We start from the raw sequence: 72089 nt of genomic DNA, 5'->3' as shown, positions 1-72089 counted from the left end.
TTCGCAAGTGCACGAATCTCATCAGAGTAATACAAAAGAATATCGATCCCACGGAGACCAAATCGTCAATCTATCGATTACTATTGTTACGATGTTTATCTAAGGCGGTACATAAGAGATATTGATGTCGCAAAATAACATTAAATAAAGAAAATGATATATACAGTTGCAGATAAAGACATACTTGAATGTATTTCACGTCAGTTAAACGATGCTTCGTTTCTTCTAAAAAGGTCCTGAAAGAGCTAAATACTTGAAAACAACATAAAAGAGAGCATAACACAGGCAAAATGATAATAAAGACCTAATAAACATGTGAAATCCGAGTCAAAAACATGGTGTGATTCAGTGTGATCAAATTCTCCCACACTTAAACCTTTGCTTGTCCTCAAGCAAAACTTTTTATAGCTCATGCAAGAAACAATATCAACCAGAGTAAATTCAAGGCAGAAAGGCTTATAAGTTCATTCAAGAAATGTATCGATAGGTACTAACGAATTGAACTAAGGATATTGTAGTGACACTTCCCGCAAACGCGGTCATAGGCTTCGTTCCTATACAAATCAATCCATACTACCCTACCATACCTAGGCCTTCTTTTCATCTTCTTCAAGTCCTTTTCATTCAGGTGCAATCACATTAATCCCGTTATCCTTACATACTCATAGTAAGGTGACCGGTTAGTGATTACGATCTTAAGCATGGGGCTCTGGTACATAAGTTGGTGTAACCCCTTTATTTGACTCAAGTATAGTTGTGGGGGATTGGATCGTAATCCACCCTACCAAGTTCAGCACCAGATACCTCTGAACCAACCAACAATAGGCATATTATTATATATTTTTTATTTTTCTTCTGCATGTTTCGCAAATCTTTTTATTTTGCTGGGTTAAATGACCGTGTGAGAGTCACCTAGCCCAAAATTTTCATACAACTAGAGAACAAAGCAAAAAAAATTATGATCGTTCACTTATTTTCATCGGCCCCCTACGTAGAGCATGCTTAATCCGGAGCTGACTACAAGGATAAACTACTTAAGGACTTATTTGGAACAAAAATTAGGGCCATAACATATGGGGTATCGGGATCAACTCTTATAATCATGAAGCCTACGGTGTCAAAACGATATCGATTTTTAGAAAAAGTTTTCCCAAGTCTTCTACATCCTGTCATAAACCCGTCTTATAGCCTGAATATTCAAAATACACTATTTTCTTTGCTCATATTTTTTTTGGTAAGGCTAAAGAAATGGGAGAAGTACGGATACACCACACAAATGACTCGTCAAACACATGTTATTTTATTGAAAGGAAAGCAAATAACTAAAACACACAAAACATACTGAAAATAAAGGAAAGCGATAAAAATCTCCTCCCACACTTAAACCGAACATTGTCCTCAATGTTTCGATATGAGATAGGGTAGGAGTAACCTGAAAGAGAGAACTAAGGTTGATCACCGGTACCTTCACCGCCCTGGTCAGAATGCCTGGGTCGACGACTCCTGCTACGAGTATGGAGACCTTCTTGCAGCTACCTAGAGCGACCTAAGAGAGACCTCTGGGTGGCCTCGATAAGTACAAAGTGACGCTCAGTAGCCTGTCGCTGGCGATGCTGCTCATTAGTGATCGCAAGCAAGGACTCAGTGATAGTCCAATGTGCTTGCTCACTGCGCTGCTGGGAAGCTACCATAAAGCTCATATTATCAATCAATTGTTGGTTTATGGTATTCAGAAGGGCGTCACGCCTTTCTTCCCGAGCCAGGTGCTCGCGATATATCTCCTCAGTGATGTAAAAACCGGGAGAGGTACCTGCAAAATGGTCAGAAGAAGAAGGTGCAGTGTGTGCAGGTGATGCAGTGTGTGTAGGAATATCATGAGCAGGGGACTGGTCGCGCCGGTCATACTCATCATCGGTTCCTTGCCCAACATCCATGTGGACATTAGGTGGCAAAGGACTGGTAAAAGGTGGAGCATGAAGATCATATGTCCAGTTCCTTTCATGTCGCACATCTGTACGCTGAGAGCAAGGTAAAACAACACTTGGTATAGCTACACCATGGATCATGAGGTTATAACCGCCCGCTCGCCGCACTTTGCATAATTTCATATCCTTCAAAAATTTCAAGTTAATGGTGCGGTGAGGGAGCGGTTCTAAGGTAGCTAACTTAGCGTAGAGATTAAGCGCTCTAGCAATAGAAGTAATTAATCCACCAAAAGAAATGGTTCCTCCTTTTTTCAAAATGGCGGACATATGTGCAAGCATAAAAGGAACATGATTGATCCTTTGATTAGTAAGGCAACCCTATAAAAATAGCAACTCGCGAGCATTTACTTTGTTAGAATTTTCCCGACCAAATATAGTACATGCCAAAAGATATCAAAAAATACGTATGGTCGGGTTATGAATAGTGGAGGCTAAAATTCCTTCCAAAGAAGTGATAGCCACATTTGATAATTTATGCCAAAAGTTAAATGCTTCGAGTACCCATTCAGCATCTAAGGGTGTCTCACAAATGGCACCCTCCCCGTAAGGCATTTCTAACAAACTGCTAAGGCATCGTTAGTGTACTCGTATTCAACATTAAACATTCTAAAATATACGGTGCCAACCGTGCTAGCAGTGCCAGGATGAACAATGTAAATTAGGGAACTTAGAAATTCCCTAGTCAGCCTATCATAGGTGGGTGCCTTATTAGCAAAAATATCATGTAATCCTAAATTATCTAGCATATGAAAAATACTATGGCACGTCCCTAAAGTATACAAGCAGTCTTCGTCTACATACCTCGTGGCGAGAATTTCCCGTGATTTCAATTTTTGTAAAATTTTGTTTTGACGCTCTCTGGGTTTCCCTCAGCGAAGGATGATGTTGTCGAAGTCCATTCCGGATATTGATGGTGAGTGAAGAGAAAAATGGGTTGTTATGGTGAGGAAGTGAAAATGGAGTTTTAGTGGGTTTTTTGGTGGAGGAAATTTATGGGTGAAGTTTAGGAATGATAATGGTTTTGAGTTGGAATGATAAAGTTAGGATTTTTCGTGGACTTTGATGGAGTTGGAAGGAGAAGAAAATGAGTTTTGAGAGGTTGAAGAAGGTAAAAATGGAAGATTTAGGGATTCTGTCTCGTTAAATAAGATAGGCTTCCATGGTATGCTGTTTTTTTGATTAAGCTTGACAAAATAAAATAAAAATAAAACCAAGTAAAATAAAATGGAAATAAAAACATAATAATAATAATGCATATATATATATATATATATATATATATATATATATATATATATATATATATATATATATATATATATATATATATATATATATATATATATATATATATATATATATATATATATATATATATATATATATAATATATATATATATATATATATATATATATATATATATATATATATATATATATATATGGGTGAAGTTTAGGAATGATAATGGTTTTGAGTTGGAATGATAAAGTTAGGATTTTTCGTGGACTTTGATGGAGTTGGAAGGAGAAGAAAATGAGTTTTGAGAGGTTGAAGAAGGTAAAAATGGAAGATTTAGGGATTTTGTCTCGTTAAATAAGATAGGCTTCCATGGTATGCTGTTTTTTTTATTAAGCTTGACAAAATAAAATAAAAATAAAACCAAGTAAAATAAAATGGAAATAAAAACATAATAATAATAATGCATATATATATATATATATATATATATATATATATATATATATATATATATATGAATAGTTAGTAATAAGTCACGGGTCTAGAGATCCTAGGAAAAGAAAAGCAATCATAAAGTCAAAAGGAAAAATAAAAACAAGCATAAATAATAAATAATGGGAAATAGGTAAATCAAACGGCATCTCTCGGTCGGTGATATCATCAGTGTCCAGGGAATAATGGAGTCTCCTTAACTTCAGATCCTCGGAGCTCTGCAATCTGGTGTCTAAGGTCGGCGATCTCATTGTTCAGTATATCGGCTTCAGTGGCATGTGTGGCATCTGACACTTCGACCTGCAAAGCAACGTCAGCGAGCTCCTGGCGAAGCTGGGCTATCTCCATACAAAGCTTAACAAGCTCAGAATGCATGCTGGGACTCTGAAGATTTGGATTATTGGTGAGGACTTTAATTCTGGTAGGTGCTGGATGATGCTCTGCTTCAGGTGGGATTCTCTGCTCATCTACTGTCTCGCCTTGGCCTTCTATGGCATAGGCCCAATTGGTCTGATCATAAACACAAGTTACCTGAGGGTCTGGTAAAGTAAAGTAGTGGATAGTCTCACCCTCGATCAAGAGCCTGTATTGATCCGGGTGGAAAGAAGATCTCCTCATGAGGCCACGGTCCAGACCAAAGTCAATATCCATCAAAGTATAGCTACAGTAAGATGTTAGGTGAAATAGTCTTCTATCAAGTCCTAGGGCGGAGGCTATATGGGTTACCGTGCTTCCGACATGTATAGGACTCACAGTCGGAGCGAGCATTAAGATAGAGACTCTCGATCAGAAAGGCTCCGCAAGCTACCAGGTGTGACTGAGTGGTACAGTACATGAAGAAAATCTCTTCAGCACTTACGTGAGTATCAGCATCACTCTTCCCCAGGAAGGTGTGGGTAATAATCATCTGAAAATATCTGAAAGTAGGGTTATGGATCTTGTTAGAGATTTGGGTGGAAAGGTCAGGGCTACCTCCACATGTAATGTCACTCCAGAACTTCTCAACGTCTCTACTCAGGAAATAGCTCATGGGGAGCTCAGATGAGGCATCATAAGCAGTCTGAAATCCAAGTAAGTCACCGAAACACTTGTGGTTGAAGGTGTATTCTGTCCCAAACAACCTGAAATTAATGTAGCCACCATCACTAGCGTGACCAACATAGGGCTCGTAATTTAGTGAGCTCAAGAACTCCAAAGTGAGGTTCCTGTAAGTCACATGCATCACATCAGTATACTCATCCCATTTCAACTGATTGCACAAATTCCTGACACTAGGCTCAATGCCTAATGCCTCAATGCAGCTTGAATCAGGATATCTGGTGGGCAACATTGGACGCTGGGAAAGCATGGCGTAGCGCTGCTCCTGTACTGGGTCACGAAAGATCACTGGCATCGTGTCGAAATTCTCCATCCTGAAAAGTTAGGTTAAAAACAGAGGACACCTGAAATTGTAAATATTGCAAATGTTATATATATATATATATATATATATATATATATATATATATATATATATATATATATATATATATATATATAATGGAAATATAAATTGAAATAGTAAAAGTAAAGTAAAGGAAAAGAAATCATGGGTTGCCTCCCATGCAGCGCTTCTTTAACGTCGTTAGCTTGACGATTCGAACTTTATATATCAGAGGTAGGAACTGGAGGGTCGATCAGAGTATGGCCAGGGCCTTCTGTGGGGATGTCACCTCCTTGATATTGCTTCAATCTTTGTCCATTTACCACAAACGGATTACAGGAATTGTTCTGGATTTCAACTACTCCAGACTTGAGGATTTTGGAAACCTCAAAGGGGCCTGTCCATCTTGAACGCAACTTACCTGGAAAAAGTCGTAATCTGGAATTGAAAAGGAGAACTAAGTCGCCTATATTAAAGTCCTTTTCACAATCCTTTTGCCATGCCATGCTTTGGTTCTTTCTTTGTATATAATGGCATTCTCGTAAGCATTCTGGCGGAGTTCCTCCAATTTGTGGATGTCGAGGATTCGCTTTTCGCCAGATGCTAGGTAATCCAAATTTAGGGTCTTGATGGCCCAATATGCTTTGTGCTTAAGTTCAAAAGGTAAGTGGCATGACTTTCCATAGACTAACTGGTACGGTGTGGTTCCAATAGGGGTTTTGTAAGCAGTTATGTAAGCCCACAATGCTTCTGTTAGCTTTTCAGACCAATCTTTTCTGGATATTGAAACAGTTTTTTCCAAGATTTGCTTAATCTCTCTGTTTGATACTTCCACTTGACCATTAGTCTGGGGATGATATGGTGTTGCTACTCTGTGTTTTACTCCATACTTTCTTAAGAGTTTATCGAATATCCTGGATATAAAATGTGATCCACCATCACTTATGACAAGTCGTGGTACTCCAAATCTGGGGAAAATATTATTTTTAAACATCTTGATGACTACTCTTGTGTCGTTTGTGGGTGAGGCTATAGCTTCTATCCATTTGGACACATAGTCGACGGCTACCAAAATATACTTGTTTCCCATCGAAGATGGAAAAGGTCCCATGAAATCAATACCCCAAACATCAAATAATTCCACTTCTTGGATGTTCTTCAAAGGCATTTCGTCACGATAGTGTTGGCCAATAAAGACCAGATTGAAGGATCTTAGCGTATGTCTTGGATGTGCTTGAATGTCCACCATAGGATGAAGAGTGACAATGCTCTATGATATTTCTAACTTCTTCCGGGACGCAACGTCGAAAGATATTATATGTTCCTCTTTTAAAAAGGAGTGGTTTGTCCCAATAGAAATGTATTACATATTTAAAGAACTTCTTCTTTTGTTAATAATTGAGGTCAGGCGGTATGATGTCAACGGCTAGATAATTCACAAAATCAACGTACCATGGTACTCTGCTAATCTCTGAAACTGTTCCCAAGTTATCTCTATCAGGTTCAAGGGGAACGATATCTAACTTAGCTATCAATCTGTCATAGGTGAAATCATCATTTATAGGTAAACGGTCTGGCTTCAAATTCTCTAGTCTGGAAAGATGGTCAGCAACTACGTTTTCTGTTCCTTTTTTGTCTCGGATATCTAAGTCGAACTCTTGTAGCAAAAGGATCCATCTGAGTAACCTAGGTTTCACATCCTTTTTTCTTAGAAGGTAACAGATATATGCATACTCTGTATAGACTATAATCTTAGATCCGACAAGATAAGACCTAAATTTATCAATTGCAAAAACTATAGCTAGGAGTTCCTTCTCTATTGTTGTATAATTGAGTTGAGCGGCATCTAGGGTTCTACTAGCATAATATATCACCTGTAATTTCTTATTTTCTCTTTGTCCTAAAACAGCTCCTACAGCGAAATCTCTAGCATCACACATTATTTCAAAAGGTTGAGTCCAATCCGGAGTTCGTAAAATGGGCACTGAAATTAGCGCTTGTTTTAAATGATTAAAGGCTTCGATACATTTTTCGTTGAAAATGAATTCAACGTCTTTCATCAGCAGGCCGGTCAGGGGTTTTGTGATTTTAGAGAAATCTTTGATAAAGCGCCGGTAAAAACCGGCGTGTCCAAGAAAGCTACGGACTTCTCTAACAGTCTTAGGAGGGTTAAGGTTCTCTATCACTTCTATCTTTGCCTTGTCGACCTCAATGCCTCTTTCAGATATTATATGTCCTAACACTATTCCTTCTTTAACCATAAAGTGGCACTTCTCCCAGTTTAATACAAGGTTAACTTCTACGCATCTTTCTAGGATTTTCTCAAGATTAATGAGGCAATTCTCAAAGTCAAACCCACATACCGAGAAGTCATCCATGAATGCTTCCATAATTCCTGTAGAAGCAAGCTTCAATCCAAGAAGTATTTTGATGAAGACAACATGCATCAATACAAAAAGAGAATAGCTACAAAGTTATTTCAAGCATCATGTATTCAAAGCCGCATATGCATTTTGATCAAGCTTCATTTTCAAGTCAACCATTTGCAAGATTGTTGATTCACTTCTTAGGTATATCTAACTCACTCTTAGATTAGTATACAAGTGTTCAACAATCATGATCTGCATTTGCATCTTTTAACATAACCATTTGTTAACACCTTGAAATGCAAGACACATTTATTTTTAAGTATTTTTTCTGCATTTCAACAGTGTTAATCGGTTAACCATATGGGTTAACCGGTTAACAGCCCAGTTTTTCAAATTCTCTGTTAACGTTTGTATGCGTTAACCGGTTAACCCATATGGTTAACCGGTTAACACTGTTCGTTGCAGCAGAAATGTTTTTGAAAAAATTATATCTTTTCATCAAAATTCATGAGAGAAATGATACCTCTTTGAAAAGGTATTTTGGCAATATAAATTATTAAATTTTCAAAATGAATTTTCACCTCCAAGAATTTTCATGCAAACTTCAAATAATCACTCTCTCATATTCTTTTCTTAAATAATTTTTGAAAGTGTTCATAATAAAAATTGTCATCTCATTCTATTGTTGAACACTTGCATATTATCTTTTGAGTGACTTATTTGTCTAAGGAGAAGATCAATCAAGAGAAGATTGATACTATTACATCTTTGTTAAAATCATTCATAGAAATTATTTCTGTTTGACTTGTGATCCAGGATTGTTGGACACAAGGGTTGGTGTTGAAGAGGATTGTTCTTCATACACTTGTTTGTCTATAGGTTAGATAGTAGGCATCACCATGTGTGTGAATAGGCTGTACCATTTCTAACTATAGTGAAATCTCTTTCGTGTGAAAGGGGAGTGGATGTACCTTCGGATTGTGAAGGGAACCACTATAATTTCCGGTGTCTTTTACTTTCCGCATTTTATTTTTCCGCACTTAAACACAAATAACCAAAAACCGGAAACTAGATCGAAGAATTTTTTATCACCTAATTCACCCCCCCTCTTAGGCGCATTTACAACTTACATTTGGCATCAGAGCAAGTTATAGGTAACTTGTTCCTAGAGATCCAGCATGGCTTCCGCAAGCATAAATCCTGTTTTCAAAGACGGTGGAAGTAGCAACAAGCCCCCACTCTTCTCCGGAGAATATTTCGACTTCTGGAAAATCAGAATGAAGGCACATCTCGAGGCCCAAGGGGAAGGTATATGGGAAGCAGTTGAAGAAGGTCCACACAGCCCGGTGAATGTGGTGAATGGAGTTGGTACCCCAAAGTTGAAAAACACTTATGACGAAGATGATAAGAAAAGGATTCTGAATGAGAAAAAGGCAATCAACATACTCCAAAGCGCACTCAGTATGGACGAGTTCTTCCGTATATCTCAATGTAAATCGGCAAAGGAGATTTGGGACACCTTGGTTGAAACACATGAAGGAACCACCGAAGTGAAGAGATCAAGGCTAAACACCCTAAGTCAAGAATATGAGATGTTCCGCATGCAGCCCGGTGAATCTATAGTTGCCTTACAAAAGAGATTCGTCCATCTAACAAATCACTTGATCGCTCTGGGTAAAACTTTCACTAATGATGATCTCAACCTGAAAGTCCTAAGATCTTTGACAAGAGAATGGCAACCGAAAGTGACCGCTATTTCGGAAAAGAAGAGTCTCTCAACGATGACATCCGCATCTCTATTTGGAAAACTTCAAGAACACGAATTGGAACTTGGAAGGCTCGAGAAGCACGAAAGTCAAGAAAAGAAGTCCAAGGGAATTGCCTTGAAGGTTGATTCAAAAAGGGACAAAGATGATGAGACATCCGAAGATGAGAACTTTATGCTTCTTGTAAAGAAGCTTGGTAAGTTTTTTAATAAAAATAAAAATTCCTCTTATCCTAAAAAGAATAACCATTTCAGGAAAAAGGAAGCATCCACATCAATGCAAGACGTTACGTGTTATGAATGTGGACAGCAAGGTCACATAAAGCCGGACTGCCCAAAACTTGCAAAGAAAGGAGGATTCAAAGGCAAGAAGGAATTCAAAAACAAAAAGGCTTACGTCGCTTGGGACGATAACGAGATCAGTTCATCTTCGGAATCGGAAAGCGATGAATGTGCGAACATGGCTCTTATGGCTTCACATCACTCCGATGAAGAAATCGATGAGGTTAGTAGCAATTTTTCAGTTTATGACAATGACGCACAAGATGTTATAAATGAACTCTTAAAAGAATGCAAGACATTGTATAAAAGTATTTCATCCCAAAAGAAACAAATTTCATCCTTAGAAGAAAAAAATACTGCTTTGGAAAAATATATTGAAAGTGGAAAACAAAAGTTGATGGATGAAAAACAAAGTCTTGCATGTAAGAATTGTGAATCTTTATCTTTTCAAATTGTTCAACTTAAAAGAGTTTTAGAAAGATATGAAAAAGGTCAAATTGGGTTGGAAGAAATTCTTAAACACCAAAGGTATTCTAATGACAAAAGTGGATTAGGATATTCTAAGTTTTCTAAACCAAGCACAAATAAGACCATTTTTGTTAAAGCAAGTGAACAAGTTGCAAAAGAGAAAGTAAACAATTCTAAAATTATGCATCAAAGTCATAAAAAGAAAATGATTGCTAAGAAGAAGAATTATGTTCCTAGATATAGAAGTGATTTTCAACCTACTTGCTTTTATTGTGGAATCAAAGGGCACACACCTAATGCCTGTTATGTGCGAAACTTTAGCGTTCCAAAAGGGCATTATGTGTGGGTTAAAAAGGGTACTAACTACCAAGGACCCAAAGCAATTTGGGTACCTAACAAAACTTGATTTTGTTTTGTAGGTATGCTTGAAGACAACCTCTAATCAATGGTATCTTGATAGCGATTGTTCAAAGCATATGACGGGCGACATCGACAAATTTTCACATCTATCTTTAAAGGCCAAAGGATATGTTACATACGGTGATGACACCAAAGGGAAGATCCTTGGAGTAGGAACCATTGGAGCACCTCCTTTTACCATCATCGAAGATGTCCTTTATGTTGAAGGCCTAAAGCACAATTTACTTAGTATAAGTCAATTGTGTGACAAAGGGTTCCGAATCAATTTCACAAAAGATGAATGTGTGATAGAGCATGAAGTCACCCATGACATCTTGCTAAAAGGTAAAAGGGTTAATAATATTTTTATGACTTCTTTTGATGATTCTTCATTAAAGGTAAAATGCCTAATGACGAACAACAACGAGGCTTGGCTATGGCATAAAAGATTCGCTCATATACACATGGAGCACATGAACAAATTAATAAAGCATGATCTTGTCGTTGGTCTTCCAAAGATTAAGTTCATCAAGGATAAACTGTGTGACGCATGCCAAAAGGGAAAGCAAACCAAGACAACTTTCAAATCCAAGAATGTTGTATCTTCGTCGAGGCCACTTCAACTCTTGCACATGGATCTCTTCGGTCCATCAAGAACGAAAAGTTTCGGAGGTAATGTTTACGGTTTGGTAATTGTTGATGATTTCTCTAGATATACGTGGACTTTGTTTCTTGTGCAGAAAAGCGATGCTTTCAAGGCTTTCAAAAAATATGCAAAACAAATTCAGAATGAGAAGTCTCTTTCAATAACCTCCATTAGAAGTGACCACGGGGGAGAATTTCAGAACACATTCTTTGAAGAATTTTGCGAAAAGCACGGAATTTCCCACAACTTCTCCGCACCACGAACACCACAACAAAACGGCGTCGTAGAGAGAAAGAATAGATCCTTGGTGGAACTCGCAAGAACAATGCTCAGTGACTCCAACCTTCCTAAATATTTTTGGGCGGACGCAGTTAGCACGGCATGCTTTGTTAGCAACCGTGTCAACATTCGGCCGATTCTCAAAAAGACTCCGTATGAACTTTTCAAAGGAAGGAAGCCTAATATATCCTTCTTTCACATCTTTGGGTGCAAATGTTTTGTCCTCAACAATGGAAAGGACAACCTTGGTAAGTTTGATGAGAAATCCGACGAAGGTATCTTCCTTGGCTACTCCCTATCTAGTAAGGCTTTTAGAATTTTCAATAAAAGAACTCTTACTATTGAAGAATCAACGCATGTATGTTTTGATGAAACTAACCCCTCGAAAGAGGATAACCTTGTTGTTGATGACGATGATGATATAATAGATGTATCACAAAAGGAACTTTCAAATGTTCAATCAATTCCACAAGGAGATGGCTCACCAATCATTGAAGAACATCATGATCTACCGAAAGAATGGAAGACTCATAGAGATCACCCCATCGATAAAGTTATTGGTGATATTAGCCAAGGCGTTGCAACACGACTAAATCTCAAAGATGCTTGTCTCAACATGGCCTTTGTGTCTCAAATAGAACCAACCAAAGTCGATGAAGCCTTAGGCGACGATCAATGGATAGTAGCAATGCAAGAAGAACTCAACCAATTCGAAAGAAATCAAGTTTGGAGTCTTGTACCAAGACCAGACAACAAGCACATCATTGGAACAAGATGGGTCTTCAAGAACAAACTTGATGAGAATGGGATCATAGTTCGTAACAAAGCAAGATTGGTCGCACAAGGATACAACCAACAGGAAGGAATTGATTTTGATGAGACGTTCGCTCCGGTAGCAAGGTTAGAAGCAATTCGATTATTACTTGCTTTTGCTTGTTCTATGAACTTTCAATTGTTTCAGATGGATGTCAAAAGCGCTTTCCTAAATGGCTATATCAATGAAGAAGTCTACGTCAAACAACCTCCGGGTTTTGAAGACTTCAAGAACCCTTCACATGTTTACAAGTTGAAGAAAGCACTATATGGCTTAAAGCAAGCACCGAGAGCGTGGTATGACCGCCTCAGCAACTTTCTATGTGAAAAGGGATTTGTAAAAGGAAAGGTTGACAAGACTTTATTCATAAAGAAGATCAAGGGTAACACCTTATTGGCTCAAGTCTATGTCGATGACATCATCTTCGGTTCAACAAATAAAGATCTTTGCAAAGAGTTTTCAACCATGATGCAAGGAGAATTCGAGATGTCCATGATGGGAAAATTGAACTATTTTCTTGGACTACAAATCAAGCAAACCAAGGATGGCATCTTCATCAACCAATCCAAGTATTGCAAGGAATTATTGAAAAGATTTGATATGGATAGTTGCAAAGTGATGTCCACTCCTATGGGATCCGGAACGTACGTTGATCAAGATGAATCCGGAATGTCAATAGATATTACAAAATATCGAGGTATGATTGGTTCATTACTATATTTGACGGCAAGCCGTCCTGACATTATGTTTAGTGTATGTTTGTGTGCACGCTTTCAAGCAAACCCGAAGGAATCGCATCTCACCGCCGTGAAGAGGATTATGAAATATCTCAAAGGAACAACGAACGTCGGACTATGGTATCCAAAAGGTAGTACATGCTCCTTGATTGGTTATTCTGATGCTGACTATGCAGGCTGTAAGACCGATAGAAAAAGCACAAGTGGTACCTGTCACATTCTTGGGAATGCACTAGTGTCGTGGGCATGCAAGAAGCAAGCATGTGTCGCACTTAGCACGGCCGAAGCAGAGTACATTGCAGCAGGCAGTTGTTGTGCACAAATTTTATGGCTCAAGCAACAACTTCTGGATTTTGGTATAGACCTCGGCTGCATTCCTCTTCGATGCGATAACACAAGTGCCATCAACATCACAAAGAACCCGGTCATGCATTCAAGGACGAAGCACATAGATATCCGACATCATTTCCTTCGAGATCACGTGCTTAACGGAGATGTAGATGTTACGTTCGTGGATACACATAACCAACTCGCTGACATATTCACAAAACCATTGGCTAAAGAGCAATTCTTCAAGATTCGGCGAGAACTTGGTATTCTCAATGAAGGTGACATCTAACCTTGTCTTCACATTACTTGTTATGTGGTATAGTTGCTAAAAATGTGTTTACTTTCAGTTTTTATGTTATGCAATGCTAGCACTTCTTTTTCGCCGTTTTCCGTTTTTCTTACTTTCGCATGTCCAAATATTATCCGTTTTAAAATATTTTTCAATTGAAAGTTGCGTATTGATAAGTGCTAATACTTTGTGTAAAAAAAATTTAAAATTTTTTTCCCGTTTCTTCAAAACGGAGCTGCTGTTTTTCTTTTATTTTTGAAAAATTTCAGTCCGTTAACCGGTTAACGGTATAGGTTAACCGGTTAACACTCTTTTATTTTTGAAAAATTTCAGTCCGTTAACCGGTTAACGGTATAGGTTAACCGGTTAACACCCCCAAATAGCAACTCTGTTTTCGTTTTAAAATACAGAACTTTTAAATTAATTGTTTTATTTTTTTATATGGGTTTATGTTCATTGCATGTGCTTTACTCTTTCACCTACTCCTCATAACTCTCTCCTCCCTCATTACTCACCATAAACCCTTCATCTCTTTACATTCAACTTTCATAACTCTCAAACCCTTTTCCGAAAATCCATCTCTAAACCCTAGAATCTTCATCTTCTTCATGGCTCCACCAAGAATGGGAAAGGCTCCTGTATCATCATCTAGCAGTGAAGAGGAAGAGTTGAAAATGGAAACCGCCAAGAAAAGGAGAATGGATTTCAAAGTCAGGGTTAGACATCTGCTTAAGGGTAAGTATGTGAATCTAAAATCCTTCACTACTTTCTCTTTCCCTGAGTTGTTGAGATATCAAGGATTGCATGCGTTCATCACTGATAATGGGAAAATTTACACTGATTTGGTAAAATCTTTTCTGAACCATTTTACTTTAAATCTGAATGATGATGAACAACATTTGCTGTCTGCAACTGTAAGGGACTGTGAAATTGTTACAGACCTAAGGACGTTGGCTGCGTCTCTTAAGATTCCATATTCAGGGTTTTTCCTTCGGAAAGGTATTAATTATGATGAAGGAAAATGGGCCCAATATGATAAGATGGAATACTACTACTCTATCTGCAGATTTCCAAGGGAGGTTGTTGTGTCGGGACAGCGCACTTCTCGCATACTCTGTTATGCTAAGAACCTGTCGGTTGATGATCGTATGCTGCATTATGTTATCTGCCATGTCCTGCTGCCCAAGGATTCAAACCTGTCTCAAATCAATGATTTGGAAATGCAAGTCTTATTTGCGGTGAAGAACAAAATCCGAGTTAATTGGCTGCCCACTATGATGTATCATCTAAGACAGCAACTTTCTCTCAAAACAAGGCTGCCATACGGTCGCCTTATCTCAAGGATTTTGGAACTCACAGACATGGAAATCGGGAGAGAACCGTTTTTGGCTATGACCACTACCGCCAATGAAATCAACGGCGTTACCATCATGAAAAATACCGGAATTATTCAAAGCAATGACGGCTCCTACAAGTATGATGATGGGTCCTCCTCTTCAAATTTCCCTATTCCGGAAGGTGGCATTACAAATGAGTTTCTCTATACCACCATGATGAGCCACCACCGTGAAACCACTCGCGCTATCAAGAGTCTTCGGAACCTTGTGTTGAGTTCCCGCAACCTTCCCGTAGAAGATGATGAAGGTGAAGACGGTAGTGAAGCGGATGGCGAGGAGGATGAGGCCGGTTCGGAAGAAGAATAAAGCACTATGTTTTTTTTTCCTATGTTTCTGTTATATGTTGTTCTATTGTTTTTGTTGTTAAACTATGTTTATGCTATTTATGTTTACCAAACACTTAACTTTTAATCCAGTTTCTTTCTGTCATAATATGTGATTCAATGTTTATCTGATATGTGTGTATGCTTGTATGCTTTTCCTTTTTCATCAGTCTCTTCCTTTTTGCTAATGACAAAGGGGGAGAAGACTTGTTTCTCTAATGATTTCTCTATGCAGAATTGTTGTATACCTCTCATTTAGGGGGAGTTCTTAAACTTAGGGGGAGAATCAACTTAAAGAAACTTCACTTTCTGCATCTATCTCAAAGTGGTTGTCATCATCAAAAAGGGGGAGATTGTAGAACCAAGCTTCAATCCAAGAAGTATTTTGATGAAGACAACATGCATCAATACAAAAAGAGAAGAGCTACAAAGTTATTTCAAGCATCATATATTCAAAGCCGCATATGCATTTTGATCAAGCTTCATTTTCAAGTCAACCATTTGCAAGATTGTTGATTCACTTCTTAGGTATATCTAACTCACTCTTAGATTAGTATACAAGTGTTCAACAATCATGATCTGCATTTGCATCTTTTAACATAACCATTTGTTAACACCTTGAAATGCAAGACACATTTATTTTTAAGTATTTTTTCTGCATTTCAACAGTGTTAACCGGTTAACCATATGGGTTAACCGGTTAACAGCCCAGTTTTTCAAATTCTCTGTTAACGTTTGTATGCGTTAACCGGTTAACCCATATGGTTAACCGGTTAACATTGTTCGTTGCAGCAGAAATGTTTTTGAAAAAATTATATCTTTTCATCAAAATTCATGAGAGAAATGATACCTCTTTGAAAAGGTATTTTGGCAATATAAATTATTAAATTTTCAAAATGAATTTTCACCTCCAAGAATTTTCATGCAAACTTCAAATAATCACTCTCTCATATTCTTTTCTTAAATAATTTTTGAAAGTGTTCATAATAAAAATTGTCATCTCATTCTATTGTTGAACACTTGCATATTATCTTTTGAGTGACTTATTTGTCTAAGGAGAAGATCAATCAAGAGAAGATTGATACTATTACATCTTTGTTAAAATCATTCATAGAAATTATTTCTGTTTGACTTGTGATCCAGGATTGTTGGACACAAGGGTTGGTGTTGAAGAGGATTGTTCTTCATACACTTGTTTGTCTATAGGTTAGATAGTAGGCATCACCATGTGTGTGAATAGGCTGTACCATTTCTAACTATAGTGAAATCTCTTTCGTGTGAAAGGGGAGTGGATGTACCTTCGGATTGTGAAGGGAACCACTATAATTTCCGGTGTCTTTTACTTTCCGCATTTTATTTTTCCGCACTTAAACACAAATAACCAAAAACCGGAAACTAGATCGAAGAATTTTTTATCACCTAATTCACCCCCCCCCCCTCTCTTAGGCGCATTTACAACTTACAATTCCGTCGAGATAATCTGTGAAGATTGACATCATACAACGTTGGAAAGTGGCTGGCGCATTGCAGAGTCCAAACGGCATCCGTCTGTAAGCAAATGTTCCGTAAGGACAAGTGAAGGTTGTTTTCTCTTGATCCTCGGGGTGTATGGGTATTTGGAAAAATCCAGAATATCCATCCAGATAATAAAAGTAAGAGTGTCTGGCAAGACGCTCAAGCATTTGATTTATGAATGGAAGGGGAAAATGGTCTTTCCAAGTTGCCTTATTGAGTTTCCTATAGTCTATGCACATACGCCATCCGCCTTCTATACGTTTAGCCACATGCTCGCCCTTCTCTTTCTGCACGACTGTGATGCCTCCCTTTTTGGGTACCACATGTACAGGACTTACCCATTTACTATCGGAGATCTGATAGATCTTACCAGCTTCTAGCAGTTTAAGGACTTCCTTCTTTACCACCTCACTCATTACAGGGTTGATTCTTCTCTGATGTTCTCTGAAAGGTTTTGAATCCTCCTCTAGCGAGATCCTGTGCATACACACGGATGGGCTTATACCTTTTAAATCAGAGATGTTGTATCCTAAGGCAGACGGGTATCTTTGTAAAACATTCAAGAGTTGGTTTGTCTCGTCTTGGTTTAAGGTGGCACTAACTATTACTGGGTGGTTCATTTCTTTATCCAAAACTTCGTATCTTAGGTTCTTGGGCAATTTCTTAAGCTCTTGAGCTGGTTTTTGAGAGTTTGGTGAAAGGTCTAGAGTAAGGGCCAAACATTCATTAGTGTGAGGTTCTGTTTCCTTTGGCTCATCATCCTTTTCATTCGGGTTTGAAAATGGTTCGATCATAGGTTCTTCTTGATCGAATTCCCTTATGCATTCATCTATGATATCAATCGCGTAACATGTGTCTCCTATGATTGGTGTCATCAAGAACTTTGAAAGAATAAACTCTATCTTATCATCTCCTACTTCGAAAGTTAATTTTCCTCTTTTAACATCTATTATAGCTCCGGCTGTTGATAAAAATGGTCTACCTAAAAGGATAGGGATATCGTCGTCTTCCTTGATATCCATGACCATAAAATTTGTTGGGATATAAAGTTGACCGATCCTAATGGGGATGTCTTCTAATATGCCTACAGAATACTGAACAGATCTATCGGCTAATTGGAGGGACATCTTAGTTGGTTGTAATTCTCCTAAGTTTAACCTTTTACACACAGCTAAGGGCATTAAACTTACACTAGCGCCTAAGTCTAGGAAAGCTTTGTCGATCACATGACTCCCTAGAATTCAAGGTATAGAAAAACTCCCAGGGTCTTTCTCCTTCTTAGCAAGTTTATTCTTGGAAATAAAGTTGCATTCCAAGGGTTTGGGACCGTAAAGCCTACGCTTGTTGGTTAAGATGTCTTTGAGAAATTTGGCGTAAGATGGAATTTGGGTGATGGCTTCGGTGAAAGGAATCTCTACGTGAAGCTTCTCTATTACTTTTATAAACTTTTGGTATTGGTTATTGATTTTGGTTTGTTTAAGTCTTTGTGGATATGGAATTGGTGGTTTGTAAGTTTTAACCTTGGCTTCTCCTTCTTGGTCGGTTTGTTTCTCGGGTTCCACCAGTTCCTCTTCTCGGTTGGTAAGTATACTTTCTTTAGAAGCGTTGGACTCGCTCATTGCTGGGTTATAAGACCCTTCGTAAGCGGTCCCACTTCATAATGCGAGAGCGTTAGCTTGCCCTCGAGGGTTGATTGAGGTTATCCAGGGAATTGTCCTCCAGGTGTAGATTGCGGGGCTTGGTTTTGTGCTACTTGTGAGATCTGGGTTTCAAGCATCTTATTGTGAGTAATTATCTGATCAACCTTAGTCCCTAATTGCGTTATCAGTTCATTTACGTGAATGTTCGGGTTTAGGAATTCTTTATTTTGCTGCGTCTTGCCTTGTGGTCTTTGAGGTGCATAATTTTGGACAGGGTTTTGGTTTTTATAGGAAAAATTCGGGTGATTCCTCCATCCAGGGTTGTAAGTGTTTGAAAATGGGTTACCTTGGGCGTAATTCACTTGGTCGGTGTTCAGGTCGTTCAAAAGGTTACATTCCGCTTATTCGTGTCCTTTAGATCCACAAAGTTCATACTCTGTGTGGACTACCGATGCGGTGTTAGAGTTTGTAGAAATATGTTCGACCTTAAGGGCTAAAGCGTCCATTTTCGCCTGCATCATGTCCATAGAACTTATCTCATGTATTCCACCTTGGGTCTCCTTTTTCTCTATTGATGCTCGTTCAGTTCCCCATTGGTAATGGTTTTGGGCCATATCCTCAATTAGGTCACAAGTTTCAGGGTAAGGTTTGTTCATCAACGCGCCACCAGCGGCAGCGTCGATGCTCATCTTTGTGTTATAATGGAGTCCATTGTAGAAGGTATGAATGATCAACCATTGTTCTAGGCCATGGTGTGGACAAACTCTTAACAACTCTTTGTATCTCTCCCAAGCTTCAAAAAATGATTCTCCTTGGTTTTGAGTAAATCTAGTTATTTGGTTTCGAAGAACAGCAGTCTTACTAGGGGGAAAATATCTAGCAAGGAATACTCTCCTAAGGTCTTCCCAGGTAGTTATTGAGTTAGATGGAAGTGAATCTAACCATGAACACGCTCTATCCCTGAGGGAGAAAGGAAATAATCTTAAACGAATCGCATCAGGTGAAGCACCGTTGGATTTAAAGGTGTCGTCCAGTTGGATAAAGACTTTTAAATGTTGATTTGGGTTCTCAGTAGCAAGACCCACGAATTGGTTATGTTGCACTAATTGCAGTAAAGATGGTTTTAGTTCGAAATTGTTGGCAGGAATGAGGGGGTTTACTATACTAGAACTAGGTTCCTCATCAGAGGGTTGGGCAAATTCCTTAAGAGGTCTCCGGTCGCGATTCTCGGTCATAGCTTTCTTAATTCGGATGAGTAAGAGACGTGTACGAGTGTAACGTTCGGGTTCCGCTAAAGGATCTACTAAATTTCCGGTACTACGGGTTTTTCGCATTTACCGGCTAATAATGCCTTAGTCTAGACGGTGTAACAACAGGGTACGAAATTTGACGAAGTTGGTCCCCGGCAACGGCGCCAAAAACTTGATCGCTATATTCGCAAGTGCACGAATCGCGTCAGAGTAATATAAAAGAATATCGATCCCACAGAGACCAAATCATCAATCTATCGATTACTATTGTTACGATGTTTATCTAAGGCGGTACAAAAGAGATATTGATGTCGCAAAATAACAGAAAATAAAGAAAATGATAAATACAGTTGTAGATAAAGACAGGCTTGAATGTATTTCACATCAGTTAAACGATGCTTTGATTGTCTAAATAGAACTATTTATGGGGCAATATTTTCTACTCTTGAAAATAATCCATTTAACGGGAACTGTCGCTTTCGCGTATTCAGAACCGAGTTTACCCTTAAATTAAGGCATTTTATTGTCACTTATAAAAGGTGCGCAAAACGCTAAAGTAGTAAACCTATTTTTAAGAAATAAGACTCGTAAGCTTAGTTGAAAAGTGATTTTGATTCGGAAAGTTTTATCTAAGGAGTTTCCTGATTTTAAATCTATCAACGCGTCCGAAAACAGTTTCAAAAATCGTTTTTCCTTAAAGTGATAAAAAAATCCTAGTTACTAAGCCAGGGTGCTGTCGCACTCCTTGAGTAGTTAAAATTAACCAAGTTTGTTTTAGAAAACTCGAATTAAGAATCAAAACATCCCCTAAAGCATTTCTACAGATGCAATATGTGAAACATCTCTTTAACCGTGATCCTTACATTCTAACCTTTGAAAGATTTAGCCAGACATGGTAATACAAACAAACACAACGATATTGATCATGATGAAGAGTTGTTTAGAATGTAAGGCGTAAGTAAAGCGTGTAAAACAATTAAAACGAGCAATAAAGATAATGGCGAGAAAATTAAATAAAGTAAAGCATAGCAAGAAATTAAATAAAGTAAAGCATAGAAAGTAAAATAAATATGCGATTAAATTAGAACCTGCTCCAAACGGGGGCTTTAAATCTGGTACAAGAAAGTAAATAGACCTTTGACTTTGAAAATAAAGACGACAGCAAAATCAAAGTGCTCCAACTCAATCTCACTAAGGTGCGATAACCCCTCGATGTGACGGATTACTGCTTTTACAGATGATAATATAGTCTTAGTGTTGTAAACTAAGTTGGATGATTTAGAAATGAACTAGAACGACCTATTTATAGAGGAATTCAGCAGCATGCAAAGACCAGGATGTCCTTCAACTTCTCTTTAGTGGGAACGTGAAATGCAAAGGTGGCGCCCGCCACCCCTCCATGGTGCCCGCCATGTGAGTAAATGGGGAAGTTCATGGGATCGTGGCAGTTTCCTCCTGGTTGAGGGCTGATGTGTCATGGCCTCTCCTATAGTGGCCGCCATGTAGAACGCCATGAGTACAATATTTGCCGAAAACCCTAATTTTTTGGTCTTTTTGCTTCGTTTCTTCTAAAAAGGTCTTGAAAGAGCTAAATACCTGAAAACAACATAAAAGAGAGCATAACACAAGCAAAATGATAATAAAGACCTAATAAACATGTGAAATCCGAGTCAAAAATGCGGTGTGATTCAGTGTTATCATTAGCTTGTCATAATTTAAATTTTTTTCAAATTATAGAGATTTAGTGATGAAAAAACATTCTCACGAGAAGATATAGATGACATACGATCACGTTAGGCCAGTGTCTTCATATCTTATCACGAATATCATAAACACTAGTTTTTCTTGATTTACATCTATACACTAGCATTGTATAGAAGTTTTATCATTATATGTGCAAATATGTATAGGTCCACATATGTATAAGATCTTTTGGTAGAGGTTTTTTGTATCCCAAATTTCATTATACATATTGTAAGCATTATACATTTGGTTTTATAAACAATGCAAGTTTGGTATTTTGTGTTATGTTTTGTATGAAATACAAATGATCTGATTCTATCACATTATTATGTAGGTTCTGTATAAAAAAAATGATCCAGGTCAGTCAAAATGGGATTTAAAACAAAACAAAAATTACTTATACCCTCGGTTATTAACAAGTTTCGACATAAATTAGGGCATAGTTCTCTCGGTTATAAACAAAAATCGATAGGTATATGGTGCGCGTTACATTGTTTTGAAGAAAAAAATATTGTGGGGATCAACCTAATGACCTTTTTATCTATCCCCTCGGTTATTCAGAACCAAGGGGTAAGGTGGAGGTTTTTCTCACGCCCTTTGTTACCTCGCCTCTGTAACCGTGGTAAACACAGTTTCGCGTCTGAAGTAAAATGGGTATATTTGTAGTAGTATTTTTTATACTCATAATAATGCATCTTCAACAAGTTAAAAATATCTACAAAGAAAAATGAAATATATTCCTTTAAATCAATAAGTTTATAGATTACAAATCAAAGATGTATTAAAGTTAAACATGCCTCCTTAGTGGTGAACATCTCAAGATTACACACCTTTCCGAAGCTTCACACATTTCAATTTCATCATCTTCCATTATTTAAATTTTTTAATGTGCAGAATTTTCACATTTTTCAAATATAGGAGAATTTTCGCATATTTGATTCACAAAGAAATATACAAGAAATATGTGTTCCAATTTTTTTTACTTATTTTAAAAATTTCTTTCTCAACTTGATGTTAATTGATATCAAATTCTACTGCATACTTACTTTTTATTTTTCTTTCTTTTAAAGATATAAATAGTAATATTTTAAAGAAACTATTATAAGAATTTGGAATCGTGAAAATTGAGAAGCATTTATGGCTTAGTCTAAATTTGAGAGTGGCAAGTATAGGCGAATTTTACCTGGTATCCCCCGTTGGTCCTGACATCCCCACATTATCCTTGATTTGACCATAATATCCTTTAATTTGAAAATTTTACCGAACTTTTCAAAATATTAGGTAATATCAATGGAGAATTTTTTATAATATTTTTTGAATGTTTGGTAATATACATGGAGAGTTTTTCATAACACGCTTTGATTTTTCAAACTTTCCCTTTGATTTGACCATAACACCCTTTTGGATTTTTTATAATATCAAGTAAAAATCATATTTTTATAATATTTTAAATGTTTGATTTTTTACCTACAAAATTTGCTATGGAAATACATTGCCTGCGAATTTTTCTACAGGTTTTAGAATATATGGATTTTATGCATTTTTATTGGATTTTTAAAAGATCGATACATAAAATATATTTTTACTAAAATTTTCAAATTATCCAGTATAATATGTGGGGTGTATCAAAATTTTAAAAAACTACGATAAAAAACCATTTTTATAAGAGTTTATAATAGAATTTGTTGCGAAAATATGTTACTTACGAATTTTTCTGCAGATTTTTTAATATATGTATTTTTATCGGAGTTTTAAAAGAACAATACCTAATTTTGTACATTTTTATCAAATTTTCAAAATATTCATAAATACATATGGGTGTATCAGATTTTTTTTTTAAAAATCTGGTAAAATCCATATTTTTTATAATATTTTAATTGTTTGATTTTTACCTGCGGAGTTTGATGCAGAAATACGTTGTTACCTATATATTTTTTTACAAATTTTGGATTATATGCACCTTTATCGTTTTTTTAAAATTTTGGTAAGAAAACAAGCTTTTTCTACTGGATTTTTAGTTATAACTCTCGAATTTTTCGTCTTGGCTTTTTGAGTGATTTTTTTTAAACCATAAATTTTGAGAGAGGTAAAAAATAAGTGGGGTATTTTTGACATTATTAGAATATTTGAGGGGTCAAGAACAGTCGGGGGATTCCAGGTAAAATTGTCCTGGTATAGCTCTTGGAGTACTAGGCTGATTACACCTAATGTAAGCTTTGGTCATTCAAATAGCCAAAATTTATTTGCGTCATAATTACGAGATTTTGTCCTGCCACCCTTAAAAATGTACCTGACACCCCTTCTAATTATTGTATTTACCAAAATACCCTTCTTATTATTTACCCATCCCAAAATTATAGTTGATCAAAATAATTCACTCTAATGGAAGCAGTCATTTTTTAAACCGCATTTTTAAAAGTTCGGTATGCGTTTTATCGTATTTTTAAAAAACTGCTACAATTATTCTGTATTTCTTGAAAAGTTTGTTTTTTTATCGGATTTTCTGAAAAATCCGGTAAGATGTGAAATTCGCGGATATCCTAAAACATGTAGGAAATTAACAGTTTTTTTGATAATTTTGATATACCGAAAATTAGTCCGGTGTAAAAAATCTGGTTGTTCAATGCTTGTACGCTTCTAAGGTGGATGATTCCTCTACATAATTTTACCCAGTTCTTTACCACTCACGTTATAAGTTTTACTTGCATGTTTTACTTTTATCTTGTGCAAAATTTAATAGGGTTTGGGTATCTCTGGCATAACTTATCCATTATATGTTATAAATGAGAGATATTTCCACCCGGGTTGATGTGTTAGCATTGGTACAGTCTATTGGTAAGCAACGTGTTATTATTGTTGTTAATGTATGTTCTGATACCGCAAATGAGCTCAAAGGGAGGAATATGCTCATTGGAGACTCAAAACATGTTGACTACTAGCCGAGGAGATTGGTGCAGAAGTTGGGATGCTGTGAAAACCATGTTGAAGTTGCAACTAGCTGCAATCAGAGTATCATTTAAGAAAAAGTATTGTCAACATTGAGCATCGGTATAACACTCCCTTTTATTTCAGTTTGCACAACTTTGTATCAAGACAGTGTATACAACATGTTGCAAAAGAGTTGGAAAGGGTAAAATTCGTTGGTTCTGAAAAAGATGCATGTGGTTGCTTAATTAAAACAACACATGGGTTACCTTGTGTGTGTCAACTTGCAGGTATTCAAATACAATGTAACCTTGTTTTGTTAGAATCCATTTATGTGCTTTGGAAGAAATTAAACATTGAAGAGAATGAAGTCACTCAAGAAGATAGTTGGACACAATGGGATTTAGAAGAAGAGTGTGAAGAGTTTAAGAGGTATTCCAGTATATTGGATATAGTTATCTAAAGGGAAATGAAGAAAATAGTTTTGGAACTAACACACTCACCCACACCTTCCATGTGTCCACCAACAATGAAGTACAAGTCAAATGGGGGAAATAAGAAGAGTAAAAAGGGTCAAGAGGGTGATGTGAATCGTGATCCTTCTTAGTGAGAGTATTCTGAGGCCTCGTAGGGAAGTCTAAAATGACAAAGAGATCATGTTTAAAACCAATTGCAAGTGATCCATCTGTCAAGTCTTGCAAACATCTTTACATATCTCGGTTTCCTATTTTCTTACATGACTACATTGAAGATATTATAGATGTGGAGTCTGATGAAAATTGAGGTTTTCGTGTGATTACAACTTTACTTGGATGGGGTGAATAGTCATGGTCCTTGGTTAGGACGCAATTAGATAGTGAAGTTTACCTAAACAATCTGATGTATTACAAGGTGTTCTATGACACGACCTCTAAAGTTAGGAATCCGTTATGAGTATCTAACTTAGGTGTTCAAGATCGTGATAAGTGGACGACGATTCCTAATAAGGGTTACCTGATTATTTCTAGATACAATGTGATATTGGTCTTGTTTTCCCGTAACCTTAACATCTCTTTCTTTCCAATTGTAGTATCTCCATTTATGTCTGCGAGTATATATAAGATTATTGCAGCTGGTTTTATTAGCAGCAGTCATTGGGTTTAAATGAAGTTGAAACCTGATTGTCTATTTGTCTCCGTCACTGACTGTTGGATACATAATTATAGAGAATGTGCTAGAGCATGGGAAACAACATATGCAGGACATATAAGGCACTAGACAGAAGCTGCGAAGTCAACATAATTTATTTTATGTTCATATTGTAGTATACTATCCATTATATGTATATATTTTAGCGGGTTAATTGTGACTATACATATACTTTTGATAAAATATGTTGATATTGTCATATTGTTATATTAAAAATGTCATCAACTTAGTTTAAAAAGTAAAAACATATAAAAATAACTCCCTACATATCAGTTTTTTTTTAATTCGTAAAATTTGAAATGTACCGAATCTTATAAAATATCCGGAATCTTATTTAGGTTACCGAGTTTTTTGAAAATGTTGGTAGTTATGTCTAACATTTCTAAAATTTGAAGAAGAGTTTTCAAAAACAATTGATCTATATTAAATTTTTTGAAACAAAAATGGTATTTCATCGTACAATTTCTAAAAATTCAAAAAAATTCAAAAAAAAAAATCTCGAATTCAATGAATTTGTATCGGTTTTTTTCGAAAATATCCGACAATCTTCATAAAATTCGATAAACTTTATAAAAAATTCAGTATAAACCCATAAAATACTAGAATATTAAAAAATTGTAAAAAGTCTGATATTCTAACATAAAACTTCAGTATATCACAAAACTTTTTTAAAAATTTAAAGAAAATCATAAAGGATATAGCTAAGTGAAGATGTCAGGTATAATTGTGAGAGTGAATGATCAAAAAATTTATGATTACACAACATAGCATCCAATAAGGCCTAAAATGGCAAGGGCCCATTTTCCACTGTGTTTGTTGATGGATCCAAGGACTTTTCCCTTTGACTAAAAAAAGAAGGCATTTGCTTAGAGATTGTGATCAATTTAATCGCGTGATTATCGATTAAACCACATAACCACGAAGATTATTAACTAGTAATTAGTAAAAAAAGAATATAACATAACTAAGTATGGATGATAATAATAGTAATAATATATGATGTGGGTGTTGAACTATAATATTCATTTTTAAAAATGTATTTAAACTTGTAAACATGGAGACAGAAACTTTAATATCCATACCCATAAAGAATTGTGACAAAATCATCCTTATCAAGCTGCAAATCTTTCAAGTTTTATTACCACCTAAAGTCACCACATTATCATTTTACAAGACTACAGTCCATGCTATAAAATTTTGTTGATTTTTGTAGGTTTACAAAATACATCTTTCTTTTAATAATTTTTTTTTAGATATATTGAATAATTGATATATTTGATATATAATAAATAAATAAGTATATTATTTATTTAATGAGTTAAAAAAATATGTTTATAATAGTAACGGAAGAATATATAATATATTTGCAATGAATGAAAGAATTCGTAAAACCACAATAGACCTTAGAGTGGATTGAAATGGAATTAATGAGATATCTTCGATCTAAACAAAAAATAAGTTGTCCCTTTTGGGAGGGACAGAATTGTTTGTGACTAGTTGCCACTTCAATGGAAAAAACATGTTGGCAAAGTTACGTTAGAATTTATATAGACACACATAATTGTTACAGACTTCAATTTCTTAACTGTTTTTATTAATGACTAGTAAACTACTCCTCCGTTTCTTTTTAAATGTTACTTTTTTAGAAGAAAAAAATTGATTCTTTTTAAGTGTTATTTCAAAGTTCAATGTAGTATTAATTAAAATATTGTCAAAATTACCCCTAATAATTTATTATATAGAGAGAAAAAGATTAAATAAATTACTAAAAAATTAAGGGTATTATAGGAAAAAACATAATCGTTGTTTAAAAGGTAACAACAATTATCAGCGGTATTACTATATGTAAAAAGTAAAAAAAAATACACTTAAAAAAGAACGAAGGGAATATAATTTATGTTATAACTATAATCTCCCAAAATTTGTGAACGTCCCATATATGTATTCATTTGGGGCACAAATCATATCATAAGAATAGGAAATGATCCTCTTACATGTAATTTACATTTAAAAGAAAAAGAATAAAATGCAATATTTAACTATTTATAAAAAAAAGACATGAGTATTTTAAATAAAATGAATTTTGTTTTATCAGAAATGTGAAGAGTTGTGGAAGTTGTGACGGAGGATAGCTTCCGATACGGCAGAGCGGTGGTGTACCTACAAGGTTAGCACTCAGATTCTCAAGTCAATATGTGAATAATGAGAGAGTATTCAAATTATGTTTGAAACTTATCTGAAATGGCGTCATCTTGTATATATAAGGAAGAGGATAACTGCATCGCTATCTTTCAGCGTGAAAAGCTGAAGACCGTTGGATATGCTTAGGGCATGGATCTCCTCAAGAGAATAATCTAAACAATCCATTGAGTGATTGGTTGGTACGCCTGATCTTGAGGTGTTCTATCTCAGGGTGATCAGATCAACTGAGATGTGGCTGAATTAAGGGAGGTATGGTCGGCCAAGAGCAGTCCCCCCCAAGCCCTCGTGCTTAGTCATCAATGCGAGAGTTTAAAGGATTTTGGTCCCTAGTTACTGGTCGTACTTTATGCGTTATTGCTGCTTTACATCGCCAAACATCTATTCGAAAGAGTGATTATGATCTTCTTAGGGAACCAAAATACTCAAGTATTACGTCCAAGAGAATTGACTATTGGTAGGACACCTTTCTTTTCATATGGTTAGTTCATAAATACAGGAAGAACTAAAGTCACTTTTCTTTTAGACTCTCCTTTTTCTTTCTCAATTCTTAAGCGATTACCTCATTTCTTCTCTGAAATTTATCTTTCTGTATTTGAAATTATTGACGCAATATGGCCAAGAAATCACTGAAGAACGTGAGAAGGGAACTAGTGAATCCATCGTCTATGTGGGAAGGTTCCATATATTCTTCTATTGTTTCTATCCTTTTCAAATAGGGAAGATTGAATGAAGCCTTTTCTGAAGTGGCTGAATCGTCGCTTTGGGGTCTCACCATCCCTGACGAAGATGACAAAATTTATAGTGAATACAATAACTGCACCGTCCCTTTATATGAGTATCTCTTCAAAACCTTAGATGTTCATTTTCCCTTCACCTCTTTCGAGGTAGGTGTTTTTAAGTACTTGATGGTAGGCCCATCCCAACTTCTTCCGACTAGTTGGGTGTACATTAAGGCTTACCAGTATTATTGCGAATATTTGAATGGGAATCCCTTTGTCGTTCTGTTCTTTCATATTTTTCCTTGCAATTGGGGTACCAGGCTCGGCCAAGAGGATGAGAGTTGGTCCTATTAGTGCCGACGATATGGGTTCTTTTTTGATACCCCAATCACTCTAGGGTTCATGTAACTGTATGTGAGGTCGATTCAGAAATGAAAGGTAGGTGCAAACCTATGTTTCCTCATTGTTGGTCGGCGAAGCACTTTCTCATGGGGAATGGCTCATATGTTTATAAAGAAAGTGAATTTTCAATAGAGAATTCCTTTCAGAAGAAAGGGAGCATAGACTTTGTTAGTCACTTGGGTTACATAAGGGGTGTAGTCACTTCAGACGAAGCCAACAAAAAATTTCGGAATAAATGTCTCCCTCTTGGTGCGGTCTTGTTCTCGTGAGGGTCGTCGAGTTGCCTTTGGTAAACTTGAAATTTCATTATTCTTTATTGATGATACAATCCATCTTGTGTCCGCGTCAGAATAATAATTACTTTTATGTGTAGATGTAATGGAGGACGAGGTAAGGATTTGGGTCATAAAGCGGGAAATACAACCACCTGGCATCGTAATAGGTCTTCCTTTTCCCCTCAGACCTCCTCGAAATGTGTGCTCTCTTGTCTGCTCCTTCAGGCTCACACGTGGATCCCGATCATCATCGTGGTCCTTCTCGTGATCTTCGTTATTCAACATTTGGCGATGATTGGGCATTTTTTGCCAATCTTTTCGGGCAGGCCCTAAGAGATGAATTGACCATCATAGCCCGTTCTTCTAGGCGTACTTTTATCGCCTTATCCCTAGATATATTCGGCCGTTGGGAAGCTCTTTGGATAGATCGGGAACGTGAAGAAAAGAGCCAGGTGGAGAGGAGCTTTAACTTCTCAATGGGATACCTATTTAAGGGAACTACGGAATGTCTACGCTTCTCAACAAGCGATACTTAAAGTTTTAGCTTCGTTCAATGTTTTCGAAACTGTGGGTAGTCAGGTGATGTATCATGCAAAAATGTTGGAGAAAATGACCTAAGTTCCTGATTCTACCCATTGAGAGTTAGAGTTGTTACGCAGCCAAAATGCTTCTCTGGCCCAAAAACTGAAAGAATGTGCTTCTATGAACCTTGGGGGAAGTTGTAAATTCTTTTGAGAATGCGCTGCAACAAGTGAAGCATTTACATCATCCGCTGGTTGTTTCAAGGGAGAAAATTCGGTCGGGTCAAATTCTCCTAGACAATATGGTTTCTCTATTCTTCAATAGGACCCATGCGTCCATATGTTTTTTTTGTACGCTCCTCTAGAGTGTCTGTAATTGTACTTTATTTATGTTGTTAGTGACGACCTTCCTCATTCATGTTTAAAGTACATTTTTTTTATCGCGAATATAATTTTTCTCTGTGGTGTCGTGGTTTATTTATATACTTATAATTTATTAAGGCTATCTTTTACCATAAGAGTTATCAGATTAGGAATGTTTTAAAATGTAAATAACTTTAAGTTATTACCACTCTTTTTGGGAAAGTGGTGTTAAAATTTTGTCAGGCTTTGTATCTCGGCTTCGTAACAGTGTTTGTTCATATTGTTACCTTTTACCTACTAGTTTTCTATCTTGCTCCTTTATTCGTGACTTTCCATCTTGTTAAAGCTGGAAAGTGTTAGGGTTCAATTCTGAGCTTTTAAATCTCTCGCAAAGCTAGGTTCGGTTGACTTACTTATGAGTATGCCACATCAAGATGTACGCTTTTTATTCATGGGATATTAGTCCTTCTGAATGCGATCATGCTTCGATATTGCATTCACAATAAAAAGAGGGCATGGAACCGGCTAGATGAGGTCATTTTTTGAATTGTGCTCCGCGTCACAGAGGACCATTCTCGGACAAGGGTGGAGGATCCATGTCCCTTTCCCTGATGTAAATCTCGAATCGAGATGGATGTCTCCAAGGTCCACCATTCTCCCCTTAGTTTGGCTAGATTCTAAGGGGGTGCGTCAGCTATGCGTAAATGCGTGTATATCTTTAACAAGGGGTATTTGAATATCATGTTCGGACGTGCAAAGCTTCTCTGATAGCACCCCTGGGGGAATTGGTTATTGTAGTCGTACGTGTAAAGCGTCTCTGACAGCTCCCCTGGTCTTTGGAGGCGCACAAGGCACTGTAGGGAATTAATTGATATAATCATACGTATAAAGCGTATCTGACAACACCATTGAACTTTGGAGGCATAAAAGTAGTTTTGGGTAATTGATTGTTGTAGTTGGGCATGTTGGACTTGAGACTTCACACAAGAGAGGGTTGAATTGTATGGTTTGGAAAAATGTGGTTTTGAAAATCTTTGGGAAATAAAATCAGAGATTAAAAACATTTTTGAAAACTTAGCAGCGAAAAAGAAATTCCAGAAATTAAAGGAGTTAAGGGAAAAGAAGAACACTAATATTTATACAAGTTCACTTAAAAATGACTTAGTCTTGTCCCCAAGAATTTATCTTGAGACTTTTCAATAAACGTTGAGAGCTTTTAGTATGAAAGACTCACAAACCCCCTTATACAAGGAAATGATGGTTGATCTTTAACCAAATGATACAAGATGATAGATATGAGCGTTTGCGAATTTTCTTCAGAATAAACTTAGAAGTGAAATGTCCAATCTTCCCTCCCAATAGTAGATTGAAACGGTTAGTCCTCTTTCCACAAACACGGACCTTGGAGCAGTTAGTCTTCAAGCTCCTAAACATGTGAGCTCGAACATCTTGGTTTTAAATGGGATAACCAATAACCTATGAGATTTTAACACCGGAATGATCTTGAACCTATGAAGCTTTTAATATTGGGTTGAGCTTAAACCTATCTTGGTTTTAACACCGGGTTGATCAAGAACCTATGAGACTTTATCACGGGCTGATTTCCATCCTAAACTAAGACTAAATCACATAATCCCAAACCAAAGCTTTTTACGGGTTTCACTTCTAACCCAAACAAATCCCTAAATGGATAATATTCAACCAAGATGTATACAAAAGATTCCCTTGGTGAATTTACATTTCTACCCTTTCCAGAATTACAAATATATCCTCACTCACAAAAGGACTTTTCTCACAAAAGCACTTAGGCTAAAATATTAGTAAGAGAAAGTTAAACAAAAGTTTAGAGAGAGAGAGAGAGAGAGAGAGAGAGAGAGAGAGAGAGAGAGTAAGAGATGAAAGTGTCAAAATACGATTATAGACGGTTTAAAATGGGAACTTAAGACTCTATTTATAGGCATGAGGTTGGCTCAAAAAGAAAATTCAATTAAATGCGTTTTAAGGCAATCAAATAAATCAAAGCATTTTCATAATCGGTTAAATATTTGAAATATAATTGGTTGTAAGTTTATAAGAGGAAATAAAAGATATCTAGTTGTTTCTTTGAATCAAGGCGTTGTCCTAATCACCTGTTACTCTTTTTTGAGCTAATCTAATCGATTAGATAAATGCTCCAATTAATTAGATAAGTCAAAAAAAATTCCTCTTGCAAATTTGACTGCTCCTAGCTCTTCTGGCACAACTTTAAGATATTTTTTAATGTATTTTATTTTGATAAAACATTTTGAAAAATATTTTTGTGTGTGTGCTTTACCAATACTATTTTACGATAAAGTCCTTCTGCCTTACAATTGTTCACTCAATACTAAATTAAGTGTTTTTCCCATTGCTTCAAGACTTTGTCTGATTCTCTTTATTTTGAGACATGCTTGAGTGGTTTGAGATGAGACTTTAGTTGTATTCTTTGTTTGCCATCATTGGATAGTCAAGTCCATCAAATCCTAATAATAAGGTTTGCCTATTTATCCATTTAATCATTCATGCTTGACTTACATTAGTTGTCATCATAAAAGTTGATGTCCTTGTTAAAAGCATATTGCCTGTAAAATATGGTTTCACATTCTCCCAATTTTTGATTATGACAACACATCTCTCAGGGGAGATGGTAAAAGAAATAGTACAAATATATTTGGAGTGATTAAACTCCTTTTGAGTTAGATAGAGAATACATCATACTCCTCCTGAAAGTATACATCTCCCCCTTGGTCAAAATTAAAAAGACGGATAAAGATGCATTTCGAGAAGTAAATATGCATACAAGAAAAAATTAGACATTTAAAAAAACAAAGTACACTCATATTTTTATTAAGAAATTTAAGAGTTACAAAAGAAAATTTTGCGGAATTGAAAATACAAGAAGTGAAGATACTGAAATTATGTTTTGAATATATATATATATATATATATATATATATATATATATATATATATATATATATATATATATATATATATATATATATATATATATATATATATATATATATATATATATATATATATATATATATAGGGGCGTGCATGGTTCAAAATTCAAACCAAATTGAATCAAATATATGAATCAGTTTAATTTTTAAAACCACTTTGACAAAACCGGTTTAATTTTTTAAACCGATTTATGTTTGGATCGATTTGGTTAATAACCGGTTTGCACTAAAAAAAATAGTTTTGTTTGGACCAATTTTAAAATCAAATTTTCCTCAAATTTATTTCGACTAAAACTTAGTTTTCAATCCAACAACTTCTTAACTCTATCAACCGCTTTTGAAATCAATCAATATTCGTTTGCGAAGAAGAAATGCTAAGAATCTGTAAAAGAAAGTTTCAACTTTCAATCTGAAAAATCAATCAATATATATATAACTTAGAGTTGTTTATAATATCTTTCATTATGTTAGATTTTTTTTATGTCACCTATTGAATGTATATTATTGCTTACTTAATATAATAAAATTTACATATGATATTAGGAATCTAAGCTTATTTTCATTGACTTTGTAATACTCTCATATTCATCTCAAAATCGAATGAGATAATTAACTTTAGAATATTCATCTCAAAATCAAATAAGACAATTAATATCACAAAGTTTATCTCAAAATCAAATAAGACAATTAACATCATAATATCCATCTTAAATGAAACAATTAAGTTGGCTATTGTATGTGGTTGAATATGAGTTGTTGGATTAAGTTGGTTGGGATAGAAATTGAGAGCTACGGGCATGAGTCTCTTGTTAAAGGAATGATGGTGATCAGTGTATTTTGATGCACATTCTTCTATATTTATACTTATGTATTTCCATGTTTTAGTTTGGTTATTTTTCCCTTTTAATGTGTTTTTATAATTTATCTTATTTTTACACTTATTTGTTTTTCGCAGTTTATTTTCAACATTAGCAATCTGCACGAATAAATTCATAATTGGAGCTAGGAGTATCGGATCGAGGCGTGCTACCAGTCGTTGGAAAGCTAAGAGAAAGAACTACAAGTTTCATGTTGAAGTCAAAAGCATATTCGGAATAAATAATGGTCGAATAATTTGTTAAAGTCCCGGACTTAATTAAAATAGTAAGTTTGAGCCGATTTTTGTAATTTTCGGGTCGGATCCCATAAGGGCCCGAATTTCCCTTTTATTATATTAGGTCTTCCACTGCTACATGAATCGAGTTCTGAATTTTGATGAGACAATATTGCTTAGAAGATTTCATGGAAAGCTAATTCCCAAAGAGTTGATCTGTTGTATTCGAATTCCACTTGGAGGTTTTTAATAATTTCAGTTTAATTTCGATTTCTTTTCAATTCTTCCTATAAACTTGTTTGCTTAATTCGATTAATTTCGTTTGCTTAATTCGATTGTTTCTTATAGGATAAAGTTGATTAAATTTGATTGTTTGTATGATCCTTAACTATAATCACGTTAGCGTAGCTTTTTCGTTATCGTGTTTGATTAAGTCGCGTTTGCTTAATTCGCGTCTTCTTAAATCCATTTGCTTAATTCGGAAATTAGAAACATACATCATATAATACCAATTTGCACTTGTCGGTGGATATTGTAATCGAATGGGATTGAATCCTCTAGGGAATTGAAATTATAAGAATCGATGATAAGTCGGAAATCGATACAATAGATTGGCTTATTTATCAATTTTGCTTTTACCTTTAATTATCTTCGATTTAAGTTTTGAACCTTTAAAACCCCTTTTTTCCATTCGTTTGGTTATAACATTCAAGAGTCTTTGTGATACGATACTCGAGGTGTCGCTTCCCGTTTACTATATTTTATTACTCGTTTTTGACCCGTGTGCGACATCATATCAAATTGGCGCCGTTGTCGAGGACTCTTGTAGATCTTAACCATTATTATAGTTTAATCATTATTATAGGTTTAGGTGTTATGTTTAACATTTTTTTTGCCCTAACTTTTTTGCGTACGAGTCTTTTTGCGGTTTAGAAAAAAAAATGTTTTTAAGAAAATCATCTCAGATTATTCCGATTATTTGTCGATTTATTAGGAAAAAATCAAGGATCAAAAGCCTCTATTTAGAAACTAAATAATGGACGCCACCCTAAAAAATCGAAATTCCCTATTTTTCTATTTTTTATAATTTATTTTCTGTTTCAGTAGTTTCTGAAAATTTCGCAAAAATTCTCAAAATTCTTAATTGACGTTATTATATTAATTTTTGTGTTTTTGTATTTTTTATATTTTATTTTAATCATTTTTTTCGTATTTCAATTATTTTTACTTAATAGGGACATTGTCGGTATTTTTCTATTTGTTGCTGCATTGCTGAATTAGTTGTGTTTTCTCATTGTTTGTTGATTTTTTTTCTTTTCTATTGAGTTTAACATGGCTAACCAAAGAACCCTCAGAGAACTTGTTGCCCCTGATGTTAATTATAATGCTTTATGTATTGAATTTCCGGTTGTTGTTGTACCTTTCGAATTGAAATATAGTTTAATACACGTGTTGCCAAGGTTTAATGGTTTTGCAGGTGAGGATCCGCATAGGCATCTAAAAGAATTTCAGATTGTGTGTTCTACATCATTGATGCCTCAAGGAATTACTGAAGATCATGTTAATCTTATAGCATTTCCATTCTCACTACAAGGTGCAGCAAAAGATTGGTTATATTATCTTGAGCCAAATTCTATTACAAGTTGGAATAATATGAAGAAAATATTCTTAGAAAGATTTTTCCCTACTTCAAGAGCTTCTTCAATCAGAAAAGAAATATGTGGTATTAGACAGGTTGACATGGAATCATTGGCTGAATATTGGGAGAGATTCAAGCAGTTAGTGTCGAGTTGTCCTCACCACCAGATTTCTGAACAATTACTAATACAATACTTTTATGAGGGATTGCTACCAATGGAAAGAAACATTTTAGATGCTGCTAGTGGTGGAGCACTTGTTGATAAGACTCCAGCTGCTGCCAAATCCTTGATTAAGAAGATATCACTTAACTCCCAACAGTTCACAACAAGGGATAATTTTATGGTCCAAGCAAAAGGTGTGAATGAGATTCAGGTTTCTTCTTCCAACAAAGCTCTAGAAACCAAAATTGATGAACTTACCTCTTTAGTGAAACAATTGACGTTACCCCTTCCACCACCACCACCACCATATAACCCTCCACAAGTAACCACCTTTTCACCTTCTAAACCTTCACTAGAGGAACTTGTCAAGCAAATGGTTGTAAACAGTCTCCAATTTCAGCAACAAACAGATTATAATATTCAGACCTTGCAAACGCAAATTGGACAACTTGCCACTTCAATGAGTGTCATGCAACAAGCTCGAGGATCAAACCAACTACATGCCCAAACAGTAGTTAATCCAAAAGGCTCTAATGTGAGTGCAATTTCCTTGAGATTCGAAAAAGTTACAAAACCAGCCCCAGAAAAAAATAAAAACATTGTTAGTGTAACACCTGAAAATAAACCCGAACCTTCTATTGTTATTGAGGTTGAAAAAAAGTATGTATCACCAATCCTTTTCCCACAAGGAGTACTGAAAAATAAGAAGATTGACGAGGGAAAACATTTTGTTTTTCAAATAGAGTTGGTTTCTGAAGTTGTTGATGAAGCTTATTCTGATTTGTTTTCAGCTGATTTTCCAACTTTATCTGGTTTTGATGATATTTACTCATGTGATGATTGTACTAACACTAACTTTTGTGCTGTATGTGCTGAGATTGATGCTGCATTACAGGGTGATAGTGTAAATGAAGTTGTTTATGTAGCTGAAGCTCTTGACATTCCGGTTGCCCCAAACATACCATCCATTGAACAACCACATTCTATAGAGCCTAAACCACTTCCCAAGAATTCACATTATTCATCAAAGCTTCAACTTAAGCAGAAACATAAGAAGGGAATTTGATGGACATTGGCTGACACTCGTGATATTAGCCCTTCCATATGTATGCATAGGATCTCACTTAAAGATGAAATAAAAGTAGTGAGGCAGCCCCATAATCCTTTGATTCTTGATATTGTGAAAAAGGAGATCACTTTCACGCGCCCATTCAACACTTTTACTTATCAAAGATTCTTCTTTGATCCTGGAATACAATGCGAATGCACTAATCAAAATTTCAAGGTCAATGGACACTACCCAAAGCTACTACATGAGAACCCGACTTTGGAAGAAGAGACTGTAGAAGAACTCTCTTTGGAAAAGGCTGCTTATGCAATCACTTATCCGCCTTGACTCCTCGGGTGTGTTCTTTCCTTTCTCTCGCTCTTATTTTATATTTATGTTCTTTCATTGAGGACAATGTATGTTTTAAGTGTGTGTGTTGGGGGGGGAGAATCGTTTGTTTCGTTTGTTTTTGTTAGTGTTTTGTTTGTTTTCAGTCATAAAAAAAATAAAAAAAATGCATCTTCTTGAAAGTTTTAGGCTATAGACTGACTAATTTGAGATTAGTTTGCGGAGACTGGGGAAAAATTCACAAGATCAGTATCGTCTTAACACCGTAAGTCTCCTGCATATGGAAATTGATTCGAATTCTTATTATGTTTTAGCCTTAAATTCTCATTCTCTGACAGCTCTTGAGTAGTTTATTTCAGCAGTCAGCACCATCTCACACACACTCTACGCAGGGAAACCGATGAATATAAGTGAGTGTTCCAAAAAAGAAAAAAAAGAAAGAAAAGGGAATGCACCTTCTAAGTTTGGTGACCTTCACCTGGTCACTTAACCCAATGGATGTAGAACCTTCAAAAAAAATTGAAAATAAGACTCGTTGTCAGTTGGTTCAGCGGTTTCTGGTGCTGAACTTGGTAGGGCGGATTACAGTCTGATCCCCCGCAACTACAACTAAGTAAGCAAAGGGTTATGCCATGTAAGTACTAGAATCCCGTGCAAAAAGGATCAGAGTCACTAACCGGTCGCCTTGCTATGGGGGTGTGGAGATAACAGGCTTAATGTGATTGCGCCTGAATGAAAAAGAGAAAAAAGAAGGATGAGTAAGTTAGGCTTTAACATAATAACATGATTCGAGTTGATTTGTGTATTCAGGGGGTTTATGACTGCACAATTGTGGATTAGTGTTCCTACGATATCCTTAGTGAAGGAGAATTACGGTCCAAAATGCAGCGGAAATTAAAATTTTCTCCTTTAGAGATCCTTACGAATGGTCATGATCAGTGATAGAATATTTACCTCTTGTGACGGTTGAAACCTTTGGTGCAGATCTCTTGTGACGATCAAATCCTTTGATGCAGATCCACGAAGCGATCACGAACGTTGAACGATGACAACGTCTCTACTCAGTCCACACGAACGGGTTCCTTCAATCTCAATGCTAGCTGGTACGAATGAAGGCTTTGAGTGAGAGAGAGAGAGTGAGAGAAAACAAAAAGAATGCAACCGCAATGAATGCTTCTGCACAAGGGTTCTATTTATAGAACCACTTGTGTGGGCTTCAAGCTAAAAGCCCACTTAAGTGTATTTTGGCCCATATCTTATAATATGCCCAAAATCACTTAAGCCCATGGTACCTTACCATATTTCGTATTCTACTCAAGTACACCGTACCTTACGATGTTCTATAATTCACTTAAGGGCATCGTACCTTACGGTATTCCTTAGTTACTCTATCTCTCATCAATCTGTCCTTTGTGTGTGACCCTGTAGGTTTTCGCGACGTTGGCAATTATATTAAATCATGCGTTTAATATAATAAATAGTGAGCGGTATCTAGCAACACATCACTGCTACCCAAGACACGAAAATGTCATGTGATCTGACAAAACCATCTGTGATAATAATTATGTGTATAATTACCCTTTTGCCCTTATGTCTATATTGAACACAAGGCATAGACCGTGTCATCCTTGTCCAGTTCAATATTGGGCCCATAGACATTTATCCTGTTACGCAAGATGGGCAAATTCCATCTAGGTCACTCATGTCCCTTAGCATGCTTCGTGGAGTACCCATCAACTGTCTTTATGGTTATCCAGTTACGGACAACGTTGGATCAGCAATAAAGCACTCGACTCTACATCTAGGGTCCATAGTGGTTTCAGGTCGAAGAGTGGTATACACCATTATCACCATGAGAACAACTTATGACACTTTGCATAACTTTCTATATAGTATTCTCATAGCGGGTCAATCCGGTATAAATATTACTCTTAATATTCATACCTATGTTTAAGACTTGATAACTCTTTATCCATGATCCATGAGATGTGATCATCAGTCTACAAACATAATAGTCTTAATGCTTTAATGTTATCCCACTTCACACTAAAGCTCGACTACGGATACTTTAAGAATAGTGTCCTTATGTTTAATGTGATCTCATGATTAAGTCATACTTGATACATTAAACAGACTAGCTATTCTAGGGACTTTATTAAACAAACGTAATAAAGAAAAAGCCTTTTATTATTAATAAATAATTCGATACAAATACCAAAAGTATTGGCCTCTAGGGCTTACACCAACACTTAGTGTGCAAGATTAGTACCTATCGATGCAAACTTAACCAAAGAAGACATGTAGCCTATGATGAGTAACTAATGATGTGTTTGTGTTTTCTTTGTTTTATTTTAAATTTTGCTCGGAGTGCAAAAGTTCAAGTGTGGGGGAATTCAATCAGTGCATTTTGATGCACATTCTTCTATATTTATACTTATGCATTTCCATGTTTTAGTTTGGTTATTTTTCCCTTTTAATGTGTTTTTATAATTTATCTTATTTTTGCACTTATTTTTTTTCCGCAGTTTATTTTCAGCATTAGCAGTGTGCACGAAGAAATTCATAACTGGAGCTAGGAGTATCGGATCGAGGTGTGCTACCAGTCGTTTGTAAGATAAGAGAAAGAACTACAAGTTTCATGTTGAAGTCAAAAGCATATTCGGAATAAAGAATGGTCGAATAATTCGTTAAAGTCCGAGACTTAATTAAAATAGTTAGTTTGAGCCGATTTTTGTAATTTTCGGGTCGGATCCCATAAGGGCCCGAATTTCCCTTTTATTATATTAGGTCTTCCACTGCTACATGAATCGAGTTCTGAATTTTGATGAGACAATATTGCTTAGAAGATTTCATGGAGAGCTAATTCTCAAAGAGCTGATCTGTTGTATTCGAATTCCACTTTGAGGTTTTTAATAATTTCAGTTTAATTTCGATTTCTTTTCAATTCTTCCTATAAACTCGTTTGCTTAATTCGATTACTTTCGTTTGCTTAATTCGATTGTTTCTTATAGGATAGAGTTGATTAAATTTGATTGTTCGTATGATCCTTAACTATAATCACGTTAGCGTAGCTTTTTCGTTATCGTGTTTGATTAAGTCGCGTTTGCTTAATTCGCGTCTGCTTAAATCCGTTTGCTTAATTCGGAAATTAGGAACATATATCATATAATACCAATTTGCGCTTGTCAGTGGGTATTGTAATCGAATGGGATTGAATCCTCTAGGGAATTGAAATTATAAGAATCGATGATAAGTCGGAAATCGATACAATAGATTAACTTATTTATCAATTTTGCTTTTACCTTTAATTATCTTCGATGTAAGTTTTGAACCTTTAAAACCCCTTTTTTCCATTCGTTTGGTTATAACATTCAAGAGTCCTTGTGATATGATACTCAAGGTGTCGCTTCCCGTTTACTACATTCAAGAGTCCTTATTATCTCAAAATCAAATAAGACAATTAACATCATAATATCCATCTTAAATGAAACAATTAAGTTGGCTACTGTATGTGGTTGAATATGAGTTGTTGGATTAAGTTGGTTGGGATAGAAATTGAGAGTTACATGCATGAGTCTCTTGTTAAAGGAAGGACGGGATATATTGTTGAGATGAAATAGAACCGTGTTCATTGGTGTCATTAAGAAATTGACTCGTATATGCATAGGTAAATGATGTTGATTTAGACTAAATCATATACTCTCGATTTGGCTTAACTTTTTCATCCATTATTGTGCCTCTCAAAACAAATATGTGTGAGCTCTTCCCCTCATCTTGCTCGTCTTTGTTCAACATTAGATGATTTAGTTTTCACGACTTGACATTAGTGATTTTATGATTTTTTAAAGGAATTTTGGTGGACCGGGTATCTCTTATCGGTAGTCAAATTAAAGTTTGACCTTGTTCATTTGATTCATTTCAGCAATATAGCAGTATATCAAATGAGTAGTTGCACTCCAAATCAATCTATCATTATAGTCACTTGATATATAATCAAGATAAGACCTCCATTGATACATAAAATATATAATACTTTTTAATGTATGAAATTTGAGTAAAAAATAATTCAGACATAATTAGGTGGGTTATTTAGATATCATCCTTTTGCAACATCTTTTAGCATAAAAAAAGATAATGAAATGTATATGAGAAATATGTTAAAAATAAAGAGGCATGTAATATAGTGCATACAAAATTTCAATTTGACATAATGAAAAATTTATAGTTTAGACCAAGCAAATGCATTACATACCCTTAATTCCTATTTGAATGACTCTATATATGGGACCTATAAAGCGTATCTAAACAAGCTCACCGCCAACTATACCGACTCGCCTCATAAAAATTTATAATTAATGGTAGCCAACAACCATGGGTGTTATTATTTAATTTGTACGACATTATTAGTTGATTGATTATGAGTAGCGTGTAAATCCTGGCATGATGTATTATATCATCTTGGGATCATGAGATTATTTCTTATAATACTTTCAAGTCATTTTAACAACACATTTTCCCCTTTAATTGATTTCTTAGTGGGGATATTCATATATGATTCATCTGCATATTAAGATCCATTTCACTACATTCATTCATATCACTATCGCCTACGCGTGGATCCAAAAACATACTTACATCTTTCAATGTTATTATACATTCATCAGTTGAAAAATAAAATATATGTATTTCAGATCCCTATCTCTCTAGTAATGTTACAATAAATATCGAGTATATGGTAAGACTATCAAGATTTATGACATATGAAAAACGTACAAGAAAGCGTGGATTGTAAAGAACAAGGTAATCACATATATCTACGAGAATGGAGAGACCTCATACAATAACATTCTACGATGGTTGTTGGTCATGAAAATATTTCTTCATCGTACTATAATATAACCGAAGATACTTCTTGCATATTCGGATGAGGGAACACAATTGGGTGGTGCCAAAATCTTCAACTGTTTATTTTATGCATTCCAAATGTGTATAATTGATTTTGTATACTGCAAATATGTCCTTCTAACTGATGAAACATGGTTGTAAGATAAGTATAGAGGGATGTTGTTAATGGACGTTTAACAAGATAGGAACGACAACATTTTCCAATAGCTTTAAGATTGGTTGAAGGTGAGACAAGTGGTGCTTGAAATTTCTTTTTAAAAAAATTTAAAACGCGTGTCACACCCCATATGACATACACGAATCTATAAATAGTGTATATAAAAATTATGGAATGACTGAAAATTATCCTCCATCTGCATATGTGTACTATATCAGGAATATTGCACAGAATTTCATGCGTGAGATCAAAGACAAAGAACATCACAACAAAATTGTCAATCTGGTTATACTTTTATTTATCCTTACTACTATACTTTCGACTAATATATTTATGTTGGATATACATGATATGCGTTGAATGAGCCTACATTATAATATTATCGCAAGACAAACATTCAGGGTTTAAGGTGGGTTAATGATATTCCTAGAGAAAAGTGGACATGCACGTATAACAGAAATCGACAAACGACCTTATTGAGTCAATGAACCCAATGCTTAAGTCTAGATACAACCTACCTATAAGAGCTTTGGTAAAATTAACATACTATTGGTTTGTATCACTGTTTGAGTAACAAGGACATGATTGAACGAAAATGTTGGCTTTGGGACAAGTATACATGTAGAATTGTAATAAAGACATTACAAAAGAAGTGTTAAAATCCAAGACTCACAATGTCATGACATTTGACCGTCAGGGATTATATCTTACGGTCCATGGAAATGTGAACCATAACGAGGGACAATCAATCAGACATTTCAACATCTCCAAAGACAGAAGATTGACAGTGAGAAATTTTAAACTTCCCATGTGTCTTGCTCACATGTTATTGCAACATGTTCTAGTATTCGTCAAGACTACTCTGTACAAGGAAAGGTTGCTCGGTGTTTTTCATGAAGACTATTGATTTCACTATGAATGGGATACTCTTTGTCAAAATGAGTCCATGCGAAAGAAAAAAGAAAGGTCGCCCATACCGAAATGGATAAAGTTAAGAAATAGAAAAGAAAATGTGAGATTTGTCGTTGAATCGATCATAACCACAAAAATTACTCAAACAATATAGACAAGTCTAATTAAGTATGTTTAATTTTTTTAACAGTTTCATCTTATAATAAAATAATTATTGATTAATCAAATGTCATTTTTTTCTAATATGGAAGTACGAATTATATTTAAAATAAATACAGGAACATCAATATAAAATCAAAATACTTCTTACATAATTTATTGAGAAAATTATAAGTCTCAAATTGGTTAGACATAAAATTTTTAAAATAATTTATATAAAGTGAAATCCATCACCTTTTAAATCAATTTTATAAAAATAAATTAGATAAAAAAATATTGAGTAAAAGAGAGTGTATAAAATTTTTTAAATTAGATCAAACTCTAATATAAGTATTACACCGCCACAAACAAGCGACATTCTACTCCTTTAGCAACTTCTCTATGTGTATCAAGCATACATACATGATACACATGTTACATCTAAATCATTTTCAACAAATTCTCAATCATATAGAATAATATCATTTGCGGTATCATCCTTCACTAATATGTATCAACAACAAAATTTTAATTTTCTTACCTTACTATTATGATCACCTAATCTTTTCTCAAATTGTATCCATGCTTTTATTATGAATAAAACAGGTTAAGTTTATCTTCTTTATTAGTAGTAATTTAATTTATAATATTGTGCCCCAAAATATGATCTGATCCCCATACATATTATGCATCACTACACATGAATTATCAAAATTACTACTCCTATGTTGCAGCTTTTCACTTCCCAACACACAACTAAATTTCCATTACATAGACTATATGCTAGATAGTCTATCTATAAAGTGGCTAAAATTTTCATCAGTATCCAACATGCTAATTCTTACATATTTTGGGCTAACCCCAAAGTGTCTTCCACTTCTGGTTAAGATCTTGTGTTCTCTAAGAAAGCTTTCACAGTCTTCCACATTTCCCTCACACTTCAACCACACAAAAGCTGCAAAATATATCATAACATACATAAACACTCCTACAAGAAATCCACATCAAAATCTTCAATTAAAGTATAGTTTATATAGTACTATATAGTATATACCTGGTTGAGGTTCCAACACCTGATTGAAAAAGTTACAGAAAGCAGGAGAAAATTGAGGCAAACTGAACAATTCACCACGGTTCACCACTTCTCTTAGCTGTTTCCACCTGTTTGTCATGAGCTTCTGGCTGAACTTGAAGAATGAGTCACCCTCTTGAGAGTTTTCTTGTTCACAGCTATCAGAAACCGCGCTTAAAATCTTAGCAGCCCTGAGCTGTGAATCTTTTGAGACTCCTATTGAGTTTAGCTCTATGAACTTGGTCATTTTCTTTGCTACTTCTTTGTCTTTCACAAGAGCCCACCTAGAAGTACAAAGTGGAAGCATTCTTTTACTTTTCCAGTTTATTATAAATAGTTACGGTTCTAAGGAGTTATATTATATCTAACTTACCCTATGCGCGTTCCTGCATGACCGGTGATTTTTGAGAGAGTAAAAAGGCTTAGATCATTATCCGCAGGAGATGTCATAGGAGTGTATTGCGGCCAGTAATATGCAAGGTCGTGAATCAGAAGTCCCTCGCTACGGTTAACCTTAGAGGTCCTCACATGTCCATCAGGATTATTCGGAGAAGTTACCAGTTCAATGTAGGGACCATCCTTCTCATAAGTTTCTGCATCACCTCCCCATTTGTATAGCCCGGATTTCAGATAATCCGTCATTGTAGGGTATGACTGCAATAGTATTAATTAATTAGATACATTAAGATACACCAGACACGACACGAATACTGACATTGTCATGAATAATAATTTGAAAAAAATGAATAAATTGAATGTATCAGGTATGTTGATGTCGTGTCAATGTCACACTGCGTATCAAACACCAAACATGTCAGAGATTATTGTCAGTTTAAAGCATGTGACCCTTCAACAAAAGATGCAACAACTATACGTGCAAAAGTAGTACTACTACATAATTGGAGACAGAAACAAAATAAGATGGTAGGAATACATTGAATGTGATAATTAACTAATGTCCATTTAAGAAGAATCTCACATGGCCTAAAAATAGACAAGAGAATCAATCCATGTATTCATTGTCATAACAATTAAATAAATGTTGATGAACCATATACAACATGCATAATAACCAAGAAAAAGAAAAGGGTACTGACAGAATAGTAGGGTGCGGCACAGACAACGTTGATTGGTTGAGCTGCATGAGATGAAGAGAGAGCATATAGTGCAGCAAGATAAAGTTGAGAGGAACCTGTCCCTACAACAACGTAACGTCCTCCAGTTACTGCATTCCCGACCACTCTGTGCAACCTCATTACCTCATTTGCAAACTCAGGTTCAAGAAACCAGCATATGTTGGACACATCTGTAAAATAGCTCATGGATTGCCATCCTCTTATTATTATATTTGTCTTGTCACCACTTTGTCTCCAATATTTCCCATACACTGTCGGATTGCCACTGCATTTTGTTCAAGTCAACTTATCACAACTCATAAACTATAATTTTAAATTCAACCAGAACCATCTCAAGTTTTTGAATGTACCGTACAAAATTTAATCATGACAAAACAAATAGAGATTATATTTAATCACGGTTTAATCTAACAAATAGTATTTATTAAGACCTATTTAATTACAGATAAATTTTAAATTATGTGGAATAGTCTGTATTACACACTTTCAAAACGATTCTGGATTCACGAAATTTCCTTGACCCTTGTAGTGTCAAAAATCACCTAGTTCTGTCACCAAATCTTAGTTAATAAAGGACTAATAATTATTTTTGGATCGGTTTCGATTAGTTAAAGGAGCAATGAACATGTCTAAGAAGGTGAGTATTTAATAAGGGGGTACATCTACATGTGTCAGGTTATGGGAAATAAAAGAAAAAGAAAAAATTCAAGTGTCCACATACATGATGCAAAGAATGAAATTAAGATGTGTATAATGTATAATGTATAATGCATTGACAATTATGTGATTCAGATCAATGGAGAAAGGTAATACGACAAAAGACGTTGGAGGTGGAGTTCCATTTATGTAGGACCCAAATGAAGTGATTAATTATAGATTCATATTCCATAACCATATGGAAATGGAGAAAATTGAATAATTAAAGGGAACATAAAAAGGTTATACGGTTGAATGATGTATAATTTGTGCGGCCAAAAGTACTCTAAAATAGAAAGAAAGAAAAAAAGTTATAAAAATGTAATGTCACTCAAACACACCCACAAAAGACAGTTTCATATGATAGGATCATGAAAGGGTATATCTTAGTTCATGCAGTCTCACTTATTTGTATTTAAAATTTGAAAATATAGTTATAAAATTATAAAATAATAAAAATAATAATTTAAGTGGAGATTAAAAGGTTGGCCTAATAAGGTATAGGATGATTTTGGTATAGAAAATGTCAAGTGAGGAGCCGTTGATAGTGGTGGTGTAGTGGTGCTACCTAATGTGACTACCCTATAGAGTGCTACCTCCAAAATTGGTGGCTTGGACCTATATCTAGCCTACTTAGCTTATGTTTGATAAATTTAAAAATCACAATGGGACCGCTAATACATGTAGCTTCAGTAAAACTTACGGTGCAGAGAATATAAAAGAGAATATAAACGCAGAGAATATAAACGAAGGATAGTGATGACTTGCATTGATATTAAATTAATATATACGTATATTATCGTTAATTACATTGACGCATTTTCTTATGTGTTAAAATGTTAGAAAATATGAAAAAATAAATTATTTTGAATATATATTTAAAAAATAATTATTTGAATAAAAATTTATATCGACTATGTTTAAGAAATTTAAGAGTGAAGGATGCAACATTAACATCCACATTATACTTAAAGGTTTAGTACAACAAATGAACTTAGTTTAAATTTCATACAAAATATTTTACTTTTGAGGATATTACAAAATAGGTAGTGACCTTAGGAAGACTTATTCCAACACTATTTTTTCTAAAACTCACTATTTTATTTCAGGAGATATATGTAAATCCCATTGATTTATTTGAGATTAGTAAGATATACATATATTTTATTCAATAAAAAATAATTATTAAAAGTATGATATTAAAGTGATTTTTTTTTAGTAATAGATTGTTAATAAAATGATATTATATTTATACATTTATCGAATAGTAAACTCTAAACCTTCATTTTTTGCTCAACTATTATTTCAAAATAGCTAAGATAATCTTTTTACTCTGACTATTGTTAACCCATAGTCTATTTATGATCATATATTTCTTCAAAGTTACTCTATTAAACTCTACAAATGAGAATGAGGTAATATTTTGACTAACCATGTTTGTTGGTTGGAATGACGTATTAAGTTTTATAAATTTAATTAGTTTGAATTGAATTAAAAATTTATTTTTTTATATTAAACTCGAATCATTTTTTACATTAATCAGATCTTTTTATTAGCTTGATTTAGGTTGGATAATTTAATGTATAATATTATCATTATTTTAAAAAGCTTTTAATAGGTAAATCGTATGGAGTTTTTGGGTTTCATTTATATTTTTTTTTAATTCACTTTTAACTCTAATCAATTCTATAAAATTAAGTTTCTTTACCAGAGAACTAAATATAAATATAATTATTTTTTAAAATTAAGAATATATATATATATATATATATATATATATATATATATATATATATATATATATATATATATATATATATATATATTTATTTATTTATTTTTCTGAAAAAATAAAAATAATTTAAACAACAATAATTATCTATTTGATAATTTTTGAATTCACTTAAAAATATTTATTTTGAAATTATTATGAATATTGTTTTTAAAAACATAGAAATTAAGTAATTATAATAATTGATTAAAATTTTATACGTATCATTTTAAATATTATTTAAACAAATATGCAAGTTTCTAAATTAAAAAAAAAGTAACAGTATGAAAAAAAAGTAAAAAGTGATTTGAAGAGTTGAAAAACATAAAAGTTGACAGTAATTTAAAAATAAGATTTTTAAATTGAGCATGCAGAAGAAATAATAATGAAACAAAATTTTGATACTATTTGTGTTGTGACGAGAAATGCACGTTAAAGACAATGACTTATCCCTGTCTATTCTTGAAACTAGAGCAGAGAAGCCTGAAACTCCTGTCCTGTCCTAGCTACCCAAACAGAGACACTACCAGTAATATTCCCTTTGGCTCAATCATAATTATCAATACTTTATGGATCATAACAACAAAAAAAACTATGAATATTGCTTTTAGTTTCTCAAGCAGTAAGGTCTAAGAACATAACATTAATATAGTAATCATAATTAAAACATTAAGAGAAGAAAATAATGAATGTTATGTTAAACTTACTGATCCAGGTTGATTATTCTGTTGCTGCGTGCTTTACCGTCTGTGCATGTAGAATTTGCCAAAGATGAAGTGGATGAGGACATAACAACACGTGATTTGATGATATTACTATGTGTTTTTGTGTCAAAATCTGTTTCATTTTTTATACAAGACATGTTGTGTCCTTGTTCACCTTCATAGAGCATTCGCAGTATGAAGCTCACATTCAAAGCGAGTGATAATGCTAAAAAGTGTTTCGTAGAGAATACTGCTGTGCTAGGAATCTTGGCCATGTCCTGTCAAATGAAAAACAGAGCAAAAGGAAAGATGAATTATTGAGAAAGAAAGAAAGAAAAAAGAGAGGGAGAGTCTCGTTCGTGAATGCTTTTGGCCTCTACTATATTGCTTTCTTTCATTGCATTATGCTAATTTATAAAGTTGTGTTTGGGGTGGACCATTTGGGAGGCTATAGAAGCATCTTGGGATTACAAAATTGTTTAATTTTTATATTTTAGGATTTTAAATTCTTACTTTCCTATATTTAAAGGTGTTTTTAACTTTAATCTTTACTTATTATAAATTTTTTAATTAGGTAAACTAGTGTTCTTGAAAAAAATATATATATAATTGACTTTACATTTTACACATTTTTTTTAAATGATGTGACGTCCACGTGACACAAGTCAGAATGTCATGTCGGCGTTACTTCCTTTAAAATGATTTTGTATAAGAAGATAAAGATAGATGGATGGATGGATAAAGAGAACCATAAATATAAAGAGAGATATAGATAGATAGAGAGGTTGTAATTATTTTTTATTGAATTGAAGATTCTGTTACAATGAAAAGATCTCTAACAAATTAAAAATTCATCTTTTACTTATACACACATTCAAAATTAAATGAAATTCAAATTAAACCCTAATTCAACTTAAATGCAACTGGATTATATCTAACATCATCCCTTAATTCATATTCAACTAATCAAAATCAACAACACCAATTACATTCTTTAACTGGATAAAGTGTTCAGTCTTAATAGTCTTAGTCAGAACATTTGTTAGCTGTTTTTAAGTGCTACAATACACAACTTCAAGCATCTCATTCTGAACCTGGTTTCACATAAAATGAAATTTTGTGTCAATGTGCTTGCTACTTTCATGCAGCACTAGATTCTTGACAAGGCTTATAGTTGATTTGTTGTCAATCATCAACTTCATAGGATTGTTCACCTTGATCTTCAGATCCTGAAGTAAGTTCAGAATCCATACAACTTGACAAGTGGTCAAAGCACATGCAATATACTTAGCTTCACACGTTAACAATGCAACCACTGGTTGCTTCTTGGAGCACCAAAAAATGGAATTTCTCAGATATTTAATGAAATATCCATAAGTACTTCTTTTGTCAACTTTATCTCCACACCAATCAGAGTCTGAATAGCACATCAGCTCTGAATTGGATTCAACACCAGAAGAGAACAAAACTCCATACTTCAGAGTCCCCTTAATATATCTCAGTATCTTGATAGCAACTTAGTGATGTGATCACTTTGGTTTGTATATAAACCTACTCACCAATCCAACTGCATAGAAAATGTCAGATCTGGTATTGCAGAGATATCTCAATGAGTCTACCAACTATTTAAAAATTGTAGCATCTACATCATCACCCTCAGCATCAGAATCCAACTTGTGATTTATTTCAAGAGGTGTGATTGCAGACTTGCAATTCATCAACTCAAATCTATTCAGAAGCTCAAGTTTATACTTCAGTTGATGCAAGATGATACCTTTACCATAGTACATAATATTCATCCCTAAAAAAATGTCATATTTCCTAGATCAGTCATCTCAAACTCATTCATCAGCACCTTTTTGAACTTAGCTATCTCATATGAACAACTCACTATTAGTAATACGTCATCAACATAGAGACACACCAAAATCATATTGCTATCAGATGTATGCTGAACATAAACACCATACTCCATCTCACATTTTCTGAATCCTTGAAGCTTGAAAAAGGAATCAATTTTCAAATTCCAAGCTCTAGGAGCTTATTTCAGTCTAGAGAAGGCTTTATGCAACTTGTACACCATCCATTCCTGATTCTTTTTCACAAATCTAGGAGGTTGTGACACATAAACTTTCTCTCATAAATAACCATTCATAAATGAAAAATTCACATTTAAATAATTAGAGGTCAATTCCTATTAGCAGTTATAGCAATCACCAATCTGATTGTTTCTTGTCTAACTACATGAGCATACACCTCAAAGTAATCTAGTCGAGTTTTCTGTAGAAATCCTCTAGCTACTAACCTTGTTTTGTATTTTCCAATTGATCCATATGGATTTAGTTTCACCTTGCAAACCCATCAGAGGCTGATGGATTTCTTGTTCTTTGGAAGCTCAGTCAACTCCTAAGTCTTGTTTCTTTCTATAGCCTCAAGTTCTTCTTTCATGGCCTTCAGCCACACTTTCTTATTTAGAGTTTCTTTTGTACTAACTGGTTCAAAGTTTAACAATATGGCATACTGGATAAATTCCCCTTCAGAGTTTATCTTAGTATCTTACAACATGTTAAACTCTACAAATCTTCTTGGTATTTGTATGATTCTTTATGGCCTATGAACTTACTCATAATCTTCTTTAGATGTTTGACTACCTTCAGATTCTGGACCATCTTCAGAGGCATGATTACCACCAAAGTCTAGATCATCATCAAAATCTGGGTCAGAATCAGATTCACCATAAGAGTCAAATTCGTCTTCAAAAAGGGTGTGAGGGAGCTTCTTCTCCTTCAGCATTCTCCACTTCTCAAAAGTAACAATATACTTTATCTTCTTAGTTGGACACCTGTTGAGCACATATGTTATAGTGACAACACCTTCTCCCTATAAGGTGTGAGGGAGCTTCTTCTCCTTCAGCATGCTCCTTGTCATATCAAGCAAAGTTCTATTTCTTCTTTCAGCAAAACTATTGTGTTGAGTGTATGGAGCAGTAACCTCATGCTCAATTCCATTCTCCTCACAGAACCTTATGAAATCTATAGAGTTGTACTTACCTCCACCATCAGTTTTAAGAATTTTCAACTTCTTATCACTCTGTTTTTCATCCTTCACCTTGAACTTCTAAAACTGAGCAAACATCTCATGCTTAAACTTGATGAGTGTTACACATGTAATTCTTGTGAAATAATCCACAAATGACACAAAGTACTTGTTTCCTCCAAGTGAAGGTACTTCAAATGGTTCACATACATCATAACGCACCACTCTTAAAACATATTTTGCTCTTGGAGGCACTTCTGATGCAAATGGAAGTCTAGGTTTTTTACCTTTCATGCATATCTCACATGACTTCTTAGGCTTCACAATATTAGTAATGACATGTATCGACTTCTTAGAACTCATATGCCCTAAGCTTATGATGTTCATATGCTCTAATTTATTATGTCATAACTCACTATTACCTTTAGCACCTTCTGCACTAAGGCATTTAGTTTTAGTTGTTTCCACATTCACCTTGAATGTTCTGTTTCTTCCCTGTTCATACTGCATAATCAGCTTCTGATCAGAATCATACAACTTTAAGAGATTGTTCTTCATGGTAACTGAGAAACCTTTCTCAATTAGCTGACCTACACTCATCATATTTCTTTTCATGCCAGGAACATACCAAACATCCTTAATTAGAACAATTTTTCCATTCTTCACTCTGACCTTGACATTTCCTATTCATTCAACATTTAAATACTTATCATCATCACTTCTGAATTTTGTCCTCTTTCTAGAGTCAAAATTAAGCAGCCATTGTTTATTTTCAGTTAGGTGATTTAAGCAGTCAGTGTCCATATACCACCAGTCTACTAAATATCCATCATAATATTCAAACACCATTAATAGCACAGGTTCATCATCAGACTTTCCTCTGTCTATGTTTGCTTCTTCTGATTTCCTTTCCTTGTTTGACCAACAGTCAGCAACAAAGTGACCAAACTTCTTGCAACAGTAACATTGAACCTTCTTCTTGTCAAACTTCTCTTTTCCATTCTAATGTTTCTTCTCATCAGAGTTTGAGACTTCTAACTTCCGATAACCATCATCATGTCTCTTTTTGGCATCTAACCAAGAATGCTTCTGATTTTTCTTACTAGAAGATTCCTTCAGAGTCTGCTCTACCTCTCTTTTAGAGGTTCTCTCAGTCAGACGCAACTCTTGTGCCTCTAGACTACTTTGCAACACTTTAGCTCTCATGATGCTCAGATCCTTAGAATTTTCAATTTCTACAACAATGTAATCAAACTAAGAAGTAAGTGATCTTGGTACCTTTTCAATGATTATTTGTTCAAAAAGAGTCTATTGACACAATTTCATCTCATTTTTGACCAGAAACACTTTGGAGATGTAACCGGGTACCTTCTCATTGTTCTTCACGTTGAGATTCTCATACTGCTTACGTAGAGACTGGAGTTTCACCTTCTTCTCTAATGTATCATCGTCATAGTGACGTACTAGTATGTTCCACACAGCCTTCGCCGTCTTTGAATCAACAATCTTCTCAAACTCATTCACATCCACACACTGATAGATGAGAACAGATCTTTCTGATCTTTCTTCCTCAACTTTTTATATGTATTCCTTTGTACCCCAGTTGCATTTGTTCCAAGCGCTACATAACTGTCATTGACGAGATCAAGAACATTTTGAGTGCCAAATAACACATGCATTTGAATCATCCATTGATTCCAATTATTTCCATCAAAGACTATAACCTTCGTGTTCAAGCTATCGTTTCTATCGTTCATCTTTGATCTTGTGCAAGAATTCACTTAGATCTCACCAAACACTTGTGTTTCCCAATCCCTGAGAATCAATAAATGTAATTTTGTTATGATTTCGATCATAAATTCAACGTGAATTCAAGAAATGAAATCAACCACACATGCCTCATGTTCACTCGTGTTTCCCATGGATCCAAACCGGAGTTCTAGATATCAATTGTTGGTACACAAGAGGAAGAATATGAAGATGATGAAGATGGGAGAGAGAGAGAGAGAAAGAGAGATAGAGATAGAGAGAGAGAGAGAGAGAGAGAGAGAGAGAGAAGTTGTAACTAACTTTTACTGAGTTGAAAATTTTGTTACAATGAAAAGATCTCTAACAAACTGAAAACTCAGCTTCTACTTATAGACACATTGAAAATTAAATGAAATTCAAATTAAATCCTAATTTAACTTAAATACAACTGAATTATATCCAACAAATATTATGTCTACTTACCAAGCAAAAATACCAACGGATGTCAATTTGGTCATTAGAAGATTGCATTTTTATTCAATGTGTAGTATGTTCAAAAAGTCCATTGAAATCGATTTTCATCTTCTTCTTTTTTACTGTCATTACTCTCTCAAATTGCGGAATTTTTTGTAGGAAACCATCAACCATTCCATTGATTTCTCCTATTTTACTTCTACCTTTAATGTTTGCAAGAAAGGATGGAGTCCTCAAGACCATATGGCAATGTAGAAATGGATTGAGGTTCAAAAAAATTGTAACCTTTATAAACTCTAAAATCATAGGTATTTGTTCTTCAGTCTCTTTAATAGGCAATTTAACCAAGTTAGCTATTGGCCTTTTCATGCTTGATTTCACAGTCCTAGAGACTTTCAAACTTCAAACTCATCGTCCTAAAACTTCTCAAATCAAAGAAGTAATTGGTGTCCTCCTAAACCTCCTCGAATCAAATATAATACAGATGAATCCTCTTTTGGTGACCTTGGGCCTTCATCCTATGGTGGTATTTTCATGTATGTCGCTAGTGACTGCCTTGGTTGTTTTGCTACAAAGATTGGTGCTCATAAATCCTTCTCTTTATAAACTTATAAAATCGTTTATACTTTTTTATAACGTTAAAGAATAAAATTCAATATATTATTTCATGCTCAATCACGCCCTTGTTAACTTAACCATGCATAGTTTGTCTCAATCCTAGATAAAAGGAGAGATTTATGTTAAGTAGTCGACAACCGACATAAAACTTTATTGAAACTATATGACATGGATCAACTACGAAGTAATGTAAATGTTAGGTCGTTGTCTATAAGTAATGTGGTGTATCGATTGATTATAGTGTCAAAATAGCAAAGGTTGTTGTATCACCTCCAAGATGCACTGAAAAATAAGCAAAGGTTTCCAAATGTTCATGAACGAGTGTAAGTAAATAAGATAGTTCATGAGAGTATGATTCATTTTGGATCGTGGAATATATGCACGCTTACTAGAAAATCTATGGAAATAGTGGACACCATACTTAAAAGGAATATCAATTTCATGTGCCTACAAGAAACTAAGTTGACATGTGAAAAGATGAAAGAACTAGACAACTCAAGATTTAAGCTTTAACACTTCGGAAAAGTTAGATCGAGGAATGGGGTGGAGATTATTGTGCATATGGATTAGAAGAAGGATATTATAGATGTAAAAAGAGTATGTGAAAGCATAGCCTTGATATTTATAGTGGAACAAGACACTTTTAATGTTATTAGCGCTTACACACCTTATGTTGGGTTAGCATAACACCTTAAGGTAAAATATTTGGAGTATTTAGAAGGCTTACATCAGGAGATACCCCTAGGAGATAAGCTTTTTCTACGAGGGGATCTAAATGAACATTTAAGGAGCGTAGCAAGAGGTTTATGGGGCATGCTCTAAGGGATATGGTCTCTGTGAGATAAATATAGTGGGTAAATCTATCTTGGAGTTTTCATCAGCTTTTGATCTTACTATAGCTAATACATAGTTTAGGAAAAGAGATGAGCATCTTATCACATATAAGAATGGGGTGTCATATTCTCATATAGATTTGTTTCTTATTAGGAAGTCAAATAGGAAGATTTGCTTGCACTGTAATGTTATTTTAGGAGAAAACTTAATTACCCAATATATAGTATTAATTATGGGTGTAAGAATCAAGAGGATGTCAAAGAAAAAAAGTCACATGAGAGCTCCATGAATCAAGTTTTGACATTTTAAGGGTAAAAATAAGGAAGGTTTGAGCACTAAGAGTGAGGATTTGGACAACCACAAGGAAGTGTAAATGATATATGGAATAAGATGTCCAGAGATATTAGAAAATTAGTTTAAGAGATATTGAGAGAATCAAGAAGTTTTAAACCTAGGGGTAAAGAATCATGGAGGTGAAATGAAAGTGTTCAAAGTAAAGTTGGAGTAAAGAGGATTGTTTTAAATAATGGTCTAGGTGTAAAAATGCATAAACTTATGAAAAGTATAAGAAATCTAAGAACGAGATCAAGAAGACAGTGAATGAAGCAATAACCTAAGCTTTTGACGAATCATATCAATCTTTAAGGACCGAGGAAGAAGAAGAATCTATATATAGACTTGCGAAGGGAAGAGAAAGAAAGACAAGAGATTTTGATCAATCGAAGTTTGTTAAATATTAAGAAGACAGGTTTTGGTTCAAGAAAAAGATATAAATGATAGGTGGGAGAAGTATTTCTAGATTTTATTAAATGAAGGATATAATATCTCATCGGGCTCTAGCAGACTCAATATTAGAGAAGAATATACAATTTAATCTTAATACCGTCAGATTCAAAAACAAGAGGAAAAGAAATGTTGGAAAGGATGAGTAACAATAAGACGGTTGGACCGGACAATATACCTATTAAAGTGTAAAAAAAATCTTGGAGTTAGAAGCATTGAGTGTTGGGATAACACCTATAATAAAAAAGGTTGTGGAAAATAGACTTAGGTAGTTTGGATATGTAGAGAGATGAGTTATAAATTATGTGGTAAGATCAATATATCAGATGAAAAAGAGTCAAACAACTAATAATAGAAGAATTACAAAAAAAATTATAAGAGAAAATATTTAGAAAGATCTTGAGATTAACTATTTGAATAAAAACATAATTCTAGATAGAATATTATGGCGGAATTTAATCCATATAATAGAATAAAACTTAATTATTGATATTATTTTATACTCTATTAGTTGATAATGATAAAAATTAGATTTTATACTCGATTTAACATATACTTACAAAATAAGTTTTTAAGATTATGAGTGTCTCCTCTTATAGATTTTGATAAGTTTTAACTTTATTTTTTAAATGAAATTTGGATTGTTCCGATTAAACATATCTTAGTAACATGGTCACATGTGAACTTTTTTTTCCAAATCAAAATCAAAGATCATTTAAGTTAATTTAACTTTTACAAAAGTCGGAGTCAAATTATATATATATATATATATATATATATATATATATATATATATATATATATATATATATATATATATATATATATATATATATATATATAAAGAAATATTTTATTTTTACTGGTATCACTTATAAAATTATCACTGTTTGAGTTAGTAAGACTTACTGTATCTCTTACAAATTTTGACTAGTTAAGCTAATAGACCTGTCTAAATAAGGCCCGGACATAGGAGTAGACTCTACCTTAGGGATAGGCTCTTGTCTAGGTCTCATTTTTATTTTATTCATAGGTTAGGTTTTAGTTGATTTTCTTCTTAAAAATAAAGCAATTCTTTAGATTATTTTTTATTGCAATTAAGTACTTTTATATATTTATTTAAACGTATGTTTATTTATGGATTAATTTAAAATTCACTATCATAGATTAAAAAAAAATTGACTCCTCTTGTATTATAGTAGAATTGATATCTAGTGATTTTTACTTTTAGAAATTTTTGCAATACTTGTTCTATTATGATTTTTTTTAAATGACAAAACTTTGATGAATAATTGATTTTATTATTAATTAAAAAATGTCAAATTAATTACAAGAATTTAATATAGAAAATTATTTTAAAAGATTTAAAAAATAAAATTTTAAATAAACATATATTTATTTTACTAAAGTGTTACTTTTAAAAAGATTGAGATGAAAGTTATATTTCTAGCTTTGATATGTGTTGTGTCGGTCTTAATCTCGATAGACAATATTAATATTTACATTTACATTATTTAGGTTAAATATTCAAACTTCAATTTTAGTTTAATTCACAATCAAAAGTTTAAATTAGGTTTGTCGGATTAATCGAGCACCGGACTTTAATAAACACATACATCACAATCTTATTAAATATCAAATACAATAATTTGAAATAATCAATATTATAATTTAAGATGAATGTTATGTTTACACCAATAGCATACATTACATCGTATGCACCGGTCACAAATACACTGTTGTGAACAATGAAAAATAGATGAACAATATATGAACAATGTCAAGTGAATAATGTCTGTGCGTGAACAGTATCCCCGTGAACAATGTTCGTATAGTATATGAATATTATCTTTTGTAGAAAATTAAAGTTGGATAATGAAATATAAAAATTGGTTAATGAAATGATGAAGTTGATTAATAAATACCCGGATATTAAAAATAATTTTTAATAGTAAAATAAAGTTGATTAATAAAAAGTAAAAAGTTGATTATTAGTTAAGAAATTTTCAGATATTAAAAATTATGTTTAGTAGTAAAATAAAGTTAGTTAATAGAATATAAAATATTAATTAATAAAATGATAAACTTGGTTATCAAACATTTTTATATTAATATTCCTTTAATTTAAAAAAATAAATAATAATAATAATAATAATTTATATAAATTTTTAAAAAAATTATTTAATACCATAATATTTTAATAAATTTATTAATATATATATATATATATATATATATATATATATATATATATATATATATATATATATATATATTCAAATAATAGAAGAGAGAAATTAATAATAAAAATTTGAAATTATAGGGTATAGGTGTAAAGGCAGTGTAAAGATATCATTTATGATAATTTAAACAACCAACATTGTATGTATAAGTTTTTAAGAGTCATTATCATTTAATAAATAAATAAATAAAAGAAATTAATGATTAATCATAAAAACTAAATTTTAGTGTCTTAAACGATTAATTAATTAAATCAAATTAAAAGATTAATTAAATTTTATTTAAAAAATAACTAATTAATTAATTAGATATAAGCCCAAATATGAACGGACGGCAGGAAGACCTATTTCTGAATAATAAGAATCTTAATGGGTCATCTTTATAAATAGATTATGGTCATCAATATTCAGTATTCAAACATTTTATCTCTTCTCTCAGGATTCAAACATTTTATCTCTTCTCTCAAGACATTAGGAGTATCGCTTGAGGAGAATCACCACACAAATCATCATATATTTATTGTTTGTCTCTTAACTTCTAGGATCAACATAAACTTTATGAATGAATCCATGTATTCTTAAAATTAACTTGTAAATCATTTAATTATATACATGCATTTATGATTATTTGGTTTCCACATTAAATTATATGTTTTATTTTATGAGAATGTATGTGTTTAGAGAATTTTGGTAATTTAAGTGTTGTAATTGGCTACCTCGGATGTGTAATCAGTTATAGGTGTGGCTAAAGGTCAAATAAATTGAAGAAAAAATGATTACGGCGTTAGTGTAATTGGTTACGCATTCACATTAACTGGTTACCACTATTTTTATTTTTAGAGTTTTTAGCAGCGGTAACTAGTTACAAATTTTGTATAACCGGCTACAGGTCCGAGAATTCAGTTTTTTCAGTTATTTGATGTTGTAACTTGTATCTCAATCCAACTATTTTGTGTATAAATATCTTGTTAGTAATGAAAATTCATATTCTCACCCTCAATTACTCTCTCTCACACACACACACATTACAATTATCTTTCCCTCTCCACACTTAATTTCTCCATTATTTACTACTTTTATGGTTTCAAGTTCTAACAATTGGCATCAAAAGTCTGGTTCTGATCCACAAACACCTAGTGTGCAACATAAATTTTGTCTTTGATGAAAGAATCTTTGCAAACCTATCCATCCTTGATGCGAAGAATCACGACAAATGATGCAAAAAAATGAAGGTGTTGTTCAGCTACCAAGATGTTATTGAAGTGGTCAAGAATGGGGAAGAGAGTCCCAAAGTTCCAAGAATTCGACTTATCAAAGGGGTGAATTTGAGAAATGACGGTCAAATATGAGCTGCAACAAAGGGGTGAATTCGACTCATAGTAGCTGCAACAAAAATGACGGTCAAGGCAACTTTAGAGGCGAAAGGAAAAGGATTGACAAAAGCAAGATGCACTGTTTTAACTGTCAAAAGTTCTGACATTTTGCAAGAGAATACAATGTGAACAAGAAGAAACCTCGAGAGATGAATTTGAGGTTGCAAGACAAGAGTTTGATAAGGAGAACATACTCTTGGCCATGATCATGGAAGGGGGATGTTGTAGAAGCATGTTGTAACTGATTACGTAAAAGCTGTAATAATTACAAGCAGAAGAAAATATCATGATGAATATGAAAGGTTTAGTTTAGTGCAACCATGAATGGTATTTGGACTCCTGGTGTTCTACTCATATGAAAGGGAGGAAAGATTTATTTGTTAAAATCAACTGTGCCATGAAGAACAAAGTGCAGTTCACAGATGACACCACTCTAGCGGTCGATAAGATCAGTGTTGTTTTGATCATGAGAAGGGATGATGTACATTCCTTGATCAAAGAAGTATTGTACATTTCAGGAATCAAGTGTGACCTTCTTAGTATTGGCCAATTTCTTGATAAGGGTTTTAAGATTCACATGGAAAACAAGGGTCTGCGCATTATGGATGCAAATTGGGTGTTGGTCCTAAAAGATCATATGGATGCCAATAGAACTTTCAAGGTTGAGCTGGAGGTTATGAAGCATGAGTGTCTTACTACAGCGGTTAGTCGAGAAGATTGGATATGGCATTATCGTCTTGGGCATCTCAATTTATGAGATCTCAAAGACTTGCAAAAGAACTGAATGGTAACATAAGGGTAAATTTACCAAGGATGCAGGCAAGGCAACATAAGGGTAAATTTAACAAGGATGCAGGTTGTATAACTAATAATCACCTTGAGTTGGTGTATTTAGACGTGTGTGGTGTAACATCCCGACTTAATTGGCCTTTATTTATTTGATTTAATTGAGTGATTTATTTAAGTAAATATGTTATGTGATTTATGACGTGTTTGGTCGGTGTCAGCATTTGTGGTGAATTGTGCTGATTTAATTAGTTTAATGGGATTTAATTAATTAGAATATGAGAAATTAATAGAATATTAAGAGTTGTAGTGGAATTTGTAAATAATGGAAATTGAATGGTTAGTAGACAAAACTCATATTTTAATTTGGCCAAAAACTGGATTAAGAAAATTTAATTTGTTAAGTATATAATTGTAGAGAAACAGAAAAATAGGGTTTTTAGAGCATTTGTCAATAAATGTAAAAAAGAAGAGAATAGAGAGAAAGAGCACTAGAGAGTTAGGAATTGGGAAAAAAAACAATGGGAGCTTGTTTGCTTGTATTTTGCTGGAATTACAAGGCAATGGGGGATTATTCATCTAGGTTTCCTTAATCATGAAATGGTGTAAAGGTTTCCCTTAACCTCCGATAGGGTTTTATTCTTTCTATATTAATGGGTTATTTGACGAATTACATGAACGTGATGTTGTTTTTATGCAAAGGATTGACTGAAATTTATGCTGTGTAAATATGGTGAGTGGTGGTTATGTTAATCTATTCATAGGCATGCAGTTTGTTATGAAATTGAGGGTTTTACAACATGAAGGTAATTATGAATTTTTGTTATTAATTGATGTAATAACATATTAAATTGATGAAAGTCAACATGATAATATATATATATATATACATATATATATATATATATATATATATATATATATATATATATATATATATATTATCATGTTGACTTTCATCAATTTAATATGTTATTACATCAATTAATAACAAAAATTCATAATTACCTTCATGTTGTAAAACCCTCAATTTCATAACAAACTGCATGCCTATGAATAGATTAACATAACCACCACTCACCATATTTACACAGCATAAATTTCAGTCAATCCTTTGCATAAAAACAACATCACGTTCATGTAATTCGTCAAATAACCCATCAATATAGAAAGAATAAAACCCTATCGGAGGTTAAGGGAAACCTTTACACCATTTCATGATTAAGGAAACCTAGATGAATAATCCCCCATTGCCTTGTAATTCCAGCAAAATACAAGCAAAGAAGCTCCCATTGTTTTTTTCCCAATTCCTAACTCTCTAGTGCTCTTGCTCTCTATTCTCTTCTTTTTTACATTTATTGACAAATGCTCTAAAAACCCTATTTTTCTATTTCTCTACAAATATATATATATATATTGCTCTCTATTCTCTTCTTTTTTACATTTATTGACAAATGCTCTAAAAACCCTATTTTTCTATTTCTCTACAAATATATATATATGTGTGTGTGTGTGTTTGTGTGTGTGTGTGTGTGTATGTGTATGTATGTATCAATTCTGGAGTGTTAGGGTGTTTTCTGATGGAATTTAGAGTTATAGAGTTGTTACAGGGGCAAAAATCATGTTTCTGGTGATGCATGTTTGGACGACCTCGCCCAGCGAGCTGTTGTGCTCGCTTGGCAAGGATAACAACACATAGTTGTTGTTCGCGACTCAAATTGTCGTAATTTGAGTTTCGTGACTCAGATTGAGGCGCAATTCGAAGCGTTGGAAAGTTAATACACATAGCTAAATTATGGTAGTACATTGTGAGATGAATTCAAATTTTTGAATGATGTTTGAATGTGAATATATATTGTGGATTATATGTATAATTGCATGAATTATTGTACATGTTTGCTATTAATTGATTAGATGAACGGTTCAGAGTGAGAACTACTCGTGATGTGTCGAATGCATAATTGATTACGGTCAAAGTGGGTTGCATTCATTGCTATGTTTTTGTTTTTGTATGATTTCCTACAGTCATAATGGGCATGTATTCATTGATTATGTTGTTGTCATTATATTGTTTTATGCCATGCATCATATATTGTCGTTGTTGTGAAAGAGGCGAGTCACGAGTTCAGAGTGGGGACTAGTGACATGTCCCAAACTCATAGTGGGGGCTTTGAGCTCATAGTGTGGGCTCGGGGTTCAGATGTCGGAACTAGGTTCGTATGAAGAACCAAATGTTGAGTCGGTACCGCATGCATATGAGTTGAGTTGTGAGTCTGGTTCAGAGTGGGGACTATGACGAGAATGAGTTGAGTCGATGTTTCATTGAATTATGCAATGATTATGCAAATAAGATGTTTGTGTATTGATGAATACTCTTGTATGATTTGTGTGATTGATGATTAATCATGGTGTGGGTGAAATATAAATACACGATACTATGATGCATGTTTGATATGTGCATAATTTGCGATGTGTGAATCTACTCTGATTATTTTATGCACCAGCTATTATTTGAACGTATTCTCACCCTTTTTTGTTGTTGTGTATATGCTCCCCTAGAGTACAGACAATTAGTTACCTGAGTAGGAGCTTAATGTTGAGGATGGAGTTGTACCTCTTTAGTTGCTTGCCGATCGAGTCTTATAGTTAGAGTGCTCTGATATGCAACACGAGGGGAACGAACTATTTTTTTATTTGTTTTCTTATGTTGCATTTTTTTTCTTCATTTATTTGGATATTGAACCACTTTTCAAACTAGTAATGTTGTTGAAGCTTTTAATGCCAAGTATCTTATGATTTCCGCTGCTTATCAAATGATCTAAATTTTAATATGTGGTTCAAATATGGTTTGATTTCTATTTGAGTAGCATCCTACTTGGAGGATATATGTGTTATACATGTTTTATTTAATTAGGGTGTTACATCGTAGTATCAGAGCAGGTTGGTCCATCTGGCCAGGTTTTTGTAATGGTGTTTATTCCCTAGTATGTGACATGTGTATGAACATTGTTGATGCATGTTTCTTATAATAGTTGTTTGCTAGTGTGATGAGTAATGGTTGGAATAAGCAATCGTGCAATTGTTGATGCTTTGGAGACGATGGCCCAAGCGCTGCAGGGTCAGTAGAATCAGGCTGGTGATGAGTTCCATGAACTGGAGAAGTTTTAGAGAAACAACCTTCTAACCTTCAAGGGAATATATGATCTAGAGGGTACTCAGGAATGGATCAGATAAGTTGATAAGATTTTCCAAGTGATGACTTGTACTAAGGAATAGAAAGTGTTATTTGGTACTCATATGTTGTCATAGGAGGCCAGAGACTGGTGGGATAATGCACGTCAGAGACTAGAGGCTGTAGGTATTGGGATTACTTGGGTTGTATTCAGAGTGCATTTTATAGAGAATTACATTCATGAGGAAGTGCGCAGTAAGAAGGAAATCGAGTTCCTTGAGCTGAAACAAGGAAATTCGGCAATTGTTGAGTATGTTGCTAAGTTTGAAGAGCCGGTGAAGTTTTGTCCACACTATAATAGTTCGGCCGCCGAGGGGTCGAATTGTATCAAGTTTGAGAATGGATTGAGACCCGAGATTAAGAAAGATATTGGATATCAGGAGATCCGATTTTTTGTGTTGGTAAATAAGTGCAGAATATATGATGAGGATACCAGAGTCTGATATGCTCAATATAAGAGTCTTTGTGGGAAGAAAGGGAAGGATCAGAGTCATGAGAAATTGTATATTGCTCCAGCTGATAAGGGAAAGCAGAAGGATGATCAGAAGGCTACAGGTGGGAAAGAGCGAAGTGGGGGAAGGACTTCTACTTCTGTGAGATGTTTCAAATTCAGTGAGTTTGGACATAGTGTTTCTAAGTGCAAGAGTACAACTGGGAATTTCTTAAAGTGTGGGAAGTCAGGTCATCGAGTTCCTGATTATAGGAGTAATAATTTGACTTGATTTAATTATGGAGAGTAGGTTCATATTAGTACTCAGTGTGAGAAACCTAAGAAGGCTGTCTAGAGGGAAATTTTTTGCGTTGTCTAGAGCAGAGACTATTACATCTGATAACTTGATTTAAGGTATGTGCTTTATTAACAGCATTCCTTGATTACTATTATTGATACGGGTGTGATGGATTGTCAATAGTATAAACTGTATATATTGCAACATCTGGATGTAGTACGCAGATACTCTGGATGAAAAGTTATCTAGAAGAATATCAACTATATGAGAGTAACATTCCTATTCTTTTTTATAATACTTATCCAATTTTCTTATCTAAGAATCGTACTTTTCACTCTAGAGCGGAACACATTGAGATTAAACACCATTTTATAAGAGATTATGTTCATAATGGTGTTATTAATTTTAAATTTATAGATACAAACCATCAACGGGATGATATCTTTACAAAACTCCTTGTTAGAGATAGAGCTGTTTTTATTCTGAAAATTTTGAAAATGAAACTTTATCTAGAATAAAACAAAAATCTAAATATGTGTAGACTTTGGAGAGTCAAAATAAGACTCTGAGATAACTTGACTCTGAACTAGTTAACCCTCTGAAGTTAGAAGGCTCTCTAGGTCAGAAGGTCTAAAGTCAGAATCCCTCTAGAACTTTCTATCTTCTGGACTCCGGGTTTCGAAATTAATGTTGGAAATCAAGCGTTGGTTTGTGTGACTCTAAAGTAAGACATATGTCCTAACTTTAAGTCATCTAAACGTTTGAAGTGATCCCTTAGGATACTATATTTCTTGGGTAAAGAGAAAATCATTTCATTCGCCTCCATTGTCAATTTACGTGTGTTTTCAAAATTTAATAATTATTACTTTTTCTATTTAAACCCACGATTCACTTACTTATCACATACAACGCTACTATTCTTCATAACCCACACTTGAAATCTTTCATCTTCAAAACTCTCTCTACAACCTAAAACCCTAACAATGGATGATCAACAACAAGTGCAACTTCAACAACAAGATCAACCTTAATAGGACGCCACCGTGGTTGAAGACATTCCTAAGATCTTTTTATCTACTTTTGTGACTGAGTTGAAAGTACTCTATGAATCCATTGTGGATTTTGAAAACTTGAAGCAAAAGGGGTTTGATCCTTATGGTGATGTCGCTGCTCAAGGATGGGAAGTTTTCTTGAACAGTTTGAAAGGTCTAGTGTATCCTACATTGATAAAGGATTTCTAAATACATGCAAAGGCTACAAACGTTAAGATCTCCTCTTACGTTTTAGGTAAGAAATTTCAAATTTCAGAAAAATCCATTACAAAGCTGTTGAACCATGATGGATCTGGGAAGAGATGTTTCCAAATGGTCTCAAAATGGGTAAAAATGAATGAAGTGGTTGCTACCATCTTCCAAGAAGGAACGAGTTCAGGCGCCAAGAATCTCCAACCAAGGCTGAGGGAGATGGTCAAGGAAACAAGAAACACATTTCATAAACCCGGGAAGTGGAATCCCTTGGGTAGGTTGGTCTATGACATTTCGGTTAAGAGTAAGCTCATTGAAGAGTTGGAGAGAATGAATTATCATGAAGATCTCTACATGGATGTGGGCAAGTCTTTCAACGGAAATAATATGAAGAACATGCTCATGATTTCAGAATTTATGGACCATGTAGTGTTGGACAAGGAATCTATTTCTACCATAAGGGTGGATATTGATGATTTCCCATACTTCACTAACTTGGACCCCCCATAAGTTCTGAGGGAATACATGAGAAGTTGCTTGGAGGCAGGAATTGAACCAAGGGTGGACATCCACAACCTTCCTGAAGCCCCTCTAGACGGACTCCTTAAAAGGAAGATAAGGTCAAAGAAATCTAGTGAAGTACCCTCTAATCCTCCTCCTCCATATCCCAATAAGTAGGAAAAAAAGTCTAAGACCTCCATAAGAGTTGAGGTTTGAATTTCATGTTGAAGAATCTGGACAACTGAATAAGGAAGATGAGAAGGAATCTAATGAAGTTCCTAAGTAAGTCCTCTAATGTTGAGACTTCTACTATTTTTTATTATGTTTATGTCAACTCTTTATCAATTATTTTCCTAAACACACTCATTCAAAACCAACCTTTCGGTACCATTACCAAACCAACAAATGAACCTGAAACAACACACGAACCTACAACAACAAATGAACCTAAAACCACCAAAGAACCAAAAACCATAAATGGACCAAGTCAACCACAACCTTCATCTCCAACTCCGCCTTCACTTGAACACACTCTATTTGATCATCCAAACACTCTTGAAACCTCACCCATGAACATCTCACCTCCGTCTTTTAATCAGATGAATTCACTTGTTTTTGACCAATTCTTTGGTGGCATTCTACAAGGAACCCATGTTTCTTCAGATGATTCCTCTGTTGAAAGAGAACTTCTCTCTAAGGAACCATTTGTAGTTCAAATTTCCTCATCCACCTCAGATTTTGAATTTGACTATGAGACGAGTATAGAGGTTAGAACCCCCACCAATATCTATGTAAATACCCCACAAACACCTTCATTTGATGAAGTATTAACTGATATAAAATCTAAAATTGTTGTAAGTCTAAGATTTATGAGGAAGGCTATCACAAATGGTGTCAACTCTGCTGAAAGTAAGGCATTACGGGATCAATACAGGGACTGGTCAAACTACGGCTTCAAATTCCTCAAAGATCTTTCTTATGGGATTGTTCTGGAGAACTTTTCAGCCAGATTCTCTGAAGGGATGAATCATATTCTGGAGTTAAATAAGTATGCTAATAAGTCCCTAGCTAGCTCTAAGATTTTGGCGCTCCTAGCACCAGAACCTGTTATATCTCAGGAAGAATCCATGTTAGTTGGAGCAACTTATAGGATCCCTCTTTCTGAACAGAACTTAGTTCTTCCGCTTGAAGTTGGAATAACTTCTGGGACTGCACAGAACTTAGAAATATAAAAACAAAGCTCTGAAACTCTCGTGTTAACTAGGTGAATGTTTTTATCATGCTGACTATTTTTTTGAAATATAAAAGAAATTCTAGTCTCAATCTCAGGGGGAGCTTACAAACCTTACTCTAAAGAAGATGAGAATAATTTTGATAAGTATAAAAATCAGGGGGAACTTACAAACATAACTCTGATGTTTTATAAAATTGACTATCCAAGTAAAATTTGATCATCAAAATACATGGAATTGTCATCATAAAAAATGAGGAGATTGTTGGAACAAGTTTGATTCTGCAGATATCCTTGAGTTTTGATGATAACAAGGTTTAATATGTATATAGAACAATTTTGTATTCTAATTATTTTATTAAGTGTGCAGATCATAGAGAAAAAATTCAGACTCTGAAGAAGTCAACCTTGGACGACAAGACTCTGAACTATAGACGCATTCTGAACCAAAGGAAGAAATAAAGACATGTTTAAATGAACGCCAAGCATATGGATTACCTTGTCAACGCTTTTGTAAGAATCTATCCAGAATAAATCTGATGTTTCAAGTCTCTGAAGTCTCAGGATTCTGAACTCTATAGAATCTAAAGTCTCAAGACTCTAAACTCTATATACTCTGAAAGTCTCATTCTCACCAGATTATGAAGACAATCTCTGAACTATATTCAAGCTTCATCAACTTAAATATGAAGCCTCTGACTAGAAGTTACTGACTAAAATTTAACGACTGAAAGAAGAACACGTGGCAGAAGTATAATTAGTACAAAAGCAAATTCATTTCCACTTTCCTGAAGATCAGGAAAAAAGACTGTACTACTGTACCAACGTCGTTCCTCGGGTCTCATCCTCACCCACTTTATACTGCAAGTGCCACTCTACTGTTGTAGAAACAAGTGACTTTCATACAACTCTGATATTGTGGATATTCCAACTTCACCCTCCAAAAGATATATTCTTAACCTATATAAAGAGGTCTTGGAAGTTTGAAAAACAACTGATTTGCACAACAACGAATACACGCAATGAACATACGTGAAGAGAAAAATAAAAGAAGTGTTTCTCACGTTCATACATTTATAACACTTTCTTGAATATATTTCTTAAGTGCAATATTTGATTTTAACTTGTGTATCTGCTTATTTTTAGAAGTAACTTGTAAACACAGTCTTGTTTTATTAACCTTTGGCTAAATACATTTAGAGACTAGGCTATAGTCAGGATTCTCAAGAATTCGTTGACATGTTGTCATTGAGTTTGTAATCAAGTCTTTGATTAATGGATTACGTCCTTATTGAGAAAGAGAAATCACTCAGGCGGGTGGACTGGACGTAGCTTAGTTAACAGCGTACCAGGATAAAAATAATTGTGTCTTTTATCATTGTTAAATATTTGTTGTTTGTGTAATTGGATAGTAAAAAAGTTTTAACCTACAAACCCCAATTTATTGTGTTTCTTGAACCTTAAATAAGCACAACTCTTACTAAATATTTTTCTCTCTCAACACTAAAATAATTTCAAGTGTATAAGAAGTATCTTAATAAGAGAGCGAGTAAGAGAGAATAGTAATATTTCTAAACTCTTGTGTATTTTAAAGTGAACAAAGATGGTCCTTATATACTAAAAAATTTGGCCAAAAAGGAAGAAATTTTGGGCCATAACCACTATCTAATCGATTAGCCTGCGACAGTAATCGATCATAACCTAGTATTTTAGGAAAGAAAATGCTAGATCTGGAGCCTAATCTACTAATAGGTTTCTTTATCGATTATAGGACAAGTTCGCCCTATAATCAGTTAGAAAAATATTGTAATAGATTAGATAGAGAATTTTTGCTTCCTTATTGATCAGGTACACTTCTTAATCGATTAGTTTTGGGTCAAAAATATTTTTAAAATAGATGAAGTTTTAGAAAAAGATTAAAGTGTGTGTATGTGTGCATTACTTCAATACCTTGAGATCTACTCACAACGTCACTGGATCACATGTGAACTTGCATAAACTTTAATTTATTTTATGTTGTTCTTAATATTAATTCTCTTGCGTCAAATATCACAATCTTTTCGCTTTTTGATTTATTTCAATCCTTTCTCTTTTATTAATGATGCTTATGATAGCTTTTTTTTATTGCTTTTGTCGTCATGAAAACCTATTATACTTGTTAATCACCTAGATAAAAAATAGTTATTCACTTGCTTCTGTGTATCATCTGCAAGTAGTGGCGGAGCCAGATAAAAATATTTGGGATGGCCACTAACGTAAAATAAAGATTATAAATAAAATGTAAATAGTATTTTAAATAAAACATTAAAGTTAAGATAAATACAAAGTTAATTACTAAAAATTTAAATTACATGACTTAAAACTACCTTAAAGTAATGCTTTACGCGTTCCGAGTGACTTGAAATCGTCAATAATTGACTCCGAACTAATGCTTGCACTAATCTCCCTTTCAATATATACTGTCATGCTATCTCCAAGAAACCCATCATCCATCTTGTTTCTCAACTTAGTCTTAATAATTTTCATTGCTGAAAAAAACCTCTCAGTTGTGGTCGTAGAAACGGGAAGAGTCATGATAAGACGAAGTAGTCTATCAATCAAGAAGTAAGTTTCAGCATGTCCAGATGCAACCAAACATGAACATAGTTCTTGAATAGTTGATAAATTATTCAAGTTTGATGCTTGACGAGCAACAGATAGAAAATGTTGGAGTTGAAATTGCAAATTATTCTTCTCTTGATCACTAAAATCCATAGGATAATATTTTCAACTAAAGAACAAATAGTATCAATGCTAAAAGCTTTATATCCATCCTTAGGAGATAAAGAACAAGAAAGAGTTAACAAATCCATTGCCTGCTCATTGAATCTGCTATTCAACTCTTGTAATTGTTTGTCAATGGTAGTGAAAAAGATTTCAACTTTAAAGTGGTGTTGAATTGTGACTTGATTCTCTTCAAGACGGGAGCGTCCAAATCTTGTTGTTGAATGAACATCATTAAGATCAGGAATCTCAATACCATGTTTTTCACAAAAAGATACCACTTTAGTAAACAATATATCCCAACCATTTTCTCTCAAACCTTGAATAAGATGTTTTGTTGAACGAACCAAGTTCATAGCATTAACTACATCTTGATTTTTTTTTGTAAGGCTTGACAAAGCATATCTCTTATTCCCATGATTTCTTTCATCAAGTGCAAAATAAATATAAAATCAAATGCCTTCAAGTAATTGTAACAACTATCTGCATCCCCACGTGTAGCATAACTCCCTCTATCTTTTGCAATTTTTTTTTAAAACTAAACAAGTTGCTTCATACATGTTTATCAAGCTAGAAATTGAATCGTAATATGATCCCCAATGAGTATCTCCAGCTCGTTTCAATGTACCAACCTGATTTGCACCTTTACCAATTACAATCTCATCAATCTCTAACAAATAAGCAATTTCTTCTAATTGGGCAGCTTGTAACTCATCATGACGCTTTGTAGAAGAACAAACAACATTCACAATAAAGATCAGCTTCTCAAAAAAATTATGAACAGATTTGACTTCTCTTGATGATGTAACTAATGCAAGTTGCAATCGATGAGAAAAACAATGAACATAGTATGCATAAGGACAAACCTTCATAAAGAGGGCTTGTAAACCATTCCATTCTCCTCTCATATTGCTAGCACCATCATACCCTTGGCCACGAATGTTAGAAATATCAAGGTTATGTCGAGAAAGTATATCACATATTGCTTCCTTAAGAGTTAAAGATGTGGTGTCTTTAACATGTGCCACATCAAAAAATCTCTCTTGTATTAAACCAACTTTATCAACAACTCTTAATACAAGAGCCATTTGTTCCTTTTTTGACTCATCACGAGCTTCATCAACAACGATACAAAATTTAGAATCACCAATTTCCTCACGAATACTCTTTTTCACCCTACTAGAAAGAATTTGCAAGAGTTCTTTTTGAATTTGATGTGAAGTATACTTGCAATTTTGTGGAGTATTTTCCAACATAATTTTTACAACTTCATCATTGTAGGATGCTAAAAGTTTCAATAACTCAAGAAAGTTACCTTGATTTCTTGATTTGCTACTTTCGTCGTGACCCCTAAAAGCACAAGCTTGTAGTGTTAACCAATGAACATTGTCAATTGAAGTCTTGAGTCGTAACCGATTATTCATCTTTGACTTGAACTTTGCACTTGAATAACATTTCTAATATGCCCATCTTGATTCAACAAGTCTTGACAAGCTTTCATTGCATTGTTGTATGGTGAGCAAGGATCCTTCCCTATGTGTTTAAGAAAGGAACAATATTTTTCATTCCTAACTTTCTTCCAATTTCTAAAACCCATAGAAATAAAGACAAGTGATCCGGGACGTCCACTTAGTTTTTTGCTAAAAAAGGTAACATGGTAAGCAATATGCGGCATCTTCAGATGGTGAATATTCTAACCATGATGGAAATATACTAAACCAAGTATGTTGAAACCTTCTCGGATGA

At 34.2% G+C, this 72089-nt stretch overlaps 2 protein-coding genes and 1 non-coding gene across 3 annotated transcripts; 1 reads left to right on the top strand and 2 right to left on the bottom strand.

Moving 5' to 3' along the window:
- The first annotated feature begins 19138 nt into the window (after nt 1–19138).
- Nucleotides 19139–19245, top strand: LOC127090084 (small nucleolar RNA R71). Its single transcript, XR_007791618.1, has one exon. It is a non-coding gene; the product is annotated as a small nucleolar RNA R71 (small nucleolar RNA).
- A 24725-nt stretch (nt 19246–43970) lies between these two features.
- Nucleotides 43971–49161, bottom strand: LOC127083677 (tryptophan aminotransferase-related protein 2). The gene is made up of 5 exons (XM_051024012.1): nt 48755–49161; nt 45542–45845; nt 44818–45098; nt 44427–44728; nt 43971–44327 (listed from the first exon to the last, which is right to left on the bottom strand). Exons 1-5 carry the CDS (start codon nt 49024–49026, stop codon nt 44149–44151), a joined length of 1338 nt encoding a protein of 445 aa, XP_050879969.1. The 5' UTR covers nt 49027–49161; the 3' UTR covers nt 43971–44148.
- A 3628-nt stretch (nt 49162–52789) lies between these two features.
- Nucleotides 52790–53544, bottom strand: LOC127080082 (uncharacterized). Its single transcript, XM_051020411.1, has 3 exons — nt 53386–53544; nt 53156–53293; nt 52790–53005 (listed from the first exon to the last, which is right to left on the bottom strand). Exons 1-3 carry the CDS (start codon nt 53542–53544, stop codon nt 52790–52792), a joined length of 513 nt encoding a protein of 170 aa, XP_050876368.1.
- Between the last annotated feature and the right edge of the window lie 18545 nt (nt 53545–72089).

This window comes from Lathyrus oleraceus, chromosome 5, assembly GCF_024323335.1.
Source record: "Lathyrus oleraceus cultivar Zhongwan6 chromosome 5, CAAS_Psat_ZW6_1.0, whole genome shotgun sequence".
In the NCBI taxonomy this organism is placed as follows: domain Eukaryota; kingdom Viridiplantae; phylum Streptophyta; class Magnoliopsida; order Fabales; family Fabaceae; genus Lathyrus; species Lathyrus oleraceus.
This window is presented reverse-complemented; position numbering and strand designations above follow the sequence as displayed.

What these genes read in the sequence shown, in the direction of transcription:
- LOC127083677 (XM_051024012.1), bottom strand. Translation starts at nt 49,026, where the DNA reads ATGGCCAAGATTCCTAGCACAGCAGTATTCTCTACGAAACACTTTTTA. An exon ending in GTGCCGCACCCTACTATTCT is followed by an intron (nt 45,099 to 45,541) that starts GTCAGTACCCTT and finishes ATACTATTGCAG; the next exon opens with TCATACCCTACAATGACGGA. An exon ending in GGTGTTGGAACCTCAACCAG is followed by an intron (nt 44,328 to 44,426) that starts GTATATACTATA and finishes TATATTTTGCAG; the next exon opens with CTTTTGTGTGGTTGAAGTGT.
- LOC127080082 (XM_051020411.1), bottom strand. Translation starts at nt 53,544, where the DNA reads ATGAACGATAGAAACGATAGCTTGAACACGAAGGTTATAGTCTTTGAT. An exon ending in TTGGAACAAATGCAACTGGG is followed by an intron (nt 53,294 to 53,385) that starts GTACAAAGGAAT and finishes GAGTTTGAGAAG; the next exon opens with ATTGTTGATTCAAAGACGGC. An exon ending in ACGTGAAGAACAATGAGAAG is followed by an intron (nt 53,006 to 53,155) that starts GTACCCGGTTAC and finishes GAAAATTCTAAG; the next exon opens with GATCTGAGCATCATGAGAGC.